This window comes from Triticum aestivum, chromosome 4A, assembly GCF_018294505.1.
Source record: "Triticum aestivum cultivar Chinese Spring chromosome 4A, IWGSC CS RefSeq v2.1, whole genome shotgun sequence".
Lineage (NCBI taxonomy): Eukaryota > Viridiplantae > Streptophyta > Magnoliopsida > Poales > Poaceae > Triticum > Triticum aestivum.
The window spans coordinates 751,510,747-751,571,694 of record NC_057803.1 but is presented as its reverse complement, the minus strand read 5'-3'; the positions used below and the strand labels follow the sequence as shown (position 1 = coordinate 751,571,694).

The 60,948-nt window shown below is 45.5% G+C and overlaps 1 protein-coding gene and 2 pseudogenes across 1 annotated transcript; 2 read left to right on the top strand and 1 right to left on the bottom strand.

Annotated features, from left to right (window-relative positions):
- Positions 1 to 3,975: 3,975 nt before the first annotated feature.
- LOC123088640 (glycine--tRNA ligase, chloroplastic/mitochondrial 2) lies at positions 3,976 to 13,553 on the top strand. The gene is made up of 34 exons (XM_044510847.1): positions 3,976 to 4,395; positions 4,576 to 4,657; positions 4,750 to 4,813; positions 4,947 to 5,002; positions 5,173 to 5,250; positions 5,380 to 5,454; positions 5,731 to 5,801; positions 5,993 to 6,109; positions 6,203 to 6,304; positions 6,561 to 6,681; positions 6,810 to 6,896; positions 6,998 to 7,084; positions 7,489 to 7,590; positions 7,775 to 7,838; positions 8,372 to 8,427; positions 8,963 to 9,034; positions 9,126 to 9,208; positions 9,318 to 9,366; positions 9,710 to 9,772; positions 10,048 to 10,137; positions 10,213 to 10,299; positions 10,472 to 10,543; positions 10,624 to 10,682; positions 10,894 to 10,987; positions 11,122 to 11,340; positions 11,418 to 11,512; positions 11,629 to 11,719; positions 11,785 to 11,889; positions 11,973 to 12,011; positions 12,184 to 12,273; positions 12,542 to 12,643; positions 12,743 to 12,824; positions 12,922 to 13,007; positions 13,134 to 13,553. Exons 1-34 carry the CDS (start codon positions 4,013 to 4,015, stop codon positions 13,230 to 13,232), a joined length of 3,222 nt encoding a protein of 1,073 aa, XP_044366782.1. The 5' UTR covers positions 3,976 to 4,012; the 3' UTR covers positions 13,233 to 13,553.
- Positions 13,554 to 16,233: 2,680 nt separating this feature from the next.
- Positions 16,234 to 20,395, bottom strand: LOC123083654 (disease resistance protein PIK5-NP-like; annotated as a pseudogene).
- Positions 20,396 to 20,888: 493 nt separating this feature from the next.
- On the top strand, positions 20,889 to 26,378 carry LOC123088639 (disease resistance protein Pik-2-like; annotated as a pseudogene).
- Positions 26,379 to 60,948: the final 34,570 nt, after the last annotated feature.

Genomic DNA, 60,948 nt, shown 5'->3' with positions numbered 1-60,948 from the left:
TAGTCTACGACACGCCTATCTTTGGGCGGGCACAGATACAGTTTCCGGTGGAAAATGCAAAATAACTGGGACCTTGTTTGCAAGCCGAAGAAGAACGGTGGCCTGGGCGTGTTAAATTTGGGCAAATTTGCTAAAGCTCTCCGGCTTAGGTGGCTTTGGTTGGAGTGGAAGGAGCCCGCAAAATCATGGATTGGTATGGGCATGCCATGCAGGGATGATGACCGGGCCTTTTTTGCGGCTGCCACCCGCGTCACCATGGACAATGGACGAGCGGCAAAATTTTGGAACTCCTCTTGGCTACAGGGCTTGAGACCCCATGACATCGCGCCTTGTATCTTTGACCTCTCCCGAAAGAAAAACTGCTCCATCCAGCAAGCTCTACACAACAATCCGTGGATCTCTAACATCGACATTTCCAAATGGCCTTTCCCTTGGTCACGTCCAAGAGTTTGCAAATCTTTGGGGGAAAGCTGAATTCTGTAACCCTTGAGGAGGGGAGTGAGGATTCAATTGTATGGAAGTTCACTAAAGATGGTATGTACTCCGCCTCTTCGGCATACAATGCACAGTTTGAAGGGGTTACTACTTCGTATCTGGTGCAATCGGTCTCGAAGGTGTGGGCTCCCCCGCGGTGCAAGTTTTTTGCTTGGCTCGTTCTGCAAAATAGGATCTGGATGTCCGTTCGCTTAATTAGGCGGGGTTGGCCCAATTGTGGTGTATCCCTGTATGCAAACAATGCCAAGAATCTGCGGTCCATCTTCTCTTCCAGTGCCGATTCACTCTTCGGGTGTGGAATGATAGTATTCCATGGCTTGGAATGCACCACGTCAACACGGCCACATGGGCGACGACGGTCTCGGTCAGAGAGGTGGACTAGCATCATGCACATTTGGGTTGGATCTCCCAAGGCGCTGGCCTCTCTGATGATGCTCATCTCATGGGAGATTTGGACCGAACGCAATGCTAGAGTCTTCCGTAACACGACTGTCCCTTCGATGGTTCTCATTTCCAAGATTAAAGAGGAGGTGTCTCTTTGGGTTTTGGTCGGTGCAAAGCAGTTGGGTATTGTAATGCCGCGAGAGTAGTTCTCTCTTGTTTCGCCGCTTTGCGGCTTTGTTCTAAAACTTCTTCCTTATTCAATGAAATGCTAAATCTGTTGCCTTGTTTCAAAATAAAATTGCTGGGGTTGGCAGAGACCATCATCCTGGTCTGGCGAGCCTTGTGGGAGTTGGAAATGGCCGCGCCATCCGTCGCGTGGGCTTTTGCATTTTACACTGAACGTGTAAGATAAATCTGAATGGAAATTTCTTTCAACACAAAATATCCACATCTGAAATATCATCACACGTACTGTAGTATATACATCTTGAAACAATATTTTTTTTCGAAACGGAGGCAAAGATTGCCTCATCTATTAAATAAGCAGAAGAAAATTGCCTAGTTAATTACGGAAAACCGGGCAAAAACCGGAACAATAAGGGCCAAGCCCACTCCCATAGACTGAAACACTCGGGGCAAAGCCCACACTTATCGACGACATGCCGACCTACGCCAGACAACGCAACTCCGACTCTGACAAAGAACTAAGAAGAACAAAACCAGGCACGGCTGGCGCCACAGAAGATTGCCGAACGGGCCACCTACAGGATAAAGATACAGAAGATTGTAAGAATATTTCTGGCTAATCAATAAAGCTCACGGTTCATTCAAAAAAAAAAAACTCACCCGCAAACAAAAAAAACTCACATATGCAAAGGAGTTTGGGGTTTAATTACAGAGCCAGCACGCATACTAAACATCCAAACGTTCATCGGGTAGAAAACAACAGTGCACTGCCGCGCGCGTTGAATTTCCAGTCGCATCGATGTCTCCATGCCACACATTGGTTTCTGGATACATATCGATAGGCAGGCAGGTAATCTTGAGCTCGGTCGAGCAGCATGTCCATGGGCGACAGAACATAAGTAGATATGAATAATAATTTTTTTAACAAAAAAAATCAGATATATTATAAAAATTCATTGGATGTACAAAACATCTCAAACATAATAAAAATTACATCGAGATCCATGGACCACCGAACGATCATTGCCGCCGTCAGAATGAGCCGCCGAGATACCGGAGCCGGCCTGACGTTGCCGATGACAACCCGAAAGTCTTTGTGCATGTGCCCCTAAGGACCAGCGCCCTGGAGACGCAATCGTCCCCGTTGAATCCTTGAATAGATCCGAACAACACCACACCAAATATCGCCGGTACGTACGCACGACGAGAAACCCTAACCTCGCCGCACCGAGGAGCTGGGAGGAATCTACGCCGGAGCTCCGTCTAATCCGTCCCAACGAACGAATTTGAGAAGGATCGAAACCTGAAAGACTGACTTGAAGAAGAAGCGCCGCCATTCGTCCAAATGCCGCCTCTGGTTTGGCGGCCCTCTAATCTGATTTACCTTGCACCTATATAAGTATTTCATGAAAGCAAGCTGCACTACTAGAATCTGTGCCTTTACTGAGTGCCCAAAAGAACTCGACAAAGGCCCAAAAAATCGGTAACAATTTTGCCGAGTATTGTACTCGGCATACACCCTTCCGACAAATCGATTTTTGCGGAGTACCATTCATCAGGCTGGCCATAGTGGGAGTAACATAGATAGTAATATACATGTCACATAAGCAAAAAAGATGATGTGTCAAGTAATTAATGAAGAGAGAGGCAAATAGAGTAACATAATATGTTACCATCACATAGCAGTTCCCAATGCAAAATGAGTCTACAAAGCAATAAATGAGGTGATGCATGACACTACACATATGTTACTACCCACTATAGAGGTAGTAATATAGACTAGTAACATATACATGTTACTAGTCTAAGTTACTCCCACTATGACCAGCCTCAGGTGCTCGGCAAAGTTTTCACCGAGTATCAAACCTGGTGCACGGCAGAAAAAAGCAACTGGACGGAGCGGAGCCAACGGTGCTGTTTTTGCCAAGTTCTCTGACCTGTGCGCTCCATGCGAAAGGATTGCAGTTTTCAAAGTTTTATTCTTTATTTTTCTTCTTTTTTTCAAAACAGAGTCAAAATGGTCGGCATGTCTATTCATAGCAAGAGGTTAGATCTTTCAAAACTATAAGTCGTTCTTCCATATAGTGACTATTTGTGTACCTAAAAAGTATATTTTTGCTAATTTTAGGGCAGAGTTATCACACACTTACAGTTCAAATTTGATTTACTTCCGTGAAATCAATATAAATTCATTTAAGTGTGTGAAAACAACTAGAAATGTAGAAAATCCATAAAACTTGGGAATTGTCTAACAAATATGGTCTACTTTTTTGTGAAAATGGGAGTCCTGCCATTTTGCATCCTGTTTTTTTGTACTTGCTTCACAAAAAAGAACCATTTTTTTGACATTTAGAAAATGATAGACGAATTTTTTTGTACAAAAAAGTTGAAAACTCTATTTGGAAACATTGTTTGTAATGGCAATATGCACCTATGTGTCTAATTTGGGCACATTCATAATAGACTATGAAATTGAATATGGCATCACCTTGGTCATTTGACTAGAGAACCATAAATGTCCTACACGATAACACATTCCGTGAAGGTTTTTTTTTCTTGCAAATTTGTCATATTGGTAGTTTGGTATTTTTCCTCGCAATTACTACACGTAAAAGGACTCCGTGCGGGAGGATTGCGTTTTTCAAACTTGTATTCTTTTCCTTCCATTTTTGTCTTCCAAAACGTGGTCGAAAGCAAGGGGTAGAATCTTTCGAAACTCTAAGTGGGCCTTCCGTACATTGAATACCAAAAATAAAAAAAAAGGCAACGCTCATGTTGGTTCCTAAAATAGATAAATGTAATTTCACCACTAGTTGGAGGTGGTTTATGACAAAAAAGAAGAAGTGGAAAAAAAAACAGGTTGGATGGATTTGGCGGTTAAATCAACAACATAAAACTCCTCCCGCCCCAATCCATCCCCCTCCTTATCCTCTCCTTCCTTGTCGCCATGGCCACGGCCACGGGCATCGGCACCGGCGTCGCCATGGCTCCCCTCCTCTCCCCCGCCGCCGCTCACTCGCACATCCCCTCCGCCCTCGCCACCCGCCGCTCCCGCCCACGCACACGCCCACGCCGTCTCCACGCGCCTGCTCCGGCGGCCCACTCCGGCTCCGACGGGGCCCCGTCCGCGCTCTCCTCGACCGCATCCTCCGGCTCCGGCAGCAAGGGGGCCGGCGCGCTGACCTTCCAGCAGGCCATCCAGCGGCTCCAGGAGTACTGGGCCTCCGTGGGGTGCGCCGTCATGCAGTGCAGCAACACCGAGGTCGGCGCCGGGACGATGAACCCCCTCACGTTCCTCCGGGTGCTGGGCCCCGAGCCGTGGAACGTCGCGTGAGCACCACCCTCCCATCCCATCTCATCCAACCAAGCTCGATGCACATCTCCAAATGCAGTGCGATTCAGACAACCGAGTTACTACTGAATACTACTACTACAGTAGATGCTTGCAACTCTTCAGACAATGCATTTCTGATTTGCTAATCATTTGTGGCGCTCTCTGTTGAATTGAAGCTATGTGGAGCCGAGCGTGAGGCCCGACGACAGCCGCTACGGCGACAACCCCAACAGGCTCCAGCGCCACACCCAGTTCCAGGTTACTTCACAACAATGTTCCTTCTTCTTCTTTTGCTTGCTCAGACTGAGACCAATTACTGATTCCTGACCATGCCTTTTGACAAACAACAGGTGATTCTGAAGCCCGATCCGGGGAACTCGCAGGATCTCTTCCTGCACAGCCTTTCAGCGTTAGGTATCATCATTAACTCTTCTGAATCTCACATGGCTTAATTCAGCTCTATCCGGAGCAGCATTATCTTTTATTTATTTTCTCAACAAAGTAAGCCAGTGGTTGCTTATAAGTGGTGCTTCTTTTTTAATCTCAGGCATCAATGTTCGCGAACACGACATCCGTTTCGTCGAAGACAACTGGGAGAGTCCTGTAAAGTTCTCCTCCACTTCATTACTGTTTACACATGTCCTCCTTCAATCAAATTCCAATAGAACATTATATATGCAGCATACCCACTTTGCCATATTGACCATTTGTTGCAATCAAGTGTTCTCCAGTGTGGGCTTTTACTGATTGGCGTTTCTTACCAATGTTGACAGGTTCTTGGAGCTTGGGGGCTGGGCTGGGAGGTTTGGATGGACGGCATGGAGATCACACAGTTCACATATTTTCAGCAGGTAAAGCAAATCAAATCTGCACAAATTATGTCCTTCTCTTTAAGTTTACTGCATATATCCTGCTTGAAGGACCTAAATCCCTTCTAATCTTGGATTTTTATTTATCTTCATAAAATTCCATCACTGTAGTCTGGAAGCCTCCCCTTGCTGCCAGTTTCTGTCGAAATAACATATGGACTGGAACGTATCCTCATGTCACTTCAGGTAAGTCCACTAGTGTGGCTGTACATTTTACTCCATACGTGTAGAGTGTTAGTACAGTTCAATTTTTTTTCCTGGATCTTGCCTCCTTTATCTGTACGCTCATGTGAAAATCCAATTTCTTTCTGACATCATAAAAAAAAATCTAATAGAGCAATCATATTTCTCTTTTAAGCCCCTCAGTTTTTTTTCCTCTCCTAAGATATTTTGCAACTTGCTCTGCTAGGCCATATGCACATTGAAAGAGCTGACCTTACTTTGTTTTAGATGTTCTGACAGGGAGTAGATCATTTCAAAAAGATTCAGTATACCGAAGGAATCACGTATGGGGAACTATTCCTTGAGAATGAGTATGTTTCCTCTTCACAGTTTTGAAACTATACATCCTCTGCTTCATTATTCCTTTTCTCATTTTTCTTCATTCTTATCCATCGTTCTCGTTGTTCCTGTTGAATTAGATGAGTTGACAAGTATCATTGTTCCAGTCTATTACGACTGTGCTTAGATCTCAGGACCTAATTTTTCTGGTGTCCTTGTGCAGGAAAGAGATGAGTGCATATTATTTGGAGCATGCAAATGTTGATCACATTCAAAAGCACTTTGATGATTTCGAAGAAGAGGCTCGGTCTTTGTTATCACTTGGGCTGCCAATTCCTGCGTATGTTTGACTGATATGTTCTTCCTCTGCTTCTGCGCTTTCTGTGAACTGTTAAAGAATTGATAAGGTTGTCTTTGATTTGCAATGGATTAGGTATGACCAGGTTCTGAAGGCCTCTCATGCTTTTAATATTCTAGATTCTAGAGGCTTTGTTGGTGTAACTGAGCGTGCAAGATATTTTGGACGCATGCGAAGGTAATTCATTGTGTTTCTTTCTCTGTGTTTTCTCATCATCGATCCTGGAATTTTTTTATCACTACAATAAAATTTACTTATTACCTAACCTCATTGATATGTGCTTGTTTCGAGTTAGCTGCATCCACATTATATTTTTCTTGTTCTAGTGTTTTACCATTCTTTATTCTTGGCTGGTGTTTATCCAGTAATTTCCCTTTTTTAGCTTTTGCATTTAAATCAAAATGTAATTCTAATGCTGACTCTTTATGCACAGTCTTGCTCGTCAATGTTCTCAGCTTTGGTTGAAAACACGAGAGGAAATTGGTTATCCACTGGGCACTTACCAGGAGGCTAGTCTTGTATACCCCCATGTCTCTGAAAAGCTCAGCAGAAAGGTATTTAGTTTACATTGGCTATGTATTGCCGAATGTGTTATTTTTAAACATATAATGTTGTGAATGTACATGTCACAAAGTCCAACAAACACACCTTCTGACCTTGGACTTTGGTTTCTGTCATTTAGGAAGTGCTGGGGCAGGCACAGACGTTTGTTCTTGAAATAGGAACAGAAGAGTTGCCGCCCCATGATGTGGTAGAAGCAACTGAACAAGTAAGTTTCTATTTCAACATGCTTTTGCATTGTAGTATAAGAAACACAGTGACACTTGCTGAACATTTAAGTTATGATTCTGTCCTTCTGATCTTCCCCAGCTTGAGAAATCTCTAGTTCAAATACTAGGGAAGCGTAGACTGAGCCATGGGAAGGTGCACTCCTATGGGACACCACGGAGATTAGCGGTATCACTACCATCTTGGCTCTTTTTTTATCTTACAGCTAATTCTTAACCAGCATTCAGTGCATTATTATTATATTTATTTTTATATCATCATGTTAGATCCAGGCACACAGTTTTGAAGTTTTGATGCTCTGAGACAAAAATAAGCTTTGATGAAATCTGATATCTATTGCACAGTGCATGATGGAGAAACATGAAATTAGTCAGTAGGGTTATCTGTCCTTTCTTTAGTCGCAAAGAGAACTGAAGACAAAGTTAGGAATATATCTGTATTTTTTGTTGTTGTATGGAAATTAATATGCATTATGAAGAAGGCATATCTCAAACAAGAGATATCTTGGTAGACATCTTTTACTTAATATGTTTGTTTCGTGCTGCAATACAAGTTTCAGCTTTGATTTGCAGGTTGTTGTTGAAAATCTAAGTCTGAAGCAAATGGAAGAAGAGGTTGAGTTACGCGGTCCACCAGTTACAAAGGCATTTGGCCAAGATGGAAAACCCACTAAGGTTAGCTATATCCAACGAGAAGCTGGACTTATCTCTGGTATCCTTCTGTTGCTTATTCCTTGGGTTTCTCTAGTTATCTGCGCTGTTTTTAATATTTCTCCCTATTCAGGCTGAGTAGGAACAATGTTTTAGAACTCTTTTTCTCTTTTCTAATTCAGGAATATTTGTCTCTGTTCCTTTTCAGGCCGCTGAGGGGTTTTGTCGAAAAAATAATGTTCCCTTCGATTCCTTATATAGAAAAATTGACGGTATGCAACTCATGCTTTTGCCTTCAGAAAGTTGGTTGCTAACTTCGAGCTCTATGTTTTGTTTTTCTGAAATTTTCGTTTCTGTGGCATATTAGCATCTGTGTGTAGCTTATTGGGAAGGGATTTCTAGAATTCATCCCCCTTTCTTATTTCTGCTTGCTGTTTAAACCACAACAAATCATCCTTAGAACCGATGATCCAAATGTCCCTCGTTTCCATGTGGGATTTTTAGCACAACGTTAGGTTCAACTCTCAATTGCTTATTCTTCATATACTATTTCGTTCCAAACTGCGGCACTACTTTGATTACATTAATCCAAATCACCAACACAAATTGTAGGCCCTGTAACTATGTTGCCTCTCCACTTAATGGAAAGATGTGCAAACACGCTTCTCACGTTCCCTAATAAAAAAGCATGTTAACTCTGATTTACTGTATGGCTACGTTGAGACTCTCCACTGGACTATATATGTTTGAATCGGTTCCTGCTCCTCGAAGAGATCTGAAGTTTGTTGGGCTTATTTTTTTTCAGGTAAAACGGAGTATATATATGCCAGTGTCAAAGAGTCTGCACGCTATGCTGACGAGGTTAGTTTTTATCCTGTATATTTTTGACGGATAATTATATCAGGAAAATGCAATAAGTAGGACTTTTGGTTGTTGATAAAAAGCATATGGTTCTTTGACATTTCATTCATCAACGGCATTTGCAAGAGAATTTAAAATTTGTTCCTTGGTTCTGAGGGGTTAGAGGAATGAGCTTTTGGGTGGTGGGAATGAGAATGATAACTTGTCTGTATTTCTGCTCAAGAAATCAGTTTAGCCTGATTATGTTAACTTGTCTAGCAACTCTTGGCAAATCACTCTGCATTATTTATGATAGGTCAAGCATCCAAACTTCACAACTCACCATAAACTTGACGCTATGTCTTGTGCTGCCTCGTTAGTATTTAGTAGGACGAGAAACTATAATTGGCTATTGATGATTGGTAATAATTTAAATCTCATGCTCAGCACTCTGCATGGCGAGCCATTCATCATCTAGCACACTAGGATGCATATCGTAGTTCTCGGCTTCCATTTTCTCTGGCCCTGCTCAACAATTGTAGCATGTGAATTGCAGGTCCTATCTGAAGATTTACCTAGTATTATATCTGGCATTTCATTCCCCAAGTCAATGCGCTGGAACTCAAATGTACGTGTAGATCACATGACAGGTTTAATTCACATTCAAATGCTATTTAAGTTTCTATTCAGTAAATTTTGGGGGGTTATTTCACCTGCAGATTGTATTTAGTCGCCCTGTACGCTGGATCATGGCACTTCATGGAGATCTTGTTGTGCCATTTTCTTTTGCTGGCATCTCAAGGTAATATTTAGTGTGTGATACACTTAATTTATATTTTTGTAGTGTGATGATATGTATAAAGATTAAATGGAATAAAACTCCTATGCCTTTTGATTTGTTATTGGGACAGTGGGAGCCAGTCATGTGGCCTTCGTAACTCCTCTTCGGCGAATTTTAAGGTACAGATTGGGCTATCATGTGTATAAGTTTATTTTGTTCTCCAGATTCAAGTTACCCACATTGTATTGCCAAGATCGATATTGAAAGGCTGTAGTTCCGTTTCCCTTTTCAGGCTAATAATATCTGTCCTGGCTCTTGTTGCGGACAAAAACCATGTTAATTATAGTAAAATCTAATCAGTTAATGTTCTTGACAGAATCTCCCTCTTTGTTGACCAAAAAAAGTGCTACTCCAATGAACCAACAGCTGTGTCCTCTTTGGAGTATCTTATTTTCTGTAGAGGGATTTCACTCTTAGGTTTGTGACAGACTAACAGCTGTGCTTGCTGTCTCCAATATTCAGGTGGAAACTGCAGAATCATATTTGCACACTGTGGAAAAAGCTGGGATCGTGATTGATATGCAGGTTAGATAAGAAAATATAAGGCTTTCATACGCAGTCCAATATCTCATGCTCTTTTTGTAGATCACTGAACACATGCCCTTTTGGTAGGTTTCATAGCAGAATGTTATAATTTTGTGCGCAATCTGTTTCACTTGAGAATATTGCTGTCTGGGGCTAACTTGTTTAGCCTACAGAAAACAGGGAAACACATGCGATTGGCCATTCATACTTCTAGTTAATTAGTATTCCAGGTTTCATTGTGCCTCAATTTCTATATAACACTCACTTTATTGCAGGAGCGTAGAGCAAAAATCTTGGATGACTCTAGTACATTGGCTAAAGGAGTTGATGGGGATTTCATTGCACCAGAAAGCTTGCTGCAGGAGGTAGACGTTTTTTTTATGCATATTTTTTTGGTTGAAACTGGAAGTTATCCTCAAACATTTGAAACCACGATGCAGGTTGTCAATCTTGTGGAGGCGCCTGTGCCCATTCTTGGACGATATGATGATTCCTTCCTAGAACTTCCGAAAGATGTGTTAACAACGGTATGCTCAGATTTGGACGGCGATGCCTATAAACTACACTACATTTTGTTGGTTCTGATGATGTAGTCACAAAATGATAAGTCCAATGGCATGTTTTCTGCTTTAAGAATTACTCAACTGAAAGGAATTATCTCATAATATGCATGTTTTCTAATGAAAATTACAACGGCAGGTTATGCAGAAACACCAGAGGTATTTTCCCGTAACCTCCACTACAGGCGATTTGCTACCATATTTTATCACTGTGAGATGGTTTCTGCCACTTTATATACTTTATAATTGGGTAGTGATTAGTATTTGTTCTAATTCGGCGTTTGTTGTTAGGTTGCTAATGGTTCTATTAGTGAAGAAGTGGTCCGGAAAGGCAATGAAGCTGTACTCAGGTTATGCACAGGCCCAAATGAAAATTTTATGAATCATTATTTTACTGTGCAAATTTTTATTTTAGAGCCAAAGAATTCACACGAACAAACAGTAACATAGGCAAACTACTAGCATTGTTTTGAGTTGTTCTTCTCTTGCCCTCTGGTTTTGTTTTTGTTTGGAAAGAGAACTTTAGTCATCCGTACGTTCTGAATTGGCATACAAATACAGGGCAAGGTATGAGGATGCCAAGTTCTTCTATAACATGGATACACAGAAGAACTTGTCCGAATTCCGAGGCCAGCTCAAGAGCATTCTCTTTCATGTGAGTTGTGCTGACTTTTTTTACCATAAGTTTTAAGAAGCTTGATTTTGAACATGAAAATATATCGATGGTTGAATTTTCCTTAGATTTTTGCGTTCTGTTTATTCTTATTTTGTCTATATCACATTGAATAGGAAAAACTTGGTACAATGCTCGACAAAATGGTGCGTGTTGAAAATGTTGTCGCAGAGTTGACCCTTGTTCTCGGGATAAACGAGGGGATGATCCCAGTTGTCAAAGATGCAGCTGCATTGGCGATGTCAGATCTTGCCACTTCCATTGTTACGGAATTTACTTCACTTGCGGGAATTATGGCACGCCATTATGCTTTAAGGGATGGTCTTCCAGAAGAGGTACATTTGTTGCCAACTCTTAAGAGGGAAAGTAAAGCCGGTCCTCAACTTTGGCTGAGCAAATTTTCATGTCAAAGATTGCAGAATCACTATTCGAGATAACACTTCCAAGGTTCTCTGGCGATGTTTTACCAAAAACAGATGTTGGCATAGTCCTTGCGGTTGCTGATAGGTACTCCCCTCACATATATTGCCATTGTTAATCGGAAGCTAAATTGAATACACAAAATGTTGACAAGGTCTGGAGCACCTTGATTCTGATAATGACCTTTATTTATACTTACACAGATTGGACAGCTTAGTGGGTCTGTTTGGAGCTGGATGCCAGCCAAGTTCTTCGAACGATCCATTTGGACTGAGAAGGATCTCTTATGGACTGGTAAGGGAAGTTGAAACTGAGAATATCATTACATGTAAACTATTCTCATAATATATTTTATATAGGTCCAAATATTGGTTGAGAACAAGAAGAACTTTGACCTCACGAAGGCCTTGACCTTGGTGGCAGAGGTGCAGCCTATCAGAATAGACAGTGACGTCATAAAAGAGGTCGGTATATATTTCAGATTCATCACCATGTAGTATGTTTATGAATAAATGGTTTATGAGAACTCTGATCAAATTATTCTTAGGTAGTACAATTTGTAACACGGAGACTGGAACAACTTTTGGTAAGTATCTTCTTGACCTGTCATAACGCTAGAGTTACACATAAGGCTGTTCTTCTCCAAGATTCTTGTACTTTATCCTCTTAGAATGTACTGAACATTGTTATAAAACCTGTATGTGAGTAAAATTCCATGTCTTTTTTAACTGACTCGTTGTTTCCTCATTTTGTATCAGGTGGATGAAGGAATTAACTATGAAATAGTCCGGTCAGTGCTTATGGAGCGTGCAAACTGCCCTTACCTAGCATCACAAACGGCAGCTGAAGTAAGAAATCATATAGTGCTAAACTTTAAGATCACTTTTGTAATGCTCCGTTTATTAGAAACTACATTTGATTTCAAAGACTGTATTTGTAACCTGGAACTCCATATTATGCGGTGTAAAATATCTGCGTTTACGTTTTATGTGCTTACTAACTTGCTGGAATTTATTGAAGCATCTTAAGTTTTTGGGTGATGGTTTTGCTATGTGGACACTTGCAACATTCTGAGTCAATAAAATGCCCTTTATCAAAAAATGTGGACACTTGCAGATGGAAGCTTTTTCAAGAACTCAAGATTTTCCAAAAATTGTCGAGGCGTATTCAAGGCCGGTTCGAATTATACGTGGGAAGCAAATTGAGTCTGCTTGGGAGGTACGCGCTGCTTTTACGTAGACACCTACCAACGCAATTCTTTAACATAGTCAAACTGCAGCTTGAGTCATGAACTAAGCTTGCTGATGCAATATGCAGGTCGACGCAAGCGCATTCGAGAAAGAAGAAGAAAAGGCCTTGTGGAGCGCCTACTTGGAGGCTGCCGATAAGATCCATTCTGGTACACAAGTCTACTGTTCTCAATTCTCAAAGCGACAGGTTTCAGATCTGCAGTTCATGCTGCTCACCTGTCTCTATTCTGTTCACTGCCATTGCAGGAGTTGACGTCAAAACCTTTGCCGAGGCCTCCCTGCTTCTGATACAACCCCTGGAGGATTTCTTCAACAATGTTTTCGTCATGGCGGTGAGCACAAATCTATGTGATTTAAGATGTAGCACGATTCATTTCATTTTACCACTTGACAGTGTATATATGCACAAATCTATACCTTTGCTAATTAAACTTGCATGGTGATGGCCCATGGAACAGGAAGACGAGAGGATCCGCAACAATCGGCTGGCGCTGCTGCAAAAGGTTGCGAGTTTGACCAAGGGGATCGCCGACCTCTCGGTTTTACCAGGGTTTTAGTTAGCCTTGGAGCGAGCAGGCGGTCGAGTTAGAGGATACGTCACATTTTTGAGCTGGTGCCCTCAAGTTGGAGCCATTATTTTTTTTACATTTGTTACTGGTCATTCATCTGGGGGAAAATTACCGGGTGAAGAATGAGAATGAGAATGTAACAACAGGTCCTTTCATAGCAGTTGGTTCAATTCCCAGGGTTTCTGTATTAGTATGTTGTTTATGCTACTACCTGTGTTCCTAAATATAAGTCTTTTTTAGATATTCCACTCTAAAAAGACTTATATTTAGGAACGGAGGGAGTAGTTGATTAAATGCATTTTCTTCTTCTGTGTTGTGTTGCTGATAATTATTTGGGGTCCTCTTTGATTGGAGGATGGGGACCCAGGAAAATCCTATTTGGCATTCATTTAGATGTTACAAATTCCAAGCAGATCGGGCGGGTGCTCCCTGATATTGATACTTGTTTGTCGGTGTATAATTTTTCTTTTAAGACGATTGAAACATGTGCAGCTGGCCTTCCTTCTGTCTGTTGGTTCCTGATGATCATTTTGGTCAATCTTTTGGTAAAAGATACTATCAGTTAGCTTTTGCCGGGTTGTAGTAGATGGATATACTACTTGTTAGGGACAATTCCATTTCTCCCCCTAACTTGAGCCACCATCTGGCATTTGCCCCTAATTTTCAGGTATGCTCAAAAATACCCCTCTTCCGTCAAGTCACCTTACAGAAATGCCCTTATGTGCCGTTACCGTCCGGTCAAAAGGGTTTGACCGTCTGGTGAACAGTAACATGGTGAATAGTAAATTCGAAAAAAATAGCAAAAAAATCAAAAAAATCTGAATTTTTGTGGGATCGAAGATACTCAAGGGATTAGAGCATCTCCAACAGACGCCCAATCTAGCCGCGCGCTAAAAATTTTTTACAGCGCCAAAATAGCGTTTTAGCGCGCCGGACGACCAAGTATCTCCAACAGATGCCCAAAAATATACTGCCCAGCTAGCAACAGTAGCAACTCCAACAGGCGCCCAAAAATAACCACGAGCGCCCGTACCTAGCTCGCCCCACCGTGGCCGTGGCTGTGCCGCCCGTGCCCGTGGGCGCGCTCCGCCTCGTCGTGGCCGTGGCCGCGCTCCTCCGAGCCCCGCCACCGCCGTGGCCGTGGTCGTGGTCGCTCCCGCGCCCTCCCGCTCGTGGTCGTGGCCGCGGCCCGCCTCGCCCGCACGCTGCCGCTCGCGGCCGTGGCCGTGGCCGCGCCCGCGTGGTGCCGCTCATGGCCGTGGCCGTGGCCCGCGCCCCGCCCGGCCGCCGTCGCGGCCGCGCCAGCGCCCCGCCCCTCCACCGTGCCGGGCTCGCGCACGCGCCCTCCGCCTCGTGGCCGTGGCCGCGGCCCGCCGCGCCCGAGCGCTGCCACTCGTGGCCGTGGCTCGCGTCCCGCTCGACCGCGGCCGCGCCCCGCCCCGCCACCGTGCCAGGCTCGCGCCCGCGCCCTCCTCCTCGTGGCCGGGCCCGCGCCCTCCGCCTTGTGGCCGTGGCCGCGGCCCGCCGCGCCCGAGCGCTGCCGCTCGTGGCCGTGGCCCGCGCCCCGCCCCGCCACCGTGCCGGGCTCGCACCCGCGCCTTCCGCCTCGTGGCCGTGGCCGCGGCCCGCCGTGCCCGAGCGCTGCCGCTCGTGGCCGTGGCCCGCGCCCCGCTCGGCCGCCGTCACGGCCGCGCCCGCGCCCCGCCCCGCCACCTTGCCGGGCTAGCGCCTGCGCTCCTCCCCGCCCTGCCGCCGCCGTGGCCGTGGCCGCGGTCCGCCCCGCCCGTGGCCGGCTGGCGAGCTAGCACGCGCATGCGAGGAGGCCAACGGCGGCTGCGGGCGCACGGGGCACTTTCCACGCGCGTGAAAAGTTCAGCGCGCTGGAGTTCGAGCGCTAAATATACGGCTTGCGATCCAGTTTCGTCCGGCGCGCTGAACGCTTTTTACAGCGTGCTTTATTATGCAGCGTCCGCTGGAGTGCTACTTTCAACTCCGCGCGCGCTAAACTTGCGATTTTTTGGACGCGTCGCTAATATTGGGCGTCTGTTGGAGATGCTGTCAAGGTGCGTGCAAATTTTCGCGTAGTTTGGACATTCCAGCAGCTCGTGTCAAAGGAAAAACTTTAAAATATTCGCTGTGAACAGTAAATTCAGAAAAAAAGCTAGAAAATTCAAAAACATATGAAAATTTTGGGCATCAAAGAGGCTGGGGTGCGCAAGGTGCGTGCAAATTTTTGTTGTGTTTCGACGGTAGGAGCTTGTTATGTGATCTAAACACTCTTATATTTATTTACAGAGGGAGTGATTAATTCTATCTGCTATCAGTACATACACCCCCGGCTACTTAGTGATGTAAACGATCTTATATTACTGAGTACCTACCAAATATATAATATAATCTTTGCCTGAGTGTTAGCTAGCTATAAATAATCTCTGCTTTCGATGACAAACAAAAAAACAAAAAACCATTACATTTATTATACGTACATAATAATGACAAGAGAGTTTTGGTAGCAATCAAGTGGATGATAAAACCTAGTCTACTAGATAAGAGGAGCAAATTGTTGGCTCCCTTCGAAGGGATTACAATTAAATTACATGACAATACCGGGCCGGGCCCTAATTCAAAGTGTTCCACGTTGCAAGGCAGACGCACCTTTGAAGTGGCATACAGATACAGATACAGGTGCCTTTGAAGGGCCAACTCAACTTGGAAGCTTTTGTTGCATATATGACAACGGAAATTAAGCATCAGATGGAGAAAGCCCGAGGAAGAAGAAGAAGAAGAAGAAGAAGAGCCATGCATCGATATATAGTTGAAGACGGTTGCAGATAGATTGAGTCAGTCGTTAATTACGATGATGAAGTAACCAGCCAGCCAACCTGCAAATTAGGACGACTGTACAAGTAAGTACGTGTATTAGTTAGCTAGTGGCGGTAATAAATGAAAAACAAGGAAATTAAGAGCCAAGAGTATGTATTACCTCAGCAATACTCGTCAAGAAACCCAATCACGCTTCTTCCTCCTGGATCTCCTCCTCCTGCCCCTGGATCTCGCCAGTCGTCCCACTGCCGGAAAACTTTCCGCTCTCGTTCGTTGGAAAAGTCTCTTCCTCCTCGTGGATCTCGCCCCTCCCACTGTTTGGAGTGTCGTCGATCTTGCTTGTCCCACTGTTGGAAGCCTGTGCGCTCTCCTCAAATTTCTCATCCTCGCGGCCAGAGACGTGAAAGTAGATCCTGTTGGGATGCTCCTGGGCTTCTTTCCTCACCACGTCAATCATGGCGCTCATGCTCTCTGCTGCTCCTCCATACCATTCCTTGCTGCATCTAAATTCGACCCACACAAGGTTCAGGAGGTGCTTGATACCCAGAACCGGAGGGTCTTTATTTGCAGGTAGAGGTGGGCCACCGTAGAACTGGAATTCGAAGCAGAGTTGTCCCAGCATAGGCATAGCTCCTTCCTGGAAGGTGACAACCCGTGGCATGCGGCTGTCAACAACAATTTGGCTGAGACATGGGAAACCTTCACCGCTGATGGCTATGGGCTTTCTTGGGATGGCGTCGAACCTTAGCTTGAGGTCACGCAGGCTAGGCATCTCCCGCAGAATTTTGACATCCCGCTCCTCAAGTTTGCAGATCCTGATATCCAAGGAGCCAAGGTTGTTGAAGTGTTCCTTGATCCACACTGGAATCTGCATGTGTTTTGTCCCAACGATTAGGCCCCCTTTACAATTCAACCTACCAACCAGTCGAATGGACAAGATCTCCCCGGCTAACTCACAAGACATAAGTTCACTCTTCTTCCAGGCTTGCCGGACGCACTCGGGCACTCCCTCCAATTTCGAGAGCTGACTAGCTTCCCAAGGCAGTGCACTGATGGTGTCGTCTAATTTCAAAATCTCCAGCTTCTTTAGCCCTCCGATTTCCCTTGGTATCTTCACCACCCCTGTAGCATTCAAGAGCAACCGCTTCAAATTCTGCAGTTTCCACATCTCACGAGGCAGCTGTGTGAGCCCCCGGTTGTAACCATCGTTTTCACTTTCAGTGAGATTTAGGTGAAATTCACTGAATTTCAGTAATTTCAGCAGACACTGAAATATTATGTTTCGGCCAAAATATTTCAGCAATTTCAGAATAGCACAACAATTCCAATATTTTTCAAAATATTTTTTAATTTTTTCAAAATTTTAATTGAATTCAAGTGAATATTTCGGTCATTTGGCTGAAATGGAAACTGAAATCACTGAAATTCACTGAATTTCAGTGATTTCGGTTGGTGCTGAAATTTTTCTGAAACTGAAATTGAAAACCATGGTTGTAACTCAGGTCCAGGGTCTCCAAATGATGCAGGTCCCCAATTTCACTGCCTAGCCTTGTGATGCTTGCCCAGCCCACCTTCAGAGTTTTCAAATGCTGCAACTTCCCAATCTCCGGAGGCAGCTCTTTGAGCATGGTGTACTGCAGGTTTAGATTCTCCAAATTCTGGAGGTTCCCGATCTCACGTGGCACCTCCATCAGCCTCGTCCAGCTCAGGTCCAGTGTCTCTAAATGTTGCAGACCCCCTATCTCCCTGGGTAGCTTTGCCAGCTTATCGTTGCGACTCACAACCAGAGTCTTCAACTGTTGTAGGTCCCCAATCTCACAGGGTAACTTGTGATCCATGTGAATCTTACCTGCAAAGTCTCCAGATGTTGCAGCCTCGCTATTTCCGGTGGTATCTCACTGATTCCTGTCCCTTCTAGGCCGAATAGGTGCCTCACACAGAGCAGCCCACATATATCCTTCACATGCTGATTTCCAAGGGCCTCGAATTCACAATCAAAATAATGATGATGATATTGAAGATCCAACACCCACACACGTTCCAACTTCTCAAAAGGGACATATCTCTTAGCACCTTCAAAAACAACAAGAGATCGAATCTGGGACCAATCCAGCTCCAACAAGGTATCCACCACCTCCACCCCACCGTCATCAACTTGATAATCGTCGATACATAGCCGATGGATTCGACATGCATATGCCAATGTGATGTCAGAACTGCATGTAATGAAATTATCTTCACGCAATTTCCATCTTAGGAAATTTTGCATCATCGGATTCATTTGGTAGTAGGGCATGCCAAATGAACCTTCCATACGCAGCATAAATCCCTTGTTGCAAAGCTCTTCGACATAACCTTTTCCTGTATCTTCTTTATAAATAAATCCCTCAGCAACCCATCTCATGACCAAATCATTCATGTCAAAAGGGTAATTCTCAGGGTGTACACTGCAGTACAACAAGCAGGTCTTCAACATATGGTGAGGAAGATCGGTGTAGCCAAGCTGCAAACTCTCTACCAACGGTTCAAACCCTGGAGTGCTCTGAATTCCGCTTTGCTTAAGCTGCTTCTCAATCATATCTTGCGCATCAGGTTCCCTTAAATGTACCCCTAGTTTTCTTTGTTGCTCTCGGACGATTGCCATTGCTGAAAACATGCAAAGTAGTGCTAATGGCACACCACCACACATGCGCACAATAGGATGGTCACAGTCGAAACCTTCTCCACCCATGTCAGGCTTCATCTGAGCAGCGACATCTTCCTTGTCAGGTCCATAGAGCCATTTTCGTGTCCATATATCACATTCAGTATTCATTCTGATATTGAGCTTGCTGTTTTCCAAATCATCTCCTGGTAGTAGAGAAGCATTACGAGTTGTGATGACAATTCTACTACCAAGATTATTTTCTGGAAAAGACCTCCTGATGATGTCCCATTCTCCACGATGCCATATGTCATCAATTATTACTAGGTACCTAGGCAAGTTAATTACAGAAGAATAAGATAGTAGACAACTTGACCAAATTTCAAACAGCTGGACTAAATTAATTTAAGAAATCACCATTTTAAAATCCTGGCCCTCACAGTGCACATTTCAAAAAGACATTAATTAAATTAAAGCCATTCATAAACTTGCGCACCTTTTGTCCTGTAGGAAATTCGATATGGCATGGATGATATGTTCCTCCGACCTTGCTTGGTTGCCAGCAGGTGGTTGAGCTCCTACTTGTTGGAGAATGCTTGTGAGAACCTCCTTCATGTTGGGAGTTGGAGTGACGGACACAAAAGCCCGGGACTGGAACTGATTTTCAATTGCCTCGTCCCCATAAACAAGGCGGGCAAGGGTTGTTTTCCCCGTGCCGGCCATACCAATAATGGATGCCATTTTGAGCTGCCGTTCTTCTCCTACCAGGTATTTGTTGAGGTCATCCCTCCATCTGCACATACCAACGAGCTTTGATGCATCCTTGCTGACAAATGGAGCTTGAAGAGGAGGCGGTTTGCTGGGGGTACTGGATTTGGCGGCCTTTCTTGAAAATAAGCTGGAGATGGGTTGAGCAGACTTCTTCTTGTCCGACTTCCACTTGCTGCGGCACCGGGCGGACACATCATCTACTCTTGCCCTGAAATCATGGAAGGGGCTAGCTTTGATCTTGCTCTGCACCATAAGGTTCTTGCTTCTGCGGCTGCGCTCCATGGTGAGGATGAAGTCGTCGACAACGTCGTGCATGTCGTCGGCGAGGTCCAGCGCTTCCTTTTTCAAGTCCTTGGATTCCGCATGGAGAACCTCCTTCTCCCATGTCGCCCAAAGAATAGTGTGCATAGACTTGAGCTTGGATTTGATGAACCTGACGTCCTTCCGAGTCTGGCGCCGAAGCTTGTACTCACTGCCCAGCAAAGCACCCAACTTGGCCACAACGGGCCCCAAGGCCCCCGTGGCTGCGGTCACGGGAGCTCCCTCCATGGCTCAGCTAGGGCGTGCAAGCTGTATGCACTGGAGCGCCGCCGCCAAAGAATATATATGTGTGCATGTGTGTCGAAGCCGACGCCGGTCCGGCAGTCGTCCTTGCGAACTGTGTCTACCTCGGTGGAATGTGGAGATCAACCTCCAAATGGTTACTTCAGCTGGTTATCATAGCAGAGAAGAGATTAAGTTATGCCTTCTCCTGGGTTGCAGCAAACCCAGATTCCAACAAATAGAAAAACGGTTCTTTGTCTTGATGATTTGGCAAAGCGGGAGGAAGAGATCGCTGTGCTTCTTTTGATTTTTCTAATGAATGAAAGGCTACTCCCACAAGACAAGCGATCTCAAACGTATTGCAACAAGCTGATAACCCAACACAAGCCAGAAGCTTATCTTCTTCTTTTCCTTTTTATATTGGACAAGTTTTTACTCTTACTCTATTTTGCTTTTTAAAAAGCAGTGCTCCAGTTGTACTAGCGAAGCAAGGAACAGAACATGATTCTCTCCTTAAGTTACTTACCCCAAGAATAGAGTGTCGGTCGATGCATTCCTTGGAAAACCAGCAACGCTACCCGGTTCTTTCCCAAAAGAATCACCCTTCCCTTTTCTTTTTCTTTGTTATTGGCGAACACTGTCATTTCAAGCTTGCCATTTTGCTTTGAGCGCAGCGATGTAACGATGAATTTATGATGTGTACTATTCTTTGGCGTCTTCCATAATCCAGAGAAAATGTTGTGCCTGATAAGTGATGAAATGACGCTAATGAAAAATGTTGCACCTTGTTCCTTTCCTCAAATGATTCAATAACGCGTCACCGCTTCTTTTTTCTCAGGAATGATGCTTCCCTTCTCAAAGGAATGATGCTTCCCTTCTCAAAGGAGCAAAGTTCATGCATGCACGCAGCAAAGCAGCAAAAGCAGCCCTTCTCAATGTGACGTCAATCATGCATGCAGCAAGCAAAGCAGCAAAAGCAAAAGCCCAGCAGCTTGCCAACTTTACTTGTGTCCACCACCGTCCTCGATTCCCCGCCCTCTACCCAAGAAACAATCTAACACAGACGCTGGCGCTGCTCGCAGTGTCTCTCCAGCCGCCTGCTAAATCCTCTGCCCGGCCGGGAGCCACCGCAGAGGCCTCCGCCGCTGACACCTTCGACGGCAGTCACTGGCTGCTAAAGCCTATTCGGCGGCCAGCATCGCAGGTGCCCACCTCTCGTGCTCCCCCTTCTTGTTTCTCTCTTCTTTTTGAGGGAAGAGAGGAAGAGAGATCGGACCAATCAGGAGCATAGCCTCTTGTTTGCTTGCCAAGTTGACAAGAAAACTGGAAACTATGTAATGTCTAGAATTGCCTGAACATTTATTTCATAACTGCGCAAGCATGGAAATTAGCCAGATCTTGTGGTTAATTAGCCAGATCTTCTAGTCGTACTACAGGGTGTACTAGATGCCTAAAAAACAGAGTATTATCTAGCATCTATCATCTATCGGTGAGTAAATTGCCACATGTCGTCTATCAGTGAGTAAATTTCCACCCGAGTACAAGTTGCCATATTTCCCATAGGTAGGTTATTTGGTTGAGGACGATTTAGTATTTCATTACCTAAATTATTTTTCTCACCATGATCGATGACCCGCCTTTGCGGTGTTTTCCCTTTCCTTTTATAGATAGATTGACAGGAGTACACCGCACCTGCTTCCACCTGCCTGTGCAGCCGCTGCCTTCGACGGTGGCTGCCCTGCCCAGTGTATGCTCAAGACTCTTCAGTGACCAGCAGCTTTTTGTCCAGTTTGCAGGTGCCTCCTCTGCCCCCAACTCCATTTTCTGTTGTCTGGTAGCTTTTTGTTCCACTTGCCATGGCAGTTGATCTTGACAACCTACCATCATTGCGAACGTGTTTTTCACTCAATTAATTAACACTGTGATATATAGAAAGTACAAATCGGAAAATCCCATGAAGTGCATAACATCACCAATTTCCTCAGCATCATATGCAATCTTTAGGCATTGTTGGTTTTCATTTGATTTTTGGGGATAACTTAGTGGTGTTGATATATATTGTGGTTAGCAAATTCTATAATCCATGATATTAGGTGGGTTGTATGCAGAAAATGCAGTCATCGGTGAAATTTTTGTTTGTATAGTTTCTTTGATTGGAGGTAAATTGATAATCGCTAGAATTGTTCCATGATCTGATTGTGGAGACTTTTTATGATTAATTATTTTCTAGCCATAATCAATGCTGACCCTTATCTTCCTTTTTTCCATTCTTTCCATAGATCAACAACTGCTGAGCACTGTTCTTTGCACTTGCAAGTTACAACAACAGGAGGCAGATTGTAGTAGTAAAGATCACAGATAAGGAAGATGGAGTTTGTAGTGGGTGCTTCGGAAGCCACCATGAGATCTCTCCTAGGCAAATTGGGCGGTCTCCTTGCCCAAGAGTACACTCTGATTCGCGGCGTCCGCGGCGACATCCAGTACATCAGCGATGAGCTCGCCAGCATGCAGGCCTTTCTTGGCGACCTCGGCTCTGCCCTGGATGACCACGATCGCCGGCTCAAGAACTGGATGAAGCAGATTCGTGACATGGCATACGACATGGAAGACTGCATCGATGACTTTGCTCATCGCCTCCCTCAGGACTCTCTCAGCGGTGCAAGATGCTCCTTCATCGTGACGATAGTCTACGAGATGTGGACATTCTGGCCTCGCCGTGACATTGCCTCCAAGATTGCCGAGCTCAAGGTCCGGGCACAGTACATTGCTGAGAGGCGCAGCAGATATGGAGTGAACAACCCAAACCCAAGAACAAGCTCCGGAGCCGGAGCAACCCATGCTGTTACGTATGGCATTGCTGAGCATTTGGTGGCGAGCCGTCAGCTCATCCGCACAGAGAACCCCGTGGGAGTGAAGGTGGACATGAAGAAGCTAGGAGGTTGGCTAGCCAAACATGATAAAGGCTCTCATTGAGCTGTTGTGTCATTGATTGGATTTGGTGGTGTGGGAAAGACCACCATTGCCATGGCACTGTACCGAGATTTCAGGAATGAATTTGACTGCCGGGCATCAGTCACAGTGTCTCAGAACTTTGATGAAGATGAAGTCCTAAGGGATGTTCTTGGGCAAATCAAGCCAGCAGACAGTCAAATCAAGACAAAGGAGGAGGTGCAGGAGGGCAGCAATGCAAGGAAGGTGGAGAAGAAGAGCCTAGTGACAGGTATTAAAAGCTCAGTTAAGCGAGTTGTGCCACTGCTCTCTGGTCACAGGCCGCAAAGCAATGATGGCAGCATGCAGAATAAGATAGAAACAATGAATCGTGACCAGCTTATTGAAGAACTCAAAAGGCGCTTGCTTGGAAGGAGGTACCTGAAAATCATTTCTTTTGTTTTTTCCAAATTACTCGTAGTTAGTTAGTAATGACTGTGTATATGCATCAAGTGTCTAAATTGTAGTAAAGCTGCGATAAAATTGTGTTGTTTACCACAAACATTTCATTCTGAAGTATGTACAATAGTGAATGAGAAAAGGAATATTTTTCAGAAAATAGAAACCTTATCTAACTAGTGGAGCCTTGATAAATAAACACCAAAATATTAATAGTTAAAGTTACACAAGGAAGTTTCGTCGAAAAAAAGGTTGCACAAGGAATAATTGTGGAAATTTTATAACTGAACTTCAACTTGTTACCAATAGCAAATTTTATAGCTGAACCTAGTCGAGTATAAATAAAAATTTCTGTAGAAAAAGTAGCAGGTAACATACTAAAATTGGACCTAAAAAGTAGAATCAAAACTATAAATTATATCCATCCAATTCATAGAAATATGGCAATTTGGACATAGGTTGGGTCGAACTAGTTGAATTTGTGTTGAATCTGAATACATATAAGGCTCTCTTGGACTGTTCGGAGGATTTTTTTTCCTCAATGGTATGAACTTCAAAAAGCTAAGGATGTTTCTTCTCACTTGTATTTTGTTTCCTGTTTTTTTTGGCAGGTATCTCCTCTTGATTGATGATATATGGTCTGTACAAACATGGGAGACCATTAGAAATTGGTTGCCACATGACAATAATAAGGATAGTAGAGTAATAGTAACTACAAGATTTCAAGCTGTTGGTGCGGCTTGCTCAGAAAGAGATGGAACTGATTATCTGCATACAGTTAATGCCCTAAGTGATGCCGACTCCAAAAGTCTATTTCATCAGGGTGTTTCTGAATCCCCAAGCAGCCAAGAAAGCGAAAGAATGGATACAAGATCTCAAGCTGTTGGTGCTGAGTCCTCTGAAGGAGATGGAACAGATAATCTGCATTCAGCCGATGGCCCAAGTGATGCCAATGCCAAAGGTCCGTTCGATGACCGTGTTTCTGATCCACAGAGAAGCAAAGAAAGGGAGATAGAAGAGGTCCATGAGGAGATATGGAAATATTGTGGGGGGCTGCCTTTGGCCATAGTCACCATGGCTGGCCTTGTGGCTTGCAACCCAACAAGAAACAACGATCATTGGAGTAAAGTTTGCAAGTCATTATTTCCAGAGCAGGTGGCTCCCCTTACATTGGAGGGGGTCACAAGGATACTTGATTATTGCTATAATGATTTGCCAGCAGATCTCAAGACCTGCTCATTGTATCTGAGCATATTCCCCAAGGGCTCGAAAGTTAGTAAGAAGCGTCTGACCCGGCGATGGATATCAGAATGTTTCGTCGCTGAGAAGCAAGGGCTGAGTGCAGAGGAAGTGGCAGAAACATACTTCAATCAGCTTGTAAGCAGGAAGATAATACGCCCTGTGGATCACAGCAGCAATGGGAAGGTAAAATCCTTTAAAGTTCATGACATGATCCTGGAATATATCGTGTCCAAGTCAAGCGAAGAGAATTTTATTACTGCTGTTGGTGGACATTGGTTGATGCCAACTCCTAGCAACAAAGTCCGTCGACTCTCCATGCAAAGCAGTGGTTCCAAGCATGGGAATTCAACAAAAGGCATGAACTTGTCTCAAGTGCGGTCACTGACAGCGTTTGGAAGCCAGAACAGACGGCTCCCTTTCCATTCGTTCAACAATGGAATAATACAAGTGCTAGATCTTGAGGGCTGGAAGGGTTTGACAGATAAGCATATGAATGACATATGTAAAATGCTCGTGTTGAAGTATTTGAGCCTCCGACGAACAGAGGTTTCTGAGATTCCATCAAAGATTGAGAAGCTCCAGAATCTAGAAACTCTTGACATAAGGGAGACAAATGTCGGGGTGCTGCCAAAAGCTTTTGGACAGCTCAAACAGCTCCGTAGCATGCTTGGAGGGAACAAAAACACAAAGAAGGCTTTGAAGTTGCCACATGAGAAGAACAAGGAGCCGATGAAAGCACTTCGTATCTTGTCAGGGATTGAGATCGATGAGGACTCATCAGCTGTAGCAAGCCTTCATCAGCTGACAGGGCTAAGGAAACTTGCCATTTACAAGCTCAATATAAGGGAGGGCGGTCAGACCTTCAAACAATTACGCTCCTCCATTGAGTACCTCTGTAGCTGCGGTCTGCAGACATTGGCAATCAATGATGAGAGCTCTAATTTTATCAACTCACTAGACAGCATGACCACTCCTCCAAGATACATCATCGGCCTAGAGTTGTCTGGCAAGATGGAAAGGCCCCCAAAGTGGATCAAAGAACTCAATAACCTCTATAAGCTGACCCTTTCTGTGACAGTTCTTCAGACTGATACTTTCAAGCTCATCCAGGACCTGCCCAAATTGTTTACGCTCACCTTTACACTCAGCGTAGCCAAAGATGATAGGGACATAGTGGACATTCTTGAGGAAAATAAACAGCTTACCGACAGGGAGATCATTTTTCCACCTGGGGGATTCAAGAGTCTAAAGCTGCTTCGCTTCTTTGCAACTATGGTGCCAAGGCTGAGCTTTGCAGTTACTGGAAGGGAGGTAATGCCAGCACTGGAGAGGATTGATATGCAGTTTGAAGCCTTTGAAGGGATTTACGGCATTGAGACTCTCAAAAGCCTCCAAGAGGTGCATCTCAGTGTTGGTAATCAAGCAGATGAAATAACCAAGTTCTTGGTACAAGATTTGAAGGACACCCCCAAGTACTTGGATGAAAAGTACGCCAGCAAGTGGCCAAAGATAATCACCGAGTGAAGAGATTGGAATATGTCACATTATCTTCCAGTTGAGCAACAAATCATCTGGTACGTATCATCGCGGGCTAAATAAACAGACTGCATCCATTATTGAATATTGTAATGCATATGTATGTGGTACTGCTGAATCCGTCACTGATTCTTGTAATTTGTACTTCTATTGTAATGTTACTTCGATTATTGATCTTTTTGAACTTACCTCGTGTTCGGTTGTGGTATGTATATATCCCATAGTATGTGTTTGAATGAGATTTCTGTACCCTATATTTAACTAAATAGCAGTCACATGGTTCAGTTGGTGTATGGAGGTCTCTTGCTCTTGCCCAAAGTGCTGGAGTTTTAGGAAGTTAGATTGCCTTCAAATGCATGCAGGCAATGTAAAGTTTGTGTTAACCAATTTTACCAAGAACTCCCGCTTTGCACGTGTTTGATTGTCTTAGCAAAGCAAAGAAACAACCCCCGTTTTGTATAACAATGCTCGAAGATTTCTTCTTTGCGACCAACTGTAGCAAACTACGCCATGTTTTGTGTTTGGAAACAGCCAATTTTTGTGTTTGGACATTGGCAACAAAGTCATGTGTTTTATCATAGGAATTCTCGAATGCATATAAGTTCAATACTACCAGTAACAGTTTTTGAAGACATAGTCATTTATCACAGAAATGGATGCTAATCTGAGGAACAAAGCAGGAGCAGGGGGGAGAGAACAGGGTACCTCATCTCGGCCGACAGAGCGAAAGAGTGATGCAAAGTGTCAATATGATCTGCTGCCAAGAAACAGAGTAGTTACTACCACTGCATGCATACCAGTTCTTATTTCACCTCTTCGAATGTCAGTTTGTCGAGCTTGTCGATGCTTGAGCAGACTATTCTGAACTTGTCAGGAGGCACGCTGCAGATCTCGAGCATGACATCAAGCAACTTTGTGTGATTTAGTTTTATCATGCGTGCCAATATCTAGCCTATCCAGCAATTCTGTGAGAATTCCATTGGCTCATGCATATATATACTCCAGCAATGTCAAAGTCACACTGGTAGAATTCTCGGTATCTTCCCTATGATGGGTTATCTGTCCTGTATAGTTTTGCTATCCGGTACCTCCTCGGTGCACTTATGTCATTCATGGCGATATACCGGGCGAATGGAATGGTCAGATCATACCGCAGAGAGCATAGCTCAGGCAGCCTGCAGGTTACTTGATGGTAAGATTTGAAAGTTTAAACATCTAGGAATGTAAGTAATGCAATAAAGTCACGTGTTCCCTAGCAGGAGTAAGGATAAGCATTTATACAGAGAATTGACTGGCTATTTGTTCTGAAATCTACTGAATATAAGTAACAAAAACGTTCTGAAATCTTTTCGTGGCTAATTCGCTGCTCCCCATAGCTTCCTTCACTTTATACTCCCACAACAAAGGGACTCCAATTTGGGACACCTGTGAATGGGATCAAACAAGAGCGACAGCTTTGGTTCCCCAATCTGTAACCACTGCAGAATCCGCCAATACAGAATTCTTGTTCTTCATGTCGCCTTTCGATTTCTCTGATGAGCTGCTGCCCCCGGCGATCTTCTTCATAGCTCAACATCAGCAATGGCCCATGCTGACCACACGAGGCTTCTGGCCAATCCCATCAGAGGCTCAGCGCCTCTGTTCTTCATGGCCTCCTCCTCCTTCGTTGAGCACATTCGGGTGGAGGGCTCGCGCCGACGCGCGAAAAAGCCCGTGCACATTGGCGAGCGCGGCCTGCGCGGAGGCGCCTCCTCCGGCTCCGGCAGCAAGATTGGAGGAGCCTCTTGAGGTCGGCGGCGACGTGGGCCTCGTCCTTGGCGGGCGTGGCGAGAGCGTCGGGCGAAGCGCAGCGCGCGGCGATGACGGCCGCGGGAGAGGGGGGCCGCGCCGCAGCCGATGAGGGCCTCGTCGCGGGTGAGTGCGGCGGCGGCGGCGGGGGCAGTCGCCATGGGAGTTCCAATGGGGGGCCAGTCGCCTAATCTTCTTCTTTTATTACTTTTTTTATTATTATTAATATCTAGTAAGTATATTTCAAACTAAAGACTTTAATTTATTTATTTCGGTATAAATTACACAAAAATGACGGTGTTTTAAAAGTAAATTATCCATGTGTTTCAAAAAGTATTTGCGTATATAAAAACTGTTCATGTCTATTTGAAAAATTGTTTTTGTATAACAAAAAGGGTATCAAACCAAAAACGGTATTCTTCTATTTCAAAAAAAAATATCCTCATATGACCAAAAAATGTCCGTCAATATAAAAAGCTTATGTTTTATTTACAAAATTAACATTGGTTTCAAAATATAAAACATAGTTTGTAAAAATGTTCATCATATATTTTAAAAATCAATGTGTATGCGAAAATATTTCAATGTGTCTTTTAAAATTTTTATCATGTACTCCCTCCGTTCATTTTTATAAGACATTTCAGACAGCTAAGATTGAACTGTTTTAGGCACTGTCTGAAATGTCTACAGCGTCTTATAAAAGTGAACAGAGGGAGTACTTAAAAAGGTTAATCATGTAATTCGTATGTTACTCATGTATTTTTAAAATATTCAAGGTGCATTGTAAAAAAGGTCATCCGGTCTATATAAAAAGATTGACAGTGTACTAAAGAATGTGCTCACCATTTATGTTAAAAATGTTCATGTTGTATCTAAAAATTGTTCATCTTGCATGAAAAACAATTCATAGTGTATTTTATAAAAAAAATCATCGTGTACTGACAGATCCTCATCTGTAATAAATAAATATTCATCTTGTAAAATTATATGTTCAACATGAATTAAAAAATATCAATTGGTAATTAAAAACATCCATCTTGTATTTTAAAAATAAATTTCATGTATTTTAAAAAATCATCATATATTCTAAAAATAATCACAGTGTATTTGTAAAATGTCCAACGTATATTAATATGTTCATCATATATTCTGAAGCATCATGTGGGGCTCCCAGCGGCCGGATATATATATCTAACCCATCGCCTGCAGATTAGACCAATACTCCGCTCCCGGCCCACAAATGTCGCTGATCTCACACTGCATGCAAAACGAGAGGCATGCAAATTATACATGCATGCCTATGCATATATGCACAGAGAAATAAATATGTCAGATGAAGAGATGCGAGTCACCTGAGCTGACAGGTACTCCCTCCGTCCGAAAATACTTGTCTTTATCCATTTTGGTGACAAGTATTTTCGGACGGAGGGAGTATCACCTTGCTCGATCGAAATCCAAGATGATTTTTCGCTCACGTCGGTGGCAGCAGAGCTCAGCTAGCTCTCAGGATAGATGGGTGCATCGCTTTGGCAAAGCATTCTCTTTCTCTCCATGCATGGTTCTTTGCTTGGGCACTTTAGCAGCCTTTTCTTTTTTGCTTTTTCTTGGCTGCATCTGTTGCTTTATCACGGAGAACAGATATAGAGGCAAAAGGACCGGTGGTAGCAACTTGTAACATATTGTTCTGCATCTCCCACCTTGTGGATGCAAAAGAGGATTAGTTTGATCGGAGTTGAAAACAAAAGCTACTACAAGATGCTCAGTAGAATACTTATTAGGCCCGTGTTTCTACCCATTTGTTTTGTTGTTGCTTGCTCTCCTTCTCTCTCTTCTCTCTCAGTCTCTTCTACACTCCAGAAGGTAGTATGCTGGAGATGCAACCCGCCCATCAGCAATCGCAATGCAGATCAGACCCGACAACCACCAAATTCGGCTGGAGTTCTTCTCTCCTTTCATATTTTTCAGGTAACTATGCTCCAGTACATCCCGACATGAGAACTGGAAATGCAAACTGCTTTCACTACTCGTTGGTTTTCTTCACAAGTATTATTACCTAACTATTGTGAAATGGAGCACCATGACGGCGCAGGAGTACGCCGACCGGCAACAGCGACGGCGGGACAGGCTCAAAGCCACGCGCCGATTGCAGCTCGCGGACTCCGACGTCCCACCGCCACGCATCACGGCGGACCCGGACGTGGTGTACACCTGGGCCCTGGACCGCTCCTTGACGACATCAGAGACAGCCAAGCACCGTCGCCGCCACCTCGAGGATTGGTCCCTCGCCGAGATCGCCGCCGCCGCCAACGACGATGCCTCCAACGACCGCCGCCCTCTCCCCCATCCCATGTCCTCGGTGGCAGCGGCTGCACTGCGCACGACACGAGAGGAGGCGAAGAGGATCACCCGTGAGTGTCAGGCGGCCGCCGGGAAGCCCTTTCACGACGCCGCCACCTTTGGCCACTCCAAGCCTGACAACGACGACTCCGACTACGGGCCGGGCAATGATTACGGAGGAGGAGCCGCCGGCTAGCCCGGCATGGTCTACGAGGTCACCGTGAAGTATAGGATAGTTTAGGGTTTTACTTCACCGGACGAAATATCATCCGGTTTCATTTACAAATTATCCTACTTTCAATGAAATCCACCGTGTTTATATCAAAATTCGTCCAATTTGATCATATTTTGTCCGGTTGGTTCGAGTTGTGCGAAAATGTATGCGGCTATGGTTGGATGGCTGCCTCCCGCATCTGTGTCCGCGGACGGATGCGGACGAAAATTTGCGGGTTGCCGTTGGAGATGCCGAAGTGCCACCGCCCCACACCGAGTAGTTTGCTGTCTTTATCAATTTGTAGAAGTGAACCTGAAAAAATCCTGGCTCCCGCACTGCTTCCTTGCCTATTCCTCCCAGTGGCGAAGCCAGGATTGGAGCAAGCCCGGGCCCAAATTGTTCCAATCTTTTTCAGCGTCAAGGCAAAACTTAGCATCCATAAGGCTATGACTACTATAAAAAAATACCACGTATGAAACATACGAAATATGGCTCAATTGCGTTCAAGGAAAAAAATAGCGCGCTACAAGAAAATAGCGCCGGCCTCAAAATACGTTATTAGCATACTACATCGCGCTATAGCATGCTATTAACGAGACATTATACATTAATTTATTTAACGAGCCAATTCTCAGCATGCTATAGCAATACTATTAGCGACGCTATGGCGCACAATTTTTTTCTCGACATGAGATTAATAAAATGCACATTTCCCTATGTCTTTTCTTTCTGTACTTTGTACACTGGCACGCTTTACAAACAATGAGATCTTTGCAACACATTAAGGTCATTGTGAGATCCCGGCAATCCCAAATAGGAACATCAAATCCATAGATCATTTGATGGCACATCTTCAAGAATTATGGTTGCATCTCTAGTTTTCCCTTTGAAATAGTCATGCCATGCTATAGCAATTCTTCCACTTTCAATGCATACATTCTATGCTTCCAAGCATACCTGGGAAGCCCTTTGATGCGGCCATCTGCAGAAGCCTTTTAGTGTCATCTTCATTAGGTTCTTGGAGGTATTCTCTAAAGTTTTGAATGACTAACTTCACAAAATTTCTTAAACTTTTGAAGATTGTGTCTTTGCAATTCCTATCCAATCATCACCGGTATCAACGGGACAACCATATGCAAGCATCCACACGGACGACGCAAACTTCTTGAAGGAACAATGACCATGTTGCCCAGTTGCATTCCTCTTCAACAACAATGCCATCTCCAAATTGTCATCATCATCCGGCGATGAATCATCGGAAAACAACTCGGAAATAGAGTTCATCTGAAAAATACATATTCAAACAATTAACATCATTGATGAACTTAAAATTTCTTCATTGAACAAAAAAATTGCTGAGAAATTTTGCCAAGCACCTTGAAGATGTCATCTACTGGTGGCAGGTGGTGGTCACGACAGGCAGCAATGTTGGTCGCATGGCAACGACAGACGGCTCGACAGCCCCTGTTGTGCAGGGGAGCCAGTGCGACATCGGCTGACCGATGACAGGTGTGGAGGTCCGGTGGATGAGCGGCAGGAACGGTGAAGGGGAAGGTGGCGCACTGCCCGTGAACCTTCAGGAAGCTGGCTCCACCCGATGTCAACTGATGGATAGGTAGAGTTGCATCTCTCCCTCTATATCAGCAGTGATGGGTGTTTTTTTGGTAGAGATCCTAAAAAAAATTGGTTTAGGGTAAGTGCTGGAGCAGGTCATTGGCCTCAGTTCCCCCTATGCATGCATTTTTTGGAAATAGGGATACTGCTGGAGATGCTCTAACATACTTCTTGTGTTGACGTGCTATTTTCACACTTCGTACACTTTAGAATTGTCTGTTTACTTACACATAAACTGTATCTATGATACCCTCGAAATCTTTAATAAAAAATCCCTATCTAGCCATTAAGTTTTGTAGATATTTAACGAAACAATGAATAAATACACAGTCACACTATAATACATCAAGATGCATAAGTTCATTTGTTGGTCAATGTGATACCATTTATGTGCTTATATTTGTGGTAAAATCAATTGTAAACAGTTCTTTCTGAAATTTCCTAAACCAAAGTGGAAGTTGAAAAAAATTGTGACAAAATAAAACTTAGTTCAACAAAAATAATCTATTTGTTTGTATCTTTATATAAAAAGGCTGGTTACATTGTTAGTTGGGTGTTATACCTAACAAATAGTAGTATTTAATATAATGCATGGATACTCATGTACAAATAATAATGTGTAAATAGAAATGAAAAACACCGAGTACCAAGATTAGTTGTCACTAAGTAAAAAAATTCAATATAAATATGTAAGACTAAAGTTGTTCTCTAGTGGTTGAACAGTGGCATGGTCACCCGCCGACTGTGCTAGTCAATCTCTAGTAGTAACAAGACATATGTTGCACGTGGGGTTTACTACTGGCTAGCTTCAGTGGCGGTGTTGGTGTTCGATTTGTTCGGCCAGGGACAAGAACAAAAAGAATAGATGAACAACAATAACAACAAATGTGTGGCTTTGAAGAGGAAGACGGGTCAAGAAATCCTAAGGAGGGGATGAGAGAGGAGGAATCACCTCGGGGAAGAAACATAGGTTGTTGCTCAATGATGCGGATGTCAAGGATCCGACCACGCGAGTTGAGGAGGTTGTTGGCGCCTCATGCGGCCTTGTCTCAGCGTCATATCATTCCACAAGTATGCCCTAGAGACTTCTAACCCGCGCGGATTAGATACGATTTCTAGGGAATTGAAGGTTTGAACCTGTGATACCCTGTGCACCAAACATCCTTCTCGGCATGGCATTTAGGGGGTTAATATAAGGCCCGCAGGAGCTTCAGACTAGTTTCATCTTCACTTTTAGGGCCTAGCTAAACAAGCTTAATTCAAACGTAAAGTTTTTACATTAGTTTTTTTGGTTTTGCAAGCTTAAGACACTGCTTAAGACTTAATTCAAGCGTATATTTTTTTACAGAAGTTTTTTGGTTTTGCGAGCTTATGACACTTTTTGTATGATTTCTTTTCATGAGGCAGAACATCTACTTGGTCGACGTGTGCTGCGCCATAATTCTACAGCTGAAAGATCTTTTTCGACCTGCAGCTCGGCATCTTCCCTGTAGAGCTTCACGTCGGCCTTGGCGAAACTTACGTGATGGTTGAACTAGTTCCCGAGGATATACCATCTTAGGGTCGGCCATGTTGCCCAACGCAAGTCTTTGGGGCTACTACATCGACGATCAAATGCAGAAAATTCAGAAGTGCAATACGGTTTCCGAGGAGATTATGGTCCTCAAGTCGGTAGGCCGCACCTGTCTTGAGTCTTGGGGGCTACTGCACACCGCATTTTAGTTCCTAAAAAATGCTACCAAGCAAGGATTTGAACCTAGGCCGATTTTGCGAATCGACCTAAGCCTCGTGGGCTACTGGGATCAGCGGTTTTTTATGTTGTCCTTGAGCTGCACACTGGATTTTATGATGGCACGCACCTTGAGGGTTACCGGCTATATATTTCCTAGAGAATAAGTTGCACCAATCGATAATATTCCTCAAAAAATGATGATGTGGCGGGCTCAGCAGGCGCATGTGTGTGAACGGTCCACCGAAATCTGGCTCATTGCCTTGGAGGGGCGCAACTTCCTTTTACCCTTTTTTCTTGATGTCTTGGTAGACAAGTAAATTATTTCTTTTCCGATAAGTATACACCTTAGAAACCAAGCCAGTTTGAGATCATGATCATGACACGATACCGCCTCTGGTCCTATTATATATACTACTTCTGGCCGCGACCACACACACATAAAAAACATATAGGGTCTTGCCTCGTCTCGCAACTTGCCCGTCACTATAGTCTACTCCATCCCGAGCGCTGGCGTGCATTGGCGTGCGGGAGAGCAGTCTACTCCGAAACCATTGATCCTTGCGATCCTTCACAGGGAGAGGACGAATTAGGTTTTCGGGAAGCGCTCTACGTGCTCAAGTTCGTCATCATGGGTTATCTTCCGTCCAAGTTGGGCGACACTACTTATCGTCGTCTAGAAAGTTGTCAGCAACAGATCGTTGCCAACAACGTCATGAACAATGTCGCTCCCACGGGAGCTCCAACTACTAATGAACAACACGTCCATCGTGATCTGTTCATGTCTCTATTTGTAGTTATTGTTACATGTGTGATGCTGCTATGCATATTTTTCTGTTCATCTAGTATGCTAGATTGTCTCATGTTACTTTATGTTCTAGTCATGAATTATTTACTGAAATTCATCATGAGTTTGCCTAATATTAGAGTAGTTTTACATGTTTGTACATTTTTAACTTACACTAATCAGGAAATTTTATGTTTGAATAATGAAACATTAAATTTTTTGCTGTTTTTAGCATTGGTATGCCTTAATGTTATACAATATCAATCAGAATGAAATTTCTTAATAAAGTCAGAGTATGCCTGAGTTATATTAGCTCTTATGTTACTCCCTCCGCCCCACAATATAAGAGCATTTTTTACACTAGTGTAGTGTCAAAAATGCTCTTATATTATCAAACGGAGGGAGTATATGATCGATTTTTAAGTTTTGGCCCCAATTCTCATTTTTGGCCCGGAACCCCAAATTTCCGGAGACAGCCCTGACACTCTATAACATTTTTTTTAACTTTTTTTCAGATTCAAGACTACTGTAGCTGGCCAAATGATAACATTCAGAAAAATTTAAGTCGTGTTAAGACAATCATAGTGTGAATATGATAAGTGCGTGGTTACATGTTAAAAAATTTAAGAATGTGTGAATATAGAGGGAAAGGGGATTGATTACAAGCCGAATAAGGGTGATGAGCTTGGATTGGAGAGGCAAAATAAGGGTGAAAGAATAACAAGAAGAGTGATTTAAGGCATAGAAATAGAGAACGGCACCACATACGCGTGAGGAATCGACATATCTTTTATTTACATTTATTGTTGAATCATTATAATTTTTATGCCCCCCTTGCAACGCATGGGCAATTAACTAGTATATTTCAACAACCTTGTCAATTTTATAATATGTTGGCTCAGTCTCTCTTTCGGATGTGTTCATAGGATAGGGTGGGTGTGCTTTCATAGATATGAGTATGCATGCGTGTATATAAACGTCGAGAGTTTATATTGTGTTTTTAAAAAATACTACCAAGTTGAGTGCACCTGGAAAAAATGTAAAAAATCCAGTCGAATTTGGTATCTGTCCGATCTGCACTGCTATTGGTGGCAACTTAGATCTGGTTGGGCGCCGCCGCAGCGGGCATCCGACCTTGGGACAGAGGAGCGGCATCGGAGCAGGGGAGGGAGACCTAAAAGAGAAGCAGAGCAGGGACGGCCAAATGGTTCGGGCTGGAGAGGCGGCCGTCAATGGCAGAGGGTGAAATTTTTTGAGGTGGGGCGAAGTCTTAAGCAAAAAAAATTGTGCACAACCAACATAAATAATACGAACCAACAGTGCACACCAATATTTTCATATAATCCTAAGCAGAATAGCCAAGTACAATGAAAATGCAAACATATTTTAAATAGACGAACAACCTAAAACATACCGATAAGTAAGCTTTAATAGCCTGTAGAAGACCCAGGCAACGCTAGGGCCCTACCCGTCTTGTGAAAATCTTCCTTATTTTTACCAAGATCAAGACTTTTGAATATCCCTCTCTCAGTGTAACACACCATCAAGTCATTAAGCCAGCCATCGGACATCTTGCTGCGCAACTCGGTCTTGATGATTTTCATTGCTGAAAAAGCCCTTTCAACTGTTGCCGTCTCCAACGCTAGTAGCAATGCCAACTCAATGAGGCGATAAACCGCGGTAAACATGATGTGCATTTCAAGTTCAACCATCTTTTTAGCTAGGCTTGCAATACCATGACAATCTCTAAAATCTTCAATTCTTCTCATGTGAATAATGAATAGCTCAAGGTGATCTTGTATATGCTCATGGTTATAATTATTTCGAGCGGCTCTGGGTGGACCAGCCGAAATTTGCACCGGTCCGTCCGGCACAGAGTACTGCCCTTTCTGAATTGGGCGTGGCGAGGATGGAGCAGGGTGACAAATGCTCCTTGCTCCAAGAGAAAAAGGGTAGCAGTCACCATTAAGGCGAGTGGAGGGGCAGGCATCGTCTCCAACTGTCCTCTACTCTGCTCCTGTGTTCACTACAGAGAGAAGAGAAAGGTAGCTCCTCTTTTTGTCTCCCGACTCTTGAGCAGCAAAACCAAATTAAGGGGATAACTACTTTGTAGCCGACATCTTGTATCTTGTGCGGACCTGCTCAGTGGCCCGCGCACGACTATATATGGCAGCGGCGCGGGTGCCTGGACGGTTCGTTAGGGTTTCCAGCTACCACTCGTGAGTTGCGGCGGCTGGCTCACTCCATCCACACCATCCAGATCTCTCATCCTCCTCCTCCTCTTCTCAAATCCTTTGCAGTGGCGGTGATGGGCGACTAGCGGGCGGACAAGCGTCCGATGGAGTTGTCGGACCATGAGGCAGATCGGCGGAGGGAGCGGGAGTTGCGTGATAAGGCGAAGCGCTCTATGCGCGAGCGGCATGGCGGCAGAGATGACAGGGATCAGCGCGGCTACTTCCAGGATCAGGGGGGCGCGAGGGGGATTGGGCTCCTCCTCCACCTTGGTGAATCCAGCAACAAGCATGCAAGAAGAAGAAGAAGGCCGGTCAACGGCGCAGGGAGCTCAAGTGCAAGACCATGGAGCATCCGAACTGCAGTGAGGGCCACGACGACCTGCTGGCCAAGAAGCCAAGGGCTCTCGCTGAGCCACTGGCGATGGCGCTGCCGTCCTCGTCCATGGGCACGACGGAGGAGCCCATTCCGATGGAAGAGATCCCGGAGGTGTAGTGCTTCAAGTGCGGGCGCTTGGGTTATTTCCAATCTAAATCTAAGTTCAAGCCGCTCTGTGTTCTTTGCAAGGAAGAAGGTCATGCGGCAGCGAACTGCCCGTCCTGCGGCCGCCAGCTCAATCTCCAGATCATGGGCAGCGCCATCTCGGTCGAGGGTTTTTTTTGTCTGCAGTTTGGCGAAGACGCGGAGGCGGACGTCCCGACGGTGGCGCGGACTGACAACTCCGCCATCCTCTCCGCAGATCCGGGAAAGCTCAATCTCCGCATTCTCAAGCAAGAACTGAAGCACATGGTGACTAGGGATTGGGACTAGCAGGTTACCCAAGTTGGGGACGACGACTTCTTGGTGGTGTTCCCATCTCCTGATCTTCTGCACATGGCCAGGTCTAGTGGCAAGTTGTTCCTCTCAATCAATGACATCACTGCTCGGGTGCGGGATATGCTTCATCAGGAAGTGCAGCCAATGGTCATGCCCGAAGCATGGGTTCGGCTCTTTAGTATTCCCAAGAAACATCGGAGGGTGGAGCGTATCATGGAAGGTCTCAAGATGCTTGGTCGACCGGTCGTGGTCGATGAGCTCTCCCTTACCAGGTTGGGGCCTGTGAGGATGAAGCTGGTGTGCAAGGCCCCGGAGAAGCTCAACGGGGTGGTGGAAGTGTGGTTTAACCAAGAGGATACCAGATCATAGTGGAGCTTGAACGCTTGCCCAAACATGGGGGCGAGGCGACTGTGCATGGGGCTGGTCCCTCGGACAAGCCCCCCCAGCGGCGCTGCCAAGGACGACCGCTCGCTGCCCCCGGGCAATTCCATCCAGCCTAATGGGGGCGCTCAGGGAAAGTCCAAGGAGGGAGCTTTTGGTGTGTCTGTGGGCACAGACACGCGGATGGAAGACCAGATGGAGGAGCTAGAGGATAGCATTCAGGACACGTCCATCGACATTGAGACTTGGGACAAACTGGGTGCTACTGCTGCTGGGGGCTCGGGTGGCGACCCAAGACACGACGGTGAGCGTGCCGCCGCCGGTTCTCTCCCTTGTGGTGGCGTTCGATGAGTACGGTTCCAACCTCGCGGCTCCGGTCCGGAGCGTGTGCTGCACCCTGAGGTGGTTTGTTGCGGATGCCTTGACGGCCATGCTCAACAAGGCAAGGGTTGCGGGTCATATCAAAGGCCTAGTACCTCATCTCATCCCCGGTGGGGTTACCCATTTGCAATACGCGGACGATACGATGCTGCTCTTCGAGCCAGACGATCACAGTATCGCCTCGATTAAGTTATTGCTCCTTGCCTTTGAAATCTTGTCAGGGCTGAAGATTAATTTCCTTAAGAGCGAAGTCATCACCATAGGGATGGTTGATCTGGATAGCGTGAGGGTGGCCAACCTCCTAAATTGCAAGCTTGGGGACTTTCCTATCAAATACCTTGGCCTCCCGATCTCCCATAGGAAACTGTCCATCGTGGAATGGGAACCCTTATATGGCAAAGTGGCCAACAGGGTGAGCCCATGGAGAGGGAGGCTTATGTCCTCGGCGGTGAGATTAATTCTTACCAACTCGAGCCTCTACTCTCTTCCCCTTTTTACAATGGGGATGTTTCTCCTCGCGGATGCTGTCAACGCTAAGCTTTACACCCCCCGCTCCCGGTTCTTTTGGGAAGGAACTGGCATCAAACGCAAATACCATTTGGTTAAGTGGGCCGCAGTTTGTAGACCAAAAAAATTCGGTGGCTTGGGGATTACTAACTCCAAGCTAATGAATGTGGCCCTTCTTACCAAATGGTGGTGGCGCCTTGCCCAAAATGAGTCGGGACTCCGGGCGGATCTCCTATGGGCAAAATATTTCCCGGACGGGAACTTGTTCCAGGCCAAACCAACCGGCTCTTCATTTTGGAATGAGATCCAAGCGGTTAGACCAGCTTTCTCAGTAGGGGCTCGTTTCAACGTTAATAACGGCAAGGCCACTCGGTTCTGGCTCGATAGTTGGTTCGGCCAGATGACGCTGTGGTAATCCCACCCAACTTTATTTCAACTTGCCACTGACACCAATATTATGGTGGGCGGCGCATTAAGGGCTCACCCTCTGGCGATCAACTTCATGTGCCCACTCGACCCGGCTGAGGCAGCTAGCTGGGCTGACTTGGTGGCTACACTCGAAGGGTGACACCTCAGTCAGGGCGACGATTCCATCACTTGGAACATTGCTGCCTCCCAAAAGTTTTCGGTCAAATCTCTTTACAACAAGTTGACCGAGGGCAACTCGCTAGATATAGCTAGGGGGCTATGGAAGGCTGGACTTCCCCTGAAAATCAAAATATTTTTGTGGCAAATGTTTCACAACCATTTGCCGACGTCGGATAACGTGGCCAAGCGAAACAGGCCAGCGGATGGGTGTTGCGCGGTTTGCGGATTAGGGGAAAACGCAAACCATGTGTTCTTCGGTTGCTCCCTAGCTAGGTTTGCGTGGAGTGCCGTTAGGGAAACGTTTAACCAAAACTGGAATCCTTGCTCCGGTAGGGACTTGCTTACCTTGCTCTCGTCCCAAAGGTGTACTAATGCAAGGATTGTTTGGCGTTGCGTAGGGGCGCTGCTATAGTCGCTCTGGACGATTCGGAACAAAAATTACTATAGAGAAGAAGTTCCCCGCTCACCCGGCTGATATTATCTTCAAAGGTCACCTCTACTTACAGGTATGGGCGCCGCTGGGGAAGACGCGCGATGCTGATCGCATGAGCGAGATCATGGAGAAGATCAAGGATACGCTGGTGATGGCGCGCCAGACCAACACGACAGTTTGAGTCTTTTGGTTGTGATGTTTAGTATGTTGCTGGTTGTTTGGCACTTAGTTTGATCTTTCCTTCTCCTTCGAGACTGCATGGGTCTGCATGAGATATACGACGAACGGGACAAAATATATGTCCAACAACACACACGGTGGACTCTGTCACAGGTGACAGGACTGCAGCAAGAAAGACACCAAATCTGAAATCATGAAAACAAACTCATGTGCATTCAGGACAAACTTATCGGAAGCACTTCACCATCTTCAGGAGATGTGTCCCCATGGTGGCTGTAGCTGTCTGGCACACACAGGCCACAGCACCTGAGAGCCCACCAGTAGCGCATCAGAAATTGATGACACAATGTCCAAATGCTCAAAAGGACAGTTCAGCTGTCGAAGCAACATAAGCTGCAGGTACTTAAAACGCCAAACTGACACTGAAGGACTTGAAGCAAACCGCAGTCCCGTCCCGAGAAAGATTAACCAAGCCCAGGCACCAACTTTGCGCAGGCGATGTTTGTTTTGTAGGCCTCGTTTCTTCAAAACAGTCCAGAGGGGAAAACCCAAGTGGAGAGACCCTCCTCTCGCTCTCGCGACGCACCCCCCGCGCGCGTCACGGGAGAAACCCTAGCGCCGCCCCTCCTCCTCCTTCCTCTCCCTCGCCACCGCCAGAGAGGGCGCGCCGGGCGAAGACTGGTAGGCGCTGGCGCCGGCGGGGCTGCCTTGTCTCCTCGGCGGGGGCGGGGGCCTTCGGCGCTGGCGGCGGGCGTGGCAGCACGGCTACGAGCTGGAGCCTGCTGGCGGCGGCGTGACCGGCGCGGCAGTGGCGGGCGTGCCTTGGTCGCCAGGCCCGGCGGGGTCGAGGCCGGATCTGGGGCCTGGCGGCGCGGGCTGCTGGTCTCTGCCCCTGCCATGGCCACGGCAGGTGGTGGTGCGACGCGGCAGCGGTTGGCTGGTGGGCGGGCTGGCCGGGATCCGAAGCTTCGGCGGCTGGACGACGGTGGGCCGTGCAGATGGGATCCTCGGTGAGCTTCCTTCGCGATTGGTGGCGGCCCTTGGGATCTCTCCTTGCCGGCGGACGGGTGTATGTTGGTGGCCTCGCGTGGAGCTGCGGTCGCCGCCGAGGTGGGGTGACACCGAATTGTCCGGTGGGGAGGCATGCTGGAGGGACGGGAGGCGCCGCCGAGCCTGGGCCACCCGTCGCTGGCACATGGATGTGCCGGCCCGGATCCGTCCGCTCCCCCTCCTCCCCCGTTCCCCGGCCATGTGTGGCTGACGCAACTCCGGCGTTGTTCGAGGCGGGATGTATGCTGCGGTTTCTTCGGTCGGGTGCGCCCTTTGGCCCAAAGCTGATCACTTTGGTCGGTCTTGGGGGTGTCTGGATGCAGGGGGCGGCCCCGGCGGCGGGAGGCACGATGTTCGTGGGCGGGACTTGCGCCTCGGGTGCGGGCGAGCGGCCACGGCCACACGGGTGGGTGGTCGCTGGTAGTTGATGGAGCTAGGTTGCATCGGAGGGGTGGGTGTGCTGGGGTTCATTACCTGCCCAATCTTGTATTGGCCGATGGTGGCGGCGTCCGTGGACACCGTATCCTTCGTGTAGGCTCCGTCGCGGTGGCCTTTCTTCTTCGAGTTGCTCCGGGTGAAAACCTGATCTTTGGGATCGGATGGTGGCGGCTATCGTGGTCGTTCCCTTCTTGGAAGCACCATCTTGGAGTCCTGGTTCCGTCGTTCCCGTCTCACCTCCCCTCGGAATAGGAGCTCTCCGGTGGCTCCAAGCAGTTCGTCCTCGCGCATATGTAGAGGCTTGGTAGTCGTTGGGGTGGTGTCGCGGTGCCCGGCACCTTTGTATCTTGCCTTGGGTGTGTGTCGTGTGCGGTGGTGACGTGAGTTTGTATCATGGTCTTTGTGGTTTGGTGCTTTATGTATAAAGCGCGACGAAAGCCTTTTTCGGTAAAACAGTCCAGATGATAATCAACGTGACAATTGAAAAACCGTGGTAGCAGTAGGAAACATGTTTTTGAAGACAACATTTCTAGCTATCCGTACTCCAAACTAAATCAGCAACTATGGCAGCCATCAGATTTCTAACATCTCTAGTAAATTTTAGAAACCAACCACACAGATCATTAAAAGATTGATTGGATTGGATTGGTGTGTGATTGTCAACCAAGCAGCACTGGATTTCTTGCTCCGGCTCCAGCTTGGTGTACGTGGTGTTCACCATCGATCAAGCTGGCTGGCTGGTTTAATTGTGTTGATTTGCAATAAGGGTTATTTGTGCCCAACCGTCCAACCTAGCGTGCTCTGTGTGTGTGTATGTGTGTGTGTGCGCGCGCGCGCGCGTGTGCGATTGATGAGCCATATATAAATTGAGCTTGATTTGAAGAAGAAATGTTATACTGTCATGAGTTTGTGTTAATTATATGGCAGCTGCGGTTTGAGTGGATATATTATTATCTTGTGGTGTTGCCATCTACAATGTACATATATTGATATACCTGCATGCTGACATCCTGTCAATTTGATCAGTAACCTGTTTTCTACTAGGTTTGAATTCAGATGATTTCTAGTTTTTAAATAAACAAACTGATTTTTGTGAGTTGATATACACATTTTTGCCATCGCCATCTCTCACCTGTTCTCGTGTCCTTCTCGCACCCCTCGTGTCGCCTCCCCCCGGGCGACGCCAGGGGCCCCAAGCCTAGCGCCGCCAGCACCTCTCCCTCCACCCCTTCCTGCCGCCGCTGCCGCCGGCGTGGGCCGCGGTGGCGGCGGGCCCGGTGCCAATGGTTCTGGGCGGGGGAGGCGGCGGATCCCATCTGAGGCGGCGGGGGCGGCCCTTCTCATGCGATCCAACGGCGGCGGCTAGGACGGAGATTCCGGGCTGTGCGGCGGGGGTCCGAGCACCATCGTCGGCGGAGCGGCGGCCCTGCATGGACGGCGGCGGTGGCAGCGCCCCATCCGGCGAGGTGGGCTGTCCTACTCGTGATGGTGACGACGGCTACTGCGGATCCAACGCCCCGTTTGGATCCGTCGCGGGGAGGCTTTTCGCCGACAGGCGGCGCGTGGAGGGACCGGTGAGGAGATGCCGGATCTCCGCTGGAGTACCGACGGCAACATACGTCTTCGTGGCGAGGTTCTGCTCGGTTCCAGCCAGCCACGAGATCGGGAAGACGTGGCTTCCGGTGAAAATCGCGCCAGACTACGGTCTTGGCGGACGATGGCGGCGTCTCAGACGCCGTTTCCTTCTGGAGGCATCGTCGTTGCAGGTCTCATCAACCTGATCGGGAAGTTCCGGGGGAAACCCTAGATCTGGGTCTACCGGATCGGACGATGACGGTGCTATCGGTACCGTTCTCCCTCCTGGGGGCATCATTTTGGAGCGAGTGCTGGTTGGAGTGGACAAGAGGAGGAGCGGTGTTTCATCTGCTCCATTGATGACGACGGATCTCGGCGGCGTGGCGCAGTGGAGACTCGGCGCCTGATGAGCGGAGATGGACTCGCGCAGGAGGGTGACGCTGCCTGGCATCATGGTGGCGTCGGCGGCAGTTGGACCGGCCAAGGTTGATGCAGCAGTACAGCTCTGAAGATGGGTTCGTGGCAGGTGGCTGCGGTGCCCTCATACCCGGCAGGGGTCCTGGTTGAGAAGCACGCCGGACTGGTGGGTGCCCATACCCGGCAGGCGTCCTGGGTGGGACCTCAAGTCTTTAGATGGTTAGGTTTGGCTGCGTGGTCTGTTTGGTATGAGGCCCAGACTTTCAGCGCCCCTACATCAACTAGATAGGGATAGCGACAGTTGTTGCTTAGTTTGGTGGCTTTAGACTTATTGTTGTATGACTCCGTACGATCTTGTGTCAATAATTAATAAAGTGGCCGTATGCATCGTCCAGATGCAGAGGCCGGGGGTCGTCCTCCTTTTTAAAAAAAAAACATGGTGCTGACACTCATGCGTCTCTCCGAAGCAGAGGAGTAGAGAGAGGTATGCCGGAGAGGCGGCGGGCAAATAGTTATGCCAGCGGCGGGGGCGGTGGAATTTGCTCGACACCGGCGTCAGCTGCATCCCGCCGCAGGCTCGAGTGGAGTCGCCGCTGCTTGATCTGTAAGTGTTGGGTTTGTACCTAGCTATGGTTCCTGATGACGTCGATTTGGCGCTATCACACAGTCTAGTGTGTGTTCTCCCTGCTAAAAAAAGAAAGAGAGGATATCTAGCAGCCTCCATTAACTTGAGGAGGCAGGCAGCATCTCCGTCGGTTCTGTTGTCGGAAGGAGGAAGATTGTCAGGCCCCAAGTCGAGTCAACCTGACACATGAAACCTCAAGCCACAGCCAAATATCTACAGTTGAGAAAACAGAGCAAAAACAGAGGAAGTGACAGGCAAATATTCATTGTTGAGAAAACAGCCAAATATCTATAGAAGAGGCTAGCTACATGTCAAACAGAGTTCAGAAAACAGAGCAAAAGCAGAGGTTGAGACAAGCAACTGTTCGGAGTTTAGATAGCAGAGCAAAGCAGAGCTATAGGCAAGCACAACTGCATTCTGTATCTATATATGTATGTATCGGTTCTGATTGTTCATCTTTGTCCACTGCCTTCTGCCTGTACACCCCTCGCTGATAATTTGTAGGCTGGAGCATGGGGTTTGCAATCCAGGCCCTGGGCTCAAGGGACAAAATGAATTGACGGCGTCCATCATCAAGGGATCTCCGGCAGGTAAGCTTCACAACTCAAATACTTACATATATAGACATGGACCATCAGTGTGCACTTAACCATGCTTTAGGAACATACTCTCTCTGTCTCAAAATAAGTGTCTCAAACTTAGTACAACTTTACACTATACTTAGTATAAAGTCGAGACACTTATTTTGGGACGGAGAGGAGTAGCATATCAGGCACAAGCACTCCTCGGTTTCGACAGCGTTGCACAACCTACACTCTGTTGTAGTAACCTTTCCAGCCCCTTGTGCTAATACTAACCTCAGTTAAGATACTGTACTCCACAAGCAAGCCACACAGAGAAATAGAGTTTCAAAGTTTCCTTGGCAACATCCAAGGTTTATTTAATTTAAAAGAATAACAGAGCAGGATATCGTCCACAACAGAGAGAGAAAATAAGTCTGGTTAAGCATATATATGCTCCTGCCGGCTACCCCCAGCAAGGATGCATAGAGGCAATTGCGACTGTTTCATTTATTTCGCCGAACCTGTAGGAATTCGTTCCCACAGTGTAAATTGCTGCTACTTTAAGTGCAGAAAGCATGCACATAGGAAACCAAGTTCCACAGCCATAGCAAGGTACAAGTATCTCATTTGGTCTCAACAGCATCTTTCCCAGCACCTTCCTTGGGTCTCACCTTCGCCTTCTTCAGCATCTCCAATCCTGGCTGTGTTTGCCCGCTCTGCCCTTGCCCGAGAGCGGGTTCTACGAGGTGCGCGGCATCTTGCTCCAGCATCCCCTGTTCCTCCCCTACCTGCACACAATTTTTAGGTGTCCACTTGAAGAAGCTGAACCTTTAACACAAGTACACACCTATCCACATTTCCATTTTCTAAATCAACCACACAGTCAACCTGATATGTGAGTAGTTTTTATTATATCAGTAATCCTGATATGTGTTTTTATTATCCTTTGACTGGAGGACAAATAATGTACCAGCCAGGTTCTATATCAGTAATCACCTGAATAGACTTATTTACCTCGCAGAAATATTACCTCCAAACTTCGCCTCGGTTCTACTGGCTACGTCACCAAGAGAGGATCAGAAGAATTTAAGACAGTGGACTGTGTAAATTACCTGTGTGCCATGTTCCATCTGCTGACCCTCTAATCCTGCCACTCCTTCCATCCCCTCTGTAAACATTGCCATGTTAGTGCTCTGGCCATTTTCACTAGCAAAATCATTTGAGTCGTCGGAGCTATCTCCATCTTTCGTTCCTGAGCTTGGATGTTTTTGTTTGGACACTTCTCTTTGAACTGGCACTCATGTCTTCTCTTTTTGCAGCAGTGTTTCCATGAACTTGTTCAGACTTCAGAATGCGTCTAGGCAGGTGTCTGTACACCACCGGAACCAGAAAACAGCAATGGCTATGTGCATCTTGCCTTGCGATGCAAAGGCCGGGGTGCTGAGCTGCAGGACAGATATTTCCTCATGCAAGCCGGCTACTGTCAGCAGCCACTATGGTTTACTCACATTCAGAGGGATTGGTTCGGACTTTGGAGTATGCTTAGTATATTTGGTTCCCAATCTTCCCCAAGCGCGCGGTGGAGAGTGTTCTTATGGCTGGCTTGCAAAGGTCGCCTTAATGTGAAAGATTTCATGCTAAGGAAACAGTCACAACATTGACAATTGTTTTTGTCACCTATGCCCTACGCTGCGCCCTGGCTCATGAGATTTGGGACAGGATGGGTGTCCTGCATAGTACCACGGAGGATTTCTCACTTTTGCGGTTCATAGAGAAGTTGTGTGAAGATCGTTGGTGGATGGTTATCATCGCCGCTTGTGCTGCTGAGCTTTGGAAGGTCAGGAATGCAAGAGTCTTTGATGGAATCTTTGTCTCTCATGCCAGCTCCTGCTACAATATCTGTGAGATGCTAAACCACTCACAGATCGAAGAGGCTCACACATATATTTTCCCTAGCTAGAAGATAAACAGAAGCAGCATTGATCTGATGAATTTATTCATTTATTAATTATTATCTAAATCCAGTAAGTGCTTTCATATTTTTCATCCAAATGGACTGAAGATATTGACATTATCTGATTCACTCATCCTTTGATTCAAGAGATGATTTCCTCTTACTACGTAATAATCAATCACAACACACTAGTGTAGAACCGGGCTATAGCACCGGTTCGTAAGGGCATTTAGTGCCGGTTGTGTAACCGGCACTAAATGGTGGGGACTAAAGGGTGGGGACTAAAGGTCCCCCCTTTAGTACCGGTTCGTCACGAACCGCCACTAAAGTGTCACCACGTGGCACGAGACAGGGCCGGGTGCAGGGAGACCTATAGTACCGGTTGGTAACACCAACCGGTACTAAATGTTTGGGTTTTTTTTTTAAAATTTTCCTTTAGTTTTGTGTTTTCAATTTAATTTAGAGATTGTTTTTACATTATAATGAGTTGTTAAATCATTAAGTGAAAGTACCCACGGATTAGTTTCAACTGGATGCATGCATGGATGCTAGCTAAGTGATCATGAAAGTATATATGCCATATCCATATATATTACTTGATCACTTATATTAGGTGAGCAAGTAATTAATATGGATATGGCATATACTTGATCACTATCTAGCTAGGATCCATCCAGTTGAAACTAATCTGCGGTTTCTTTCATAAATGATATAATAACTCATCATCATCATATTAATATAAAAACTATTGCATCATATATATCATCACCAACAAGTTAACGGTATACTAGCTAGCTAAAAATCATTATAGTCGTCATTACCATTATTTAATCATCATAGTCATTACCGCTATCTAATCACCACCAATACCAGCTTAAAGAAGAAACATTCACTTTGTACCAGAAGGAAAGATATCATCGAGTTCAACATGATCACTCTTTGAGATTAAGTTCAGAAGAAGAACACGGACATGAGAGGACAAGTACTAAGAGCATGCTAATCACTCCTGCTGCTCTCTCTCAGGTAAAATGGCATAGAGCATGTGTAGCTCTCCTGATTCATCATATTGGAGCATGTAGACGAACCTGTCTCCTAATCGTGGGTTGCGCTTCTGCTTGTTGACTCCTAGTACTTCTCTGCGATCATTCACAATTTTGCTCTAGTATTTCACTATTAAGCATTCCTCGGTTCTAGAAATCCTCAATGCACTCGTGTGCAATGTAGGATGTCTTGGCCGTAAGCTAACAATTGACATGCGACCGTTAGTCGAGATCCACTGAGGCACAACTATCATCGGGAGTCCCTGTTGAAGAGAACATCGTATAGTATCATACTTAGCAACATGAAGTTTAATTAGCTTAAAAAATAATGTATTCAAAAGATGCACTGAGGACAAATAGTAAAAATCTTACCATCTTTCCTAAATACATGTGACCGTAGTTCAATACGAACACTATTGGTCGCACGTTTTGAGTACTAAGATTTGCAAGTCTAGGAAAATAATTTCTCTTGACAGCATCAAGATCCTCAAGCCATGAAACATATTGACTTATCTCCTCGCAATTTAGTTCAGCCCCGGGATAGTGGAAGGTCCTGTCTACCAAGCGCTGGACATGTTTGCTTGAATGGAAATAAGCTGTCAATAGAAATTAGTTATCAATTATTTTTGAAAAAACAATATCAACATAAATATGGCATGAGAAACTCACATAATGGTAGAACTGGAGGCGTCTGCACATCGACCCAAATGTCTTTATTACCTTCAATATCATCTTCGGGACGAATATCAAAGGTGATAAACATATCATGCTCAAATGCATAAGTCTTGGATAGTGGTTGCCAAGTTTTGCATTCAAATTGGGTGTAGGTTTCTTGATTGTATAATTTGACGTTGAAGGTATAACCATGCTCGGTCTTCAAGTAAACTCTCTTTACCTCCATAGTTTTGTCACGACTGAAACTTATCTTATCCAAGACAAAAATTCTTGCACGGCAGGGGATACGCAAGTAGAATAGTGAAAATTTAAAATAATAAGTTGAAGCAAATGAAGCATATATAAGTCATGCTTAATTACGAAAAAAGACTTGTCGTTCTGACTTACTGTATCCACTTCGAAGGTCTCATCCAACTTGATGCTGAAGCGCCTATCATCAACTAGGAAATTTTTGTCGCACAGGCCGCGTTGGTCTTCGCAGTTTTCGCACATAATGAAATCGTTTTCGTCGTCAGACGACATTTCCTATGTTCATAGGTGAAACATTAAACACTTATTAGTTATATATTAATTCAACTAATTAAACTAGTTCTATTAATTCAACTAGCTAGTTCAACTAATTAATTCAACTTGGCACTTACTAAAAATATACCTAAATAAAGTATAACTCCTAATTCAACTAATTCAATTAAACTAGTTCTATTAATCTTCTTACTAAAAATAAAGTAGCTAGTTCTATATACTAAAATTTTAATTATATGATCAAATCTCATATACCTAAATTTAGTATATATTAATTCATCTAACATTAATATAAATTCATCTTAACTATAAGTATAAAAAACTAACTCATCTAACATTATCTAATTCTTATATAATATAACATTTTGCGTTAAACATTTGTGTGTGTGTGTGCATGTGTGTGTGTGTGTGTGTGTGTGTGTGTGCAGGAGGCCGCCGGTGAGCGGCAATCGATCTTACAGCGGGGGAGAGAGGGCGGCGATGATGGCGATGGGGACGGCGACGGGGGGGGGGGGGGGGGGGGCGGCGCGACATACGTGGCGGCAATGACGTAGGACGACGGGGGCGCGCGGCGACGACGGCGATGTGGGCGATGACGGGGGTGGCAACGACGACGACGGGGGCGGTGCGCGCGGGGACGGGGCGCGACGAAGATGGATGATAACTGAAAATTTTAGTAAGTGCTGGTTATATAGGGGAGGCCTTTAGTACCGGTTAGAGACAGGAAACGGCACTAAAGGTTAAATTTTGCCAGGCGAAGCGGCGGGAGGTGACCCCCTTTAGTTGGTTCGTGGCACAACCCGGTACTAAAGACCCACCCTTTAGTACCGGTTTGAGCCACGAACTGGTACTAAAGGGGTGCGCTCCTGTTCCGCGCTGCTCATTGTTTAGTCCCACCTCGCCGAGCGAAGGGCAGCCACACTGGTTTATAAACCCAGTCGCGGCTGCTCCTTCGAGCTCCTATATAATGCAGGCATGTGGGCCTAACTTTGCCGTGCTGCTCTGTGAGCCTGCTGGGCCTTATGGGCCTGCATATGCACGTCCAAGGCCGAGCAGGCCCACTGGGCAGCGTGGAAATAAATTTTTTCATATAGTTTTTTCTTTTGTGGTTTATATATTTTCTTCTATTTATTTGTGAGTAGTTTTTTGCTGTATTTAGAGTTTCTTATATTTAATATTAGTGTGTTTTATCATTATATTCATATTTGCAGTGATTTTTCAGTTCATTTTGTAGTGCTTTTCACTTTCACGGTGATTTAGCTCTGAAAACAAATCAATAAATGCATCGAAAATAGCAAATTATGTCAGAAATGGTTGAGAGTTGATGACGTGAATTTGAATTGTGCATCTGAATGCAAAAAGGTCTGGAGTTGTACTAAGTTATTAAAATATTGAATAGCCGGTGTAACAGATGAGTTTTCGTCCGAAACCCTGATACTTCCTAAGAGATTGTCCAGTTTGTACACGAAGTACATCCAATTTTTGCCGTAACCCTCTCTACTTTGTTGCACATGCTATGCGGGTGAAATGATGATACCTTGCCAAGTTTCAACCATTTTCAGAGTTCATTTTGTAGTGCTTTTCACTTTCACGGTGATTTAGCTCTGAAAACAAATCAGTAAATGCAACGATAATAGCAAATTATGTCAGAAAGGGTTGAAAGTTGATGACGTGGATTTAAATTGTGCATCTGAACGCAAAAAACGTCCAGAGTTGTACTAAGTTATTAAAATATTGAATAGCCGGTGTAACAGATGAGTTTTCGTCTGAAACCCTGATACTTCCTAAGAGATTGTCCAGATTGTACATGAAGTGCATCCAATTTTTGCCGTAATCCTCTCTATTTTTTGCACATGCTATGCGAGTGAAATGATGATACCTTGCCAAGTTTCAACCTTTTCAGAGTTCATTTTGTACTACTTTTCACTTTCATGGTGATTTAGCTCTGAAAACAACACTAGTAGAAAAGGGGGCAATGGCCCAGGCTAGTTCAGCCCATTAGTCCCGGTTCAATCCAGAACCGGGACCAATGGAGCTATTTGCCCCGGTTCGTGAGCCCAGGGGGCCGGCCGGGCCACGTGGGCCATTGGTCCCGGTTTGTCCGGACCTTTTGGTCTCGGTTGGTGGGACGAACCGGGACCAATGGGCCTGGCTCCTGGCCCACCACTATTGGTCCCGGTTGGTGGCATGAAGCGGGACCAAAGGCTTCCCTTTAGCCCCGGTTGATGCCACCAACCGGGACCAATGGTGGTGCCTATATATAGCCCCTCGCGCAAGAGCAGAGCACACTGCTCTGTTTTTTCTGGCCGAGGGGGAGAGGGCTTGGTGGTGCTCTAGCTCGCCTCCTATGCACACAAGGTGTTCGATGGAATGCCCGAGCCACACTACTTAAGGTTTCTCCTCTCGAAGCTCGACCGCCAAGCTACATTTTCCTCAATATTTATCTAGGTTTAGCGGTCCGTCACGCCCCGTCCCCGTCTTCACCGCCGTCGATCACCCGCGCCGATCTCATCGCCGGCACCAACGTGGTGAGCCTCTTGTTCTTATCTTCTTTCTGAAAGGAAACATATTCTTACTTGTATGTTTAGATAGATACTTGTATTATTTTCTTACTTTTATTATTGCATCTTATATAGTGCGATGGTTTTGGTATCCGCCCCCGTCGGCCCTCGTCCTGTCTATGATTCGGATGTGGTATATATTATCTTTTCATAACTATTGGTTCATTTATTGTTTATGAAAATTATGCCGACCAACGTGACATAGATTTTATTTATCTAGGAGGTTGTTGAACCGGAAATTCCAACCGACCCTATTGTCGAGAGGTTAAATTTAGTTGAAGAAGAAAACAATTTCTTGAAGGAAAAAATAAAAAAACTTGAGGAGGAGAAGATGATATTGGAGTTGCATGTTGCGGATGTCGTCGATGATCACAAGATCAAGATGGATGCAATGCGCTTGAAGATGAGAAAGATTAGAAAATATGCCATTCATACCGAGGCTTGGTATCATTATGCCGTTGGATCAGTTGTTACCTTGGTTGCGATTATGATCGCATTTGTTTTCGCATTGAAATGTTTTACATAGTTTCAATGTATGGTTTAATTAATTTAGATGCTCTGCAGAGCTTTATGTTGTTAGATGAGAACTATGTATGTACTTTGGTTTTTATGTGATGATGAACTTCTATTAATTTGGTCACTTAATTATCTATTCATGATGTTCTGTAATGATTTTTGACACACTTAATTATATATAATGCACGCAGATGAACCGGCAATGGATGTACGGTGACAGACACACCTCCGAGTACATTAAGGGCGTGCATGATTTTCTCGAAGTGGCTGAGGCAAACAAGCAGAATGGTTTTATGTGTTGTCCATGCCCTATATGTGGGAATACGAAGTCTTACTCTGACCGGAAAATCCTTCACACCCACCTGCTTTACAAGGGTTTCATGCCACACTATAATGTTTGGACGAGGCACGGAGAAATAGGGGTTATGATGGAAGACGGCGAGGAAGAAGAGTACGATGACAACTATGTGCCCCCTGAATACGGTGATGCTACTGAACATCAAGATGCACCAGACGATGTGCACGATGGTGCTGCAACGGGCGAAGCTGCTGAAGATCAAGAGGAACCAGACGATGTGCCCGATGATGATGATCTCCGCCGGGTCATTGTCGATGCAAGGACACAATGCGAAAGTCAAAAGGAGAAGCTGAAGTTCGATCGCATGTTAGAGGATCACAAAAAAGGGTTGTACCCCAATTGCGAAGATGGCAACACAAAGCTCGGTACCGTACTCGAATTGCTGTAGTGGAAGGCAGAGAATGCTGTGCCTGATAAAGGATTTGAGAAGCTACTGAAAATAATGAAGAAGAAGCTTCCAAAGGATAACGAATTGCCCGACAGTACATACGCAGCAAAGAAGGTCGTATGCCCTCTAGGATTGGAGGTGGAGAAGATACATGCATGCCCTAATGACTGCATCCTCTACCGCGGTGCCTACAAGGATCTGAACGCATGCCCGGTATGCGGTGCATTGCGGTATAAGATTAGACGAGATGACCCTGGTGATGTTGACGGCGAGCCTCCCAGGAAGAGGGTTCCTGCGAAGGTGATGTGGTATGCTCCTATAATACCACGGTTGAAACGTCTGTTCAGAAACGGAGAGCATGCCAAGTTGATGCGATGGCACAGTGAGGACCGTAAGAAAGACGGGAAGTTGAGAGCACCCGCTGACGGGTCGCAGTGGAGAAAAATCGAGAGAAAGTACTGGGATGAGTTTGCAAAGGACCCAAGGAACGTATGGTTTGCTTTAAGCGCGGATGGCATTAATCCTTTCGGGGAGCAGAGCAGCAATCACAGCACCTGGCCCGTGACTCTATGTATGTATAACCTTCCTCCTTGGATGTGCATGAAGCGGAAGTTCATTATGATGCCAGTTCTCATCCAAGGCCCTAAGCAACCCGGCAACGACATTGATGTGTACCTAAGGCCATTAGTTGAAGAACTTTTACAGCTGTGGAATGGAAACGGTGTACGTACGTGGGATGAGCACAAAAAGGAGGAATTTGACCTAAAGGCGTTGCTGTTCGTGACCATCAACGATTGGCCCGCTCTCAGTAACCTTTCAGGACAGACAAACAAGGGATACCACGCATGCACGCACTGTTTACTTGACACCGATAGTATATACCTGGGAAGCTGCAGGAAGAATGTGTACCTGGGCCATCGTCGATTTCTTCCGACCAACCATCAATGTCGAAAGAAAGGCAAGCATTTCAAAGGCGAGGCAGATCACCGGAAGAAGCCCGCCATGCGTACCGGTGATCACGTACTTGCTATGGTCAATGATTTACACGTAATCTTTGGAAAGGGTCCCGGCGGACTAGCTGTTCCGAATGACGCTGAGAATCACGCACCCATGTGGAAGAAGAAATCTATATTTTGGGACCTACCCTACTGGAAAGACCTAGAGGTCCGCTCTTCGATCGACGTGATGCACGTGACGAAGAACCTTTGCGTGAACCTGCTAGGCTTCTTGGGCGTGTATGGGAAGACAAAAGATACACCTGAGGCACGAGAGGACCTGCAACGCTTGCACGAAAAAGAGGGCATGCCTCCGAAGCAGTATGAAGGTCCTGCCAGCTACGCTCTTACGAAAGAAGAGAAAGAAATATTCTTTCAATGCCTGCTCAGTATGAAGGTCCCGACTGGCTTCTCGTCGAATATAAAGGGAATAATAAATATGCCAGAGAAAAAGTTCCAGAACCTAAAGTCTCATGACTGCCACGTGATTATGACGCAACTGCTTCCGGTTGCATTGAGGGGGCTTCTACCGGAAAACGTCCGATTAGCCATTGTGAAGCTATGTGCATTCCTCAATGCAATATCTCAGAAGGTGATCGATCCAGAAATCGTACCAACGCTAAGGAGTGATGTGGCGCAATGTCTTGTCAGTTTCGAGCTGGTGTTCCCACCATCCTTCTTCAATATCATGACGCACGTCCTAGTTCATCTAGTCGACGAGATTGTCATTCTGGGGCCCGTATTTCTACACAATATGTACCCCTTTGAGAGGTTCATGGGAGTCCTAAAGAAATATGTTCGTAACCGCGCTAGGCCAGAAGGAAGCATCTCCATGGGCCATCAAACAGAGGATGTCATCGGGTTTTGTGTTGACTTCATTCCTGGCCTTAAGAAGATAGGTCTCCCTAAATCGCGGTATGAGGGGAGACTGACTGGAAAAGGCACGCTTGGAAGGGACTCAATAATATGCAGGGACGGATATTCTTGGTCTCAAGCACACTACACAGTTCTACAGAACTCTACCTTGGTGACCCCGTATGTCGATGAACACAAGAACAGTCTGCGCTCCAAACACCCGGAGCAGTGCGACGACTGGATTACATGTGAACACATCAGGACTTTCAGCAGTTGGTTGGAAACACGTCTCAGAGGTGACAGCACTGTTTGTGATGAGCTGTACTTGTTGTCCAGGGGACCATCTTCGACTGTAATGATTTGGAAAGGATACGAGATAAATGGGAATACATTTTACACGATTGACCAAGATGAAAAGAGCACCAACCAAAACAGCGGTGTCCGCTTTGATGCAGCAACCGACAAGGGAAATGACACATATTATGGTTACATAGTAGACATATGGGAACTTGACTACGGAGTAGATTTTAAGGTCCCTTTGTTCAAGTGCAAGTGGGTCAATCTGTCGGGAGGCGGGGTACAGGTAGACCCATAGTATGGAATGACAACAGTGGATCTGAAAAATCTTGGGTACACTGACGAACCGTTCGTCCTAGCCAATGATGTGGCACAGGTTATCTATGTGAAGGACATGTCTACCAGACCGAGGAAAAGAAAAGATAAGGAAGCGAATACATCATACAATGAGCCAAAGAGCCACATAGTTCTTTCAGGAAAAAGGGACATCCTGGGAGTGGAGGGCAACACAGACATGTCTGAAGAGTATGAAAAGTTTCATGAAATTCCACCCTTCCAAGTCAAGGCTGACCCAAGCATCCTGATAAACGATGAAGATTATCCATGGTTACGGCGCAATAAGCAAATGACACAAGCGAAGAAAAAGTGAAGACTTTCTCCCGCAACTATTATGATGATACCATGCCAACTTTGTAACGGACGAGTATGATACCATTGTCCGTTTTGTACATGCACATGCTATGCCAACTTTTTCAGAGTTCATTTGAAAACTATGAATTTGAAAACCTCGCCAACCGAAGGGCGCTCACACTGGTTTATAAGCCCGTCCCTCTACACGCCTGGTTGAGCTCACAAACTTGTGATTCACACAAATTTCAAAGAATTCAAATTTGAAAACTAATGGCACAAACAGAAAGTTTATAATTTTGCTGACCTAAAAGCAAAAAGAATTAAAAAATAAAGCAAAAAACCAAAAGAAAATAAATAATGCAGAAAACAAAACAAAAAACTTGAAAAAAAATAAAAATAGCAACAATAAGTATTTTGTTGTAAGTAGAAACAAAATAAAATAAATAAAGCAACAAAGAAAACAAAAAAAGTGTTTTCAAATTTGAAAACTAATGGCACTAACAGAAAGTTTATAATTTTTCTAAAACTAAAAGCAAAAAGAATTAAAAAATAAAGCAAAAACAACAAAAAATAAATAATGCAGAAAACAGAACAAAAAACTGAAAAATAATAAAAATAGCAACAGTAAGTATTTTGTTGTAAGTAGAAACAAAATAAAATATATAAAGCAACGAAGAAAACAAAAAAAAGTGTTCTCAAATTTGAAAACTAATGGCACTAACAGAAAGTTTTTAATTTTTCTAAAACTAAAAGCAAAAAGAATTACAAAATAAAGCAAAAAACAACAAAAAATAAATAATGCAGAAAACAGAACAAAAAACTGAGAAATAATAAAAATAGCAACAATAAGTATTTTGTTGTAAGTAGAAACAAAATAAAATATATAAAGCAACAAAGAAAACAAAAATAGTGTTTTCAAATTTGAAAACTAATGGCAATAACAGAAAGTTTATAATTTTTCTAAAACTAAAAGCAAAAAGAATTAAAAAATAAAGCAAAAAACAACAAAAAATAAATAATGCAGAAAGCAAAACAAAAAAACTGGAAAAAAAATAAAAATAGCAACAATAAGTATTTTGTTGTAAGTAGAAACAAAATAAAATAAATAAAGTAACAAAGAAAAAAAATGTTTTCCAATTTGAAAACTAATGGCACTAACAGAAAGTTTATAATTTTTCTAAAACTAAAAGCAAAAAGAATTAAAAAATAAAGCAAAAAACAACAAAAAATAAATAATAATACAGAAAACAAAACAAAAAAACTGGAAAAACATAGTGCCGCCTACTGGACCCCCACGGCCTGAATATGACTAGAAACCCTACATGGGCCAGGATTCAGGCCCGCAGGAGGCCAAGTAGGCCCATAGGCACATAGCTAGTGACAGATTAGGCCCGAAAGCCTGCAGTTGAGAGGAGCTCGAGAGGGTGGGCGCAGCAGCGCTTATAAACCACTCTCGAGCTCTCTCAACTAGCGAGGTGGGACTAAATTTTTGGGCGCGGGGCAGCACAAGGCCTTTGGTCCCGGTTGGTGGCACCAACCGGGACTAAAGGGGGCATTGGTCCCGGTTCGTGGCACCAACCGGGACTAATGCCCCCCTTTAGTCCCGGTTGGTGCCACCAACCGGGACCAAAGGCCGCCGCTTCCCGCCCTTTGGGCTGCTGAAAATTGGCCTTTGGTCCCGGTTGGTGGCACCAACCGGGACTAAAGGGGGGCATTAGTCCGGGTTTGTGCCACGAACCGGGACCAATGCTTAGTGTATATAAGCAACACTTGTGAAAATTCTTAGTTTCATCGCGCATTTGCCCCCCGGCGACGCCGCGGACCTCCTCGACGCCGCCAGGCTGCCCCGGCGCCGTCGCCGTCGCCCGTGCCCCCGAGCCCACGCCGACGCCGTCCGCCGCCCTCGAGCCCACGCTGTCGCCGGCCGCGCCCCTGCGCCACGCCCCGACGCCGTCCCGCCCCGCCCCGGCGCCATCGCCGCCCTCGACGCCATCTGCCCCGACGCCGGCGCCGCTCCCCGCGCCCCGACGCCGCCCGCCGTGCCCCGCCGCCCCCTGTGAGCACCTGCCCTGCCCTGCCCGCGCCCCTGCCTTGCCCTGCCCCGCCGGCGCCACCGCTACCGCCACGCCCCTGTTTTTTTTGTTTAATTTTTTTTCATATATATATAATGTATGTGTATGTATGTGGCTATATGTTTTTGTTCATATGTTGCAATATGTTTATTTTATTTTTATTAGTTTATTTTTTTGTTCATATGTGATGTATATGTGTATGTGGCTATAATGTATATGTGTATGTGATGTATGTGATGTTTTTTTGGTTCATAGGAGGTTTTTTGTTCATATATAGAAAGTTACAATTTTAGAAAAGTTTTATATATGCAAAAGTTACAATTTTAGAAAAAGAAGGATAGGAAAGAAGAAAGTATAAGAAGAGGAAAGAAAGAATAAGAGGAGAGGAAAAGAAGAGGAGAAATAAGTAAGAAGAAGAAAAAAGAAGAAAAAGAGAGGAGAAGAAGAAAGGAATAGTGGAGAGGAAGAGAAAATAGAATATTCTATTTTCTCTTCCTCTCCACTATTCCTTTCTTCTTCTCCTCTTTTTTTTCCTTTTTTTTCTTCGATCTTCTCCTCTAGCTATTACTTCCTTCTTCTCCTCTTTTTTCTTCTTCTTCTTCTTCTTCTTCTTCTTCTTCTTCTTCTTCTTCTTCTTCTTAATTTTTATCGGGAACGAGGGTGTCAAGGATCGCCGAGGGGTTGAGGGTCGAGAACTAGGGTAGAGGGTCGAGGGTCATTAAGGGGTCAAGGGTCGAGGGTTTCAGGGTCGAGGGTTCGAGGGTTCTATAGGGTCGAGGGATCGAGGGTCGAGGGTACCAGGGTCGTCTAGGGGTCGAGGGTTCCAGGGTCGTCGAGGGTTCGAGGGGTCGAGAGAGGTTTCCTAGTGTCAAAGTATTGTAGAAATCCATGGCTTCATCATTAGCCGGAAGTAACCAGGGCATGATGGTATGAAGTCCTCCAAAGTTATTCTGGAATGGAGTCCCGGATAAGATAATTTGCCTTTTTGTACGAATTTCAGCAAAGGCCTTCCAAATAACGATATTCGGAAGGTTCTTGCTGAACTTTGTACCAAAAAGCGAATTATCCTATCTAGGACTCCGTTCCAAAATAACTTTGGAGAGCTTCGTACCATCATGCACCTGTTACTTTCGCCTAATGATGAAGACATGGTTTTGTTGAATCCTTTGACACTAGGCAACCTCCCGACCCCTCGGCGATCCTCGACCCCTTGACCCTTGACCGCTTGGCGATCCTCGACCCCTTGACCCTCGACCCCTCTGCGATCCTCGACCCCTTGATAAAAAAAGAAGAGGAAGAAGAAAAAAAAAGAGGAGAAGAAAGAATAGAGGAGTTCTTCTCCTCTATTCTTTCTTCTCCTCTTTTTTTTCTTCTTCTTCCTCTTTTTTTATCGCGAACGAGGGTCGTCGAGGGTCGCCGACCGGTAGAGGAAACCCTAATTAAATAGCAAGTATCGTCGGTGTGATATACATGTGGCCACCCCCTCCTTGAAGCGTTCTCGAGGACACCCCCTAACCCTTGAAGCGTTGTCGAGGCCACCCGAAACCCTAGAGAAGCAGCGCCGAGGCCACTAATTAATATGATTCCTTATTGTGATTAGCTAGCTAGTTCTACGTTTGCCACTAATATATCCATATCTGTCATGTTTGAATAATAATTGCCATGTTGTAAATATTTGTAGAAACTATGGACACCCCGCCACGAGACGAAGCACAAGAAGCATTGTTGAGGGACATAATCGCACAAGGAAGTGATGCCGTCTGCTCGATGATGTTTCTCAACGACAACGATGGTCTGGAAGGAGAGGGTGAAGAAGCAGCTGGCTATGATTTACATGGCTCCGATGACCCAATGCCAGTGCAAGAAGGAGAGGGTGAAGAAGTAGACCGTGAGGACGGCTTCGGTGATCACCAAACCGAGTCCAGCCAGGTATATATATTAGTTAAGCCTGTGCTGACTAGCTAATTGATGCATTCATTGTTTTGGTATGTACACATATTAATTAACTCTCGTCTTTGTTCTTTTTTCTAGCCCTCCGGATCGAGCACAACTTCGGTAAAGAGACAAGGCCCGAAGAAAAAGTTGAGCTCGGATGAAAAGTTTGAGATCATACAAATAGCGCGCGATGGCCAACCGATTGAACCCTACCGGACAAAGAAGGCATTTGTTGCTCAGTGCGGGGTTCTGGTTAGGGACACGATCCCGATCAGCATCCACCAATGGTATAAGCCTAAGAACGAAGACCCTGAGGTGTCTTATGTCAATGATATGCAGAAAAATGATCTTTGGACTGAGCTGAAGTCAAATTTCACCCTACCGCCAGAGGATGATCCGGAGAAGCCAGTTATAGAGCCATTAATCAAGTCTTTTGCTCTGAAGAAGATGGCAGACCTATTCAGGAATTGGAAGAAAGACCTCAATAGGTATGTCGGAAAAAATGAGACACCAGAATTCAAGGGCAAATATGAGAAGATCAGAGATGACTGGCCCGCATTTGTGGACCACAAGACATCGGAAAAGAGTAAAAAGATGTCGGCGACAAACAAGAGAAATGCTGCGAAGAAGAAGCTTCACCAGTGCGCGGGGTCAGGTGGCTACCTCGTAGCCTGGCCTAAGTGGGCCAAGGCTGAGAATGATCTGCTTGATAAAGGGATCGAACCAGAGACAATGAACTGGCCAGACCGTTGCCGGACTTGGTTCTTCGGGGCTGGCGGATCCTTGGACCCTATAACAGGGAAGTGCATTTGGACGGACGAACAATTGGACATATCAGTCAAGAGGCTTCAGAAATATATTGAAGCAGCGCAGCAAGGGACGTTCGTTCCAGACAGGGAGAAGGACGAGCTCACAATGGCCCTCGGGAATCCTGAGCACCCTGGACGGACACGAGGCACGCCAGGCTCCGTTTCGTGGAAGGCTGGATTTCCGGACGCAGGGGGTTACAAAACCCAGGAGAGGAGGAAGAAACTGAAGCAGAGCCAACTGCAGGCGCTGCACGAAAGGGTAATGGGGCTAGAGGAATGAGAAGCAGATCGCAGCAAACGACCTGCCGAAGCTTCCCCCGAAGCTACCCCGCCATCTCAGCGGAGAAGCAGCATGGCTTCCACCGAGCTGCTTTAGCCGGAGCATGCCTTGACGGCTCCTGCCAGCTATCCCGTGGATGCTATCACGGAGGCTGAAAATTGCCACCTTATGGCGCAATGGATGAATTTGAAGGTCAAGGCGGCTGTTGGCTCTGTT

Excerpts from the sequence above, each read along its gene's own strand:
- LOC123088640 (XM_044510847.1), top strand. The coding sequence starts at position 4,013 with ATGGCCACGGCCACGGGCATCGGCACCGGCGTCGCCATGGCTCCCCTC. Across the intron at positions 4,658-4,749 it reads AGCGCCACACCCAGTTCCAG|GTGATTCTGAAGCCCGATCC; the intron begins GTTACTTCACAA and ends GACAAACAACAG. Across the intron at positions 11,720-11,784 it reads GAAGGATCTCTTATGGACTG|GTCCAAATATTGGTTGAGAA; the intron begins GTAAGGGAAGTT and ends TATTTTATATAG.